The 71,576-nt window shown below is 43.8% G+C and overlaps 3 protein-coding genes across 15 annotated transcripts; 2 read left to right on the top strand and 1 right to left on the bottom strand.

The window, feature by feature from the left end:
• Positions 1-25,500: 25,500 nt before the first annotated feature.
• LOC111561651 (small cysteine and glycine repeat-containing protein 7-like) lies at positions 25,501-25,836 on the bottom strand. Its single transcript, XM_023257870.2, has one exon. The coding sequence runs from the start codon at positions 25,834-25,836 to the stop codon at positions 25,501-25,503; it is 336 nt and encodes a 111-aa protein (XP_023113638.2).
• A 2,216-nt stretch (positions 25,837-28,052) lies between these two features.
• On the top strand, positions 28,053-28,394 carry LOC111561650 (small cysteine and glycine repeat-containing protein 3-like). The gene has a single exon (XM_023257869.2). The coding sequence runs from the start codon at positions 28,053-28,055 to the stop codon at positions 28,392-28,394; it is 342 nt and encodes a 113-aa protein (XP_023113637.2).
• Positions 28,395-39,527: 11,133 nt separating this feature from the next.
• Positions 39,528-66,696, top strand: SLC19A3 (solute carrier family 19 member 3). 13 transcript variants are annotated; one of them, XM_045033208.1, is made up of 8 exons: positions 39,528-39,818; positions 42,984-43,361; positions 54,752-54,879; positions 58,436-58,587; positions 60,338-61,163; positions 62,995-63,187; positions 64,614-64,755; positions 65,602-66,696. In XM_045033208.1, exons 4-8 carry the CDS (start codon positions 58,438-58,440, stop codon positions 65,776-65,778), a joined length of 1,488 nt encoding a protein of 495 aa, XP_044889143.1. In that variant the 5' UTR covers positions 39,528-39,818; positions 42,984-43,361; positions 54,752-54,879; positions 58,436-58,437; the 3' UTR covers positions 65,779-66,696. The 13 variants fall into 13 exon arrangements, with proteins under 13 accessions (XP_044889143.1, XP_044889142.1, XP_023113578.1 ...); XM_045033207.1 differs by having other exon boundaries at positions 39,528-39,851; XM_006935634.5 differs by lacking the exons at positions 39,528-39,818; positions 42,984-43,361 and adding exons at positions 47,830-47,961; positions 48,203-48,296.
• Positions 66,697-71,576: the final 4,880 nt, after the last annotated feature.

The raw sequence follows: 71,576 nt of genomic DNA, 5'->3' as shown, positions 1-71,576 counted from the left end.
TTCGGAGGAAGAACATAAGGCATTTCCTAAATGTATTTGATCACAGAATGCATTTCTCTGTGTAGTTTTTTTTTTTTTTTTTAACAGATCATCTATTGTTATATCGGAACACATCGTTGTTGTTAACCTTGTCATGGGTCACATCGAAACTCTGTTAGGTAAGGTTTCTTATATCCATTCTCCACCTGCAAGATTAAAAATAGGTCCTGAGAGTGGAGTGATTCTGTGCTACTGGGGGGAGTGGGGGGGGGGATGGGGGGGAACCCAGGTGGCCCAGGCTGCAGTGCTGGGAATCAGGCAGCGCCGGACAGACACTTGGTGCGTGAGGCAGAGAAACATCATTTCTGCTTTCGAGAAATTTACATGCTATGGAAAACCAGCCATTTGAAAAAGTCAAACTAAACTTTGCTCTTATTTTACTGAGGTCACACCGTCGTCTGCTCCGCCAGCTTTCTCCTCTCCCTTTCGTGGAGTCAGCTCTTAAAAATAAACATGAGGCTTGGGGCACCCAGGGGGGCTCAATCAGTTAAGCGTCTGACTCTTTTTTTTTTTTTAATCTTTTTTTAACGTTTATTTATTTTGCAACGTTTATTTATTTTTGGGACAGAGAGAGACAGAGCATGAACGGGGGAGGGGCAGAGAGAGAGGGAGACACAGAATCGGAAACAGGCTCCAGGCTCCGAGCCATCAGCCCAGAGCCTGACGCGGGGCTCGAACTCACGGACCGCGAGATCGTGACCTGGCTGAAGTCGGACGCTTAACCGACTGCGCCACCCAGGCACCCCAAACGTTTATTTATTTTTGAGACAGAGCATGAACGGGGGAGGGTCAGAGAGAGGGAGACACAGAATCGGAAGCAGGCTCTAGGCTCTGAGCCATCAGCCCAGAGCCCGATGCGGGGCTCGAACTCACGGACCGCGAGATTGTGACCCCAGCCGAAGTCGGACGTTTAACCGACTGAGCCACCCAGGCGCCCCTAAGCGTCTGACTCTTGATGTCAGCTCAGGTCATGAGTCCAAGCCCTGCGTCTGGCTCTGCACTAACAGTGTGAAACCTGCTTGGGTTTCTCTCTCTCCTCCCTCTCTCTCTGTCCCTCCTGTTTGCTCTCTCTCTCTCAAAATAAATAAGCATTTATAAATGAATAAATAAATAAATAAATAAATAATAAATAAATAAATAATGTGACATGTCCATCTTATGGACCATTCATCAGCAAAAACCTAAAAAGTCAAGCACTAAAACTTGCTACAGGGTGGGTGCACCCCAGAAACGTTATCCCAAGTAAGAGAAGCCAGACACAAAAGACCACATAGTGTATTATCGTATTTATATGAAACGTCCTAGAATAGGCAAGTCCAGAGAGGGGGACTGGGGGTGCAGGAAGAATGGGGAGTGAATGCCAAAGTGCTGGGACTTTCTTTTCTGGGAGATGAGAATGTTCTAAAATAAGATCGTTATGATAGTAACACAATGGTGTGAATATATTGAAAAGTATTGAATGAAATTAAAAACACTTAAAAAACTGAATTGCACACTTCAAACAGCATGTGACTTATATCTTCATAAAGCTATGAATTAAAAAAAAAAAAAAAGGATTTACTGTGAACCTCCCACATACCCTACTCATCCTGAGAACAAAGAAAAGTCTTGCTTGCCTTCCTACCGGCCCAGAGTTTGAAGAAATTGGCACTCTTTTTTTGGTTAAGTCACTAACACTCCAAATTGGGAAAAAAATAGTTCCTTTCCAGCTCTACTCCCGGAGCCCTTACTGTTAATAAAATAAAATAATTTCTTAGGCGTTCTCCGTAGAAGCCAGCTGTCTTCTCCCAAGCACAGCCTTCCATGTTTACATTGGGAAAACATTGACCCAATGGGTAGCTTCAGAGCAGGTAATGGTGACAGACACTGCTATTTCCCAGGTATTCAATGGGCCATCTCTTATTTTTTTTTAAAAAAAGGATTTTTATAAAATGAAATAAAATAATTAAGTTACAGAAGATAACAATGAAAAAGCTTTGACTCCTCAAAACTGTCAAGGTCATGGAAAACAAGGAAAGATTGAGAATCTGTCACAGACCAAGGAAGACTGAGACAGACCGGCTCAATGTAGAATGCTCACCAAGCAAGGATCCTAGAACAGAACAGGGCCATTACCGGGAAACTGGTGAAATCCAGTGATGCCTGGGGTTTAACTCATAAGAAAGTGCCAGTGAGACTCAGTCTTGCTGCATATGCCAGGGTGCCGGAAGCTGGCCGCATTAGGACAGGCAAGTGAAGGATACACAGGAATCCCCTCAGTACTGTCTCCATAACTTTTCTGCAAGTCTGAAATTACTCCCAAATAGAGGAGAACATTTTCAAATAGATAAAATATCAATGCACAAACTCGAGCCCAGTCAAAGCAAAGTTATGACTTTCTTAGCTTCACCTTGCATTTCTCCTGCTTTAACTTGTACAAGGCCTTCCTTCTCTACCACCAGATGCAAGAGTCAGTTCTTCCTCTCTCTGGTTCCTGAGACCCCACGTAGGCCTCTCTGCTGTTTTCTGTCTCATGACAGAAGATTTCCTTTCTTCTCCTCTTCCTTGCAGTCTTCATGGGAAGAATTTAGAGAAAAATCAAGTGATTCTGGGACATGACAGTGAGATATGGCGCCCAGGGTGGCCTCTACCCACTTCTATCTCTCCCATCTGCTCCCCACCATATTCTCCATCTCAACAAAAATCATATAATACTGCAAACATTGTAGAATCCCAACTGCCTCTTACCAGAGTCTCTCTAAAGGTCAACCCCCCCCCCCAGCAACCTAAAACTTGGAACAGAAACCATGAATTTATAGTAGCACATTCTTATGTTTTTTTCATCTTAAACAAATGGCTTGTTTGAAGTGATGCCAAGTAAAAAACAAGTAAAAATTAATCATGTGGATTGGGACTGCACCTGTCAGCACATAGGAAGGAAGAAAAAAGTGAACCAAAACACGTAAATGTCAACATTTTTCTTTTTTCTTTTTTTTTTTACAAGAATGACCTTTACTGTTAGCATCACTTTTCACATCAGTTTTCAAGGTGTGGGGGAGATTTTTTTTTTCCAGTTTCTATCAGAAGGGGCAAATCTCCACAATACCAAGGATAAATTTCAACATCAATATTTCTTGGAAATCAGCACTGACGGCGTTCGCACGCTCTACCAAACCACCAAAAAAGTTAAAGACGTAGAACCCTCTATAATTCCAGGTGGGACAGAAATGAAAGATTATTAATCAATGACAAAGACAGAGAAGTCCAATGGCCTTTCCACGATCAGTGGAAATTCTGATAGACAATACCAGAACTTTGATTTTAAAAATTAAGAAATGGAAAACGATCGACTCATCATTTCCTCTCATAGTCTTTGTCTTTCTTTTTAAACTGACTTACATAGAGTTGAAAAGTCTTTCTAGGGTCACCTTAGATGTGGAAAAATCTACTGTGAAAAGTGACCTACTTAGAGCTCAGTGATATTTTCACAGAAACTTCAGAGGTCGTCTAGGACAACCACTCATGTTTCAGAGAGTGAAATGGAGGCCCGAATCAGCTGAGTGACTTTTCCAGGAGATCCAAGACTTCAATCCAGGTCTTCCAATGCCATATTTGGTGATCTGTCATCTACCCTTCGGCCTCTTTTCTGTTTATCTCACTTCAGTCAAAAAAGGTAAAGTGTTGCGATATGGAGAAAGGGTAAAGTAATTCATTATTATGTTCAGTAAAAGGCACTTATAATCATAAGAAAGCCCAAGAAAAAATTGGAGACCATAATTATCTGTTATTGAAAAGCAACTGTCTATTTATTTTGTGCTATTTGGTTCAGAAATAAAGTGGTGCTCTCAAAGCAAGATTATATTCTTGTTGGAGCCCGAGTCCTCTTACCCTAGACAATGTCCACCTTCCCCTCCATGGATATTATAGAATAACTAAGTATGCTGAGAATAACTATGCCACTACCTTAACACCTGCTGTCAGAAATACTCTCAGAGAGGGACCTGTTTTCATAAGCAAAATGTCCTAAGCAGATAGGCTCATCATATGCAAAGACAAGGATACAAAAGAGAAAGCTGAAGTGTTTGCATTAAAAGTCCACAGAAACCAAAACCCCAAACCATAAAACTCCTAGAAGATAACATAAGAGAAAATCTACATGACCTGGGTAAGACAATGATTTTTTTTTTTTTACATAAAACACCAGTCACAAGCCATAAAAGAAATAATCAATAAACTGGACTTCATTAAAATTAAAATTAAAATTAAAATTGTTTGCTCTGCAAGGACAATGTCAAGAAAATAAAAAGATAGGCCACAGACCAGGAGAAAATATTTGCAAAATTCACATTTGAGAAAAGATTGGTATCTACAATGTACCAAGAACTCTCGGGATGCCTGGGTGATTCAGTCGGTTTAGCAGCCAACTCTTGATTTCAGCTCAGGTCATGATCTCACAGTGGTGAGATGGAGCCCTGCATCAGGTTCCATACTGAGCACACAGCCTGGTTAAAATTCTCTCCCTCCCTCCCTCTGCCCCTCCCCCATTTGCGCTCTCTCTCTCTTTCTCTCTCTCTCTCTCTCTCTCTCTCTCTCTCTCTTTCTCTCTCTCTCAAAAAATAACATAAAAATAGCGGCGCCTGGGTGGCGCAGTCGGTTAAGCGTCCAACTTCAGCCAGGTCACGATCTCGCGGTCCGGGAGTTCGAGCCCCGCATCGGGCTCTGGGCTGATGGCTCAGAGCCTGGAGCCTGTTTCCAATTCTGTGTCTCCCTCTCTCTCTGCCCCTCCCCCGTTCATGCTCTGTCTCTCTCTGTCCCAAAAATAAATAAACGTTGAAAAAAAATAAAAAAAAAAAAATAACATAAAAATAGGGGCGCCTGGGTGGCTCAGTCAGTTGAGCGTCTGACTTCAGCTCAGGTCATGATCCAGCGGTTTGTGAGTTCGGGCACCGCGTCAGGCTCTGTGCTGACAGCTCGGAGCCTGCAGCCTGCTTCGAATTCTGTGTCTCCCTCTCTCTCTGTCCCTCCCCTGCTCATACTCTGCCTCTGTCTCCCAAAAATAAATAAATGTTAAAAAAAAATTCAAATAACATAAAAGTAAACAAGTAAACTAACATAAAATATACCAGAACTCTTACCTATCAATAATGAAAGCACAAACAACCGGATTAAAAAATAAGTCAAAGAGCCCTCACTAAAGATATACAGACGACAAATAAGCATATGAAAAGAAGCCCCGCGTCGTCTGTCGTCAGGGAAATGCAAATTAAAACAACATTGAGATATCACTCCACACTTATTAGAATGGCCAAAATCTAGAACCCCGAAAGCACCAAATGCTGGTGAGGATGGGGAAGCAAGGGGAATTCTCATTCACTGCTGGGGAGCAAAATGGTGCAGCCACTTTGGAAGACAGTTGGGAGGTTTCTTACGAAAACCAGACATGCTCCTAACATATGATCCAGCACCTGTGTTCCTTGGTATTTATCCAAAGGAGTTGAACATTTCTGTCCACACAAAAACCTGCACACGGATATGTACAGCAGCTTTATTCACGATTGCCAAAACTCAGAAGCAACCAAGATGTCCTTCAGTAGGTGAAATGGTAAATATACCATGGAAGATTCGGACAACAGAGTATTATTTGGCTCTAAGTGAGCTACCAAACCATGTGGGAAAACGGGGTGGGGGGGGACCATAAATGTATGTTACGAAGTGAAAGAAGACAATTTGAAATGGTTGTATACTGTCTGATTCCAACTCTATGACATTCTGGAAAAGGCAAAACCACGCACAGAGCGAAAAGATCAGCGGTTGCCAGGGGCTGGGGCAAAGGGAAGGGGTGAAAAAGTAGAAGACAGAGAATTTGCAGGGCAATGAAAATACTCTACAATGCACACGAATGCATACCAATGGCTGAATTTCATTATATATGTGTCCAAACCCATAGAATGTGCAACACCAACAGTGACCCTAGTGTAAGCTATGGACGATGGGTGATAATGATGCGTCAACGCACGTTTGTCCGTTGTAGCAAATGCACCCCTCTGGGGTTTTGGTGGGGCAGGGGCAGGGGTTAGAGGCAAAATTTCTACACCTTCCTCTTAACTGAGCCTAAACCTACACACGAAGAGACAAGAAGTCTTCATTTTAAAAATTAACCGAAATTTGGGTACGATGGGAGAATAGAGGAAGGGCAGTGGGGTGACCACAACAGGCCCTGGAACTGGACAGATCCCTGTTACTGTCAGAAAGCCAGAAGACGCTCGCATGCCCAGCGGGAACCCCCCGGAGCTGACCGAGCTGGAGCCCAGGGAAGAAAGCAACAGAGCGATACCACAGCATGTGGTCCATGAGGGCAGGTTCAGTTTGGTGCCGGCCAGCGGGGGCGTACTCTGGGGTTTGCAGGGCTTGCCTAGGCCACTGAGAAGCGTGAACTTCCCACATACAGTATCACCCGAGCTTTGCACCACACAGGCCAAGAAGCCAATAAATAGGACGTCCTAGAGCTTTCGAACCCTCTCTCGTTTGTTTTCCGGATTTGTTTGTTCGCCTTGCACTTTGCGTGCTTCCCCTCGTTCCTCTGGGGAATCTCAAGAAGAAAGGTACCTGGAGAAGGTCTCATAAGGCCTTTGACAAATTGTGGAGAAGCTCGTTGAGTAGCCTTCACCTGTAAGAATCTTCTCTTATGGGGGAGAAGGAGGGGGAGCCGCAGTTCACGTAGGAAAGTTCTTTCTCTTTCTAGTGAGGAGCCAATGACTACAGAAGGCATTTGGCTGGCCCCCAGCGTGTCAGCTGGTTAGAGCAGAGCCAGATTCCCTGAGATTCAGATCAACGCTGAAGCCGACTGCACTTACTGCCTCTGTCTCCGTCAAGCATTCGACCGTGTTCTCCAGGACGTTCGCCGCTTCCGACACCGAGAAAATCAAATACTCCTCAGACGTCCGGCCGTCTCTTTCCTCAGCTGAAGCGTGTTCCCTGCACCAGCTCGTGGGACAGCACCTTGGCACAGCTCAAAACTCCATGACTCGTGATCAGAGGGGAAAGAGTTCTGGACATTAGGAAACGCTAAGGAAAAGGCCCATCAGACAGAGCTGGGGGGGGGGGGGGGATTGGTGGAATCGTGCCAATCGTAACAACACATAAAATAAAAACGTAAAGGGGCGCCTGGGTGGCGCAGTCGGTTAAGCGTCCGACTTCAGCCAGGTCACGCTCTCGCGGTCCGTGAGTTCGAGCCCCGCGTCGGGCTCTGGGCTGATGGCTCAGAGCCTGGAGCCTGTTTCCGATTCTGTGTCTCCCTCTCTCTCTGCCTCTCCCCCGTTCATGCTCTGTCTCTCTCTGTCCCAAAAATAAATAAACGTTGAAAAAAAATTTTTTTTTTAAATAAAAACGTAAAGTCTAACAAAAAGCGGTAGCTTTCGCAAACACGTGTTTTGGTTTGCCAGCAGGTTGAATTCCTAAAGGTTCTAGAGGAAGCAGTTTCTTTGACCAAATAACACTTCCTAAAGCTAAAACATTTGCTTTTAGTGTAGTTGCGTCTGCCTCCTGTTCTGCAAGTATTTTCAGGCCTCATGAGGCTTTTTCTCCCCCAGACTAAACATGAGTCTCTGAGTCGCCCAGTTTGACTAACGTGGAGGGAAAAGTGCCGTGGACGTGGAAGCAGCAGGGAGGGGCGGAGGGATGAGGGGAAAGGGCCCGAGCCAGGAAATGCGGGAGGCTTCCAGAATCTAGAAAAGGCGAGGCAGCCTTTCTCCCCCCAGAGCCTCCAGAGGGAGCCAGGGAGGCTCCCCCTTGACTTTATCCCACTGGGACTGATTTCAGACTTCCGGCTTCCAGAACTGTAAGGGAACAGATGGGTGTCGCTTGGAGCCACCACGTTCAAGGTGGAAACTAACACAGGGGCTAAAAGGGGACTGACTTCCACGTGGCGATCAAGGCACGTTTCCATCTAAAGAGGGAGAAGCAGAGACAGGCTCATCAGGTAGAGCCCGGGAGAGTAGGTACAGGCCGGGTGTGGGGTGCCTCACTCAGCATCTGTTCCCACACCTACCCCGGGACGTACGTCTCACACTGCTTTTCTAGGTGCCCTAACTGGGAAGGCTCCCAGGTCCTCGAGAATTTCCAAATTAATCAATGAGCCAAGACGACAATGGTTTTGGCACCCAGAGGGCCACAGGGGAACAACTTCCAAGCAATCCCCTTCTGAGAGCGTCATAAATCATGAACAAACTACAAACTCCGACAGTGCTCAGCAAGAGGGATTGTTCCCGTGAATTGGAGCTGTAAAGGAGTGTCACAAAGTTAAACTAGTCTGCCTCTTAGGATTCTAGAGCTTTCTTTTAAAAAGTCTGGCAGGAGACAGACCACCCTTGGGAGCGAGTTGGTCCTGTCCCGTTGTTCAAAGGCCACCTGAGGGGGGGAGAGTTTGTGTTTAACGAGGCGCTCCCCTCCAGGCCTGATCTCTGGTCTCTGGCTGGGGACCCAGGCCTCAACACCTCACAGAAGAAAGATCGGCCTCGTCCTGTAGCACATGGGGGCGGAGACTGCCTGAGCATTGGCCAATGGAGGGATAGCCTATTTCACCCCTTACTCGTTTCTTTCACCTCTGTTACTTAGTAAGTAGAAACAGCTCACAAGCAAAGCAGTGATGACAGTTGACAATGGCTGAAGGCACCTGTCGGAGAATGCTAAACCGTTGTACAGCTTCCCGTGTCTCCATTTCACAGGAAAGCACTTGCCGGGCTGCCCCCACCGCATCCGAAGACAACAGAAATGAATATCTAGTGGCCAGCAAGGGGGGGATGTGAGAAGAGGAAACAGTTGACAGTTCTTGACATACAAGAATGATGGGTATTGTCACTGGCCCAGCCATCCGCATTTTGTTCCTCTCACTTACCCTTTTTATCTTATTATTACAAAACATTTAAACAAGAGTTCCCACGCCACCCCCGGTATAAGCAAATAGTGTCATTTTTCAAAACCAGTGGAGAAACTGAGTCAGCCAGCGAGCTAAAACGACAAAGCTTATTTCTAGCAAACGTGAGCAAGCTGGGCTTTACCACGCTTGTCCTGATTTCTCTTTAACTTCATGAGTATCCTTGGCACCCAAGAAGGGTGTCTGTGGGTACAGAGTCTCCATCTCTTTGTGCATCACCTGTCTAGACTTTAACCTGTGGTTTTTCTAACGAAAACTCATACCCAATGAGTTTTCTTAAACATTTAAGAGAACCCAATGTTTTCTTAAACATTGGCTTTGCCCCAAGGAAATGATGTATTAGACTTCATGTGAAGTTTCACTGTATGAAGAGTCTGTGAATTAGCATAAGGCAGTTTCCTCTCTGTCTTCCAGGTCCTCCTGCGTGTACAAAAAAGGGATGGTTCTTTAGAAAATTGTTCTCAACGGTCAGTCACTCAGGGGTAATAACATGGTGGGATGTATCTCCACCTGGGCAGCTGATGTGGCCAAGGGCTGCTGGGCAGAGTGAGGGCTCCATAGGCATCCCAGAGAGACAGACACCCCCTTCACTCACCCACTCACCATTGTAGGTTTACCACCCTATTCTTAGAACTGAAGCTCCTTTGCTCGCTATCCAGAGCACCAACAGTGAAAAATAATTCATGTTTTGCTGAGAATCAATCCCAAAGTCAAGTGTTGGATGGCCAGCCAGGGTAGCTGGCCATGACTCTGCGCGTAAGGAGATGGCCCTGGAGAAAGGAAAGGAGGAAAGCCTTGAACCTACCCTCACCACAAAGTAATATCCGCCCAAAGGAGAACTTTACTCCCATTAACTGCCAACTTTGACCAGTGGCTTCCTCAAAGATAAGGCTGTGATCTAGCCGTCTGAGCCTTGGAATGCACTTCTTAGCTCGCAGAAACCTACTAACCCATCCTGAAGCGGGGGGAGGGGGGAGGGAGGAAGGGAACCCTGGATGAACTCAGCCCCAGGTAGGATGTCCTGGGAATCTGCCTGGAGCACAGGGCCTTGTTTCTGTAAGACAGTATGCTGATGGCGACGAGTGTCCTTCTGCTATGGCTCCTGGAGCAGCCTTGGGGGGGGTGGGGGGGGGGAATGCACACATCACCCAGCCAGCCAGTGGTCTTCTCTGAGGCCCTGGCCCAGCAGCCACACAGCCGACACCGAGCTCAGTGTATGTTGAGGCGGGCCCCATTGACATTTGGGGTCTCGTGATTCTTTGCTGTAGGAGCTCTCCTGGAAACCGCAGGGTGATCAGCAGAAACCAGTTATGAGAACCAAATATGTCTGGACCTTGCCAAATATCTCCCGGACCCCAAAGCTTCCCTGATTGAGGGCCACTGCTATGGGAGCCTCAGAAGCAAGGAACAGCCGTAACCGTGTCTTTTGCCTGGTGTCCCTGAACCTGCTGCTGTCCCTGCTTCCTCTCCACCTCGGATCATCGTGACCACAGACCCCACCGTCATGCTTCACTCTTCCGTCTTGGACCTCACGTCCACTCCCGAGTCCTGACCGCTTGCCCCCCTCCCCAAGCCCTCCTTGACCACGCTGCCCTCCCTCCCTCTGCCACAGCTCCTTGTCTCCTTCCGGCTGCTCTGCTGGCCTCCTGCCCTGGTCTCGTCTCCCACATCCTTTTCCCCCGTAGCAACGGGGGAATTGGCGTCAAATGGGAATCTCGCCCCGTTGCTCCTGTGGTTTGCTCTTCAGTGGTTTCCCATCCGCTTGAGTTCAAAGTCCCAGTCCCCTGTGAGCCTAAGAGGTCCCCTATAATCTGCTCTCCGTGACATCACCACTTCATTTCCTGGCGTGTCCCACTTTCCTCCCGGCCCACCAAGATCATCATGTTCTGCACGCATGGTGCCAAGACTGGAACCTTCCTGCCATGCTCCCTCTGCCTCAAACGTCTCAAGTGTCCTCCAGCCCTCCGCCTCAAATGTCTTCCTAACTTCCGCGCCAAGTTCACACCTTCCCCCTGCCCTCTCTGACCTCGCACGGGCCCCGGACACACCCGTGTCGTCGCACTTCCCGCACTTGACCACCAGGTGGCAGCGCAGGGCTGTGTTTCAAAGCTGCAGCCCAGGCGTCAAGCGGCCTGGATTCAGGAGCCGCTCTGCGACCTGTTCAGGGAGCGCGGGGTAGATCACCTAACGCTTCCGTGTGCCTCGTTGTCTTTATGCGTAAGAGGGAGGGAAAACAGAATTTATATCATGGAATCCTTGCATGGATTCTATGAGCTAATGTGTACAAGGTGCTCGGAAAATCCCCCCGGGAGACGCTCCGTAAGGGCCAACCGTTGTCATATCATCATTTTCTGTTGAGGTGCCCACCTCTCCCCGCGGCTCACCGTGCTTAATATCTCCTGTTTAACGGCAGAGAGCCCACTTCACAGGAGTCTTGTAATGCTCTCCCGGTGGTTGCACAATTTCCGAATCATTTGCCAAGTTTCCTGGTCATTTGTAATACACCCCCCCTCCCCCCCGCCCCGGAACGTGAACCTCTTGTTCAAACCCTTTGCCTCCTATTTCCTCATCAGAAAGGACTTTGGAGAGCCCAGATCTGATCGCGCCACTCCCCTGCTTCAAAGTCCTGTCTGGTTCACGGCTGCCTGGAGGATAAAGTCTGGTTTTGCATGGCTTACAAAGGTCCACGGGGGGTTCAGGATTAACCGTGGGTCACCTCCACCACCTGTTGTCATGCACCATCGCACGCGCTTTCCCACCCCGCATGCCTTTCTCGCGCTCGTGACTGTTTTACCAGGCGGTTTCTGCCTGAACCCACACTCACTCTGTCTTCACGAAGTGTGACTGCTTCCCCTCGTTATATCTCCCCTAGCACCCCAGAATTTCCTTCTCTCCGTTTCCTTGCAGGTTGTATATATTACTCCAGTAACGATTGTCACACAGTCTCGTGATTATTGGTATCGGTATCTGACTTTTACGAATGACTCTTCACATAGTGCCAGTTCATTCATTTTCCGACAAAGACAGTTTCTGCTTTGACGTAAATGCGTCTTTTTTCTCTATTAGGGTGACAGTGTTGGGAGCCGGGAAGAAAAAGAGATTTGAACTTACAAGCTCAGGAAAGTATGCTGAGCCACAAGGGAAGGCTCTAAGCCTAAGCCAAGGTCATGGATTCCAGCTGGGCGTGAGTTCCCTTGCCCTCTCCTTTTAAGATAAGAAGAAGAGGGCAGCTACATGCAGACGAATGAAACTTGGCCATTTCCCCACACCGCACACAAGCATCGACTCAAAATGGGTGGAAGACCTAAATGTGAGACCCGAAACCATAAAAAACCCTAGAAGAGAACACAGGAACTAAGCTCTGTGACATAAGCTGTAGCAACATTTTTCGAAATATGTCTCTTGAGGCAAGGGAAACAAAAGCAAAAATAAACTACTGGGACTACATCAAAGTAAAGAGCTTCTGCACAGCGAAGGAAACCATCCACGAAACTAAGAGGCGACCTATGGAATGGAAGAAGGTATTTGCCGATGACATATCTGATAAGCGATTAGTATCCAGATATATACAAAGAACTGATACAACTCAACACCCAAAAAATAAATCATCCGATTTAAAAAAATGAGTGATAGTGTTTTTATATCCTTTGGATGAATACCTAGTAGTGCAATTGCTGGGTAGAAGGGTAGTTCTATTTTTAATTTTTTGAGGAACCTCCACACTGTCTTCCCAAGTGGCTGCACCAGTTTGCATTCCCACCAACAGTGCAAGACGGTCTCCTTTTCTCCACATCCTCCCCAACACTTGTAATTCCTTGTCTTCTCAGTAATATCCATTCTGACAGGTGTGAGGTGACATCTCACTGTGGCTTTGATTTTCACTTCCTCAGTGATTAAGGATGTAAAGATGTATGAGCACCTTTTCATGTGCCTGTTGTCTGTCTGTATTTCTTTTTTGGAAAAATACCTATTCAGGTCTTCTGCCCATTTTTCAGTTGGATTCTTAGGTTTTCTTGAGTTGCATGAGTTCTTCATAGATTGAGTCATACGAGTTCTTTATATATTTTGGACATTAACTCCTTTCCAGGTATATAATTTACAAATATTCACTCCCATTCAGTAGATTGCCTTTTCATTTCGCTGATGGTTTCCTTTATAATATACCCCCCTGTGCAGAAGATTTTTAGTTTGATGCAGTCCTACTTGTTTATTTTTGCTTTTGTTTCCTCTGCTTTTGGTGTCTGATTCAAAAAATCACCAACAAGACCTAAGTCAAGGAGCTTACTATCTACGTGTTCTTCTACAGATCTTATGGCTTCAGGTCTTATGTTCAAGTTTTTAATCCATTTTGAGTTTATTTCTGCATATGGTATAACATAGCGGTCTAATTTTATTCTTTTGCATGTAGCTGTTTAGTTTTCCCAATACGATGTAATAAAGAGACTGTCCTTTCCCCATTGAATATTCTTGGCTCCTTTGTCATAAATTAACCATGTATCCACAGATTTATTTCTAGACTCTATTCTGTTCCATAGATCTCTGTGTCTATCTTTTTTGCCAATATCAGACTGTCTTAATTTAATATAGAATTATAATAGAGTTTTAAATCAGAGAGCACGATACCTCCAGCTTTTCCTTCTTTCTCAAGATAGCTTTGACTAGTTGGGGCTTTTTGTGGTTTCATACAACGTTTAGGATTATTTGTTCTTTTCGTGAAAAATGCCATAGAAATTTTAATAGGGATTTTCTACTGAATCCGTAGATTGCTTTGAGTAGTATTGACATTTTAACAACACTGGTTATTCCAATCCATGAGCACAGAATATCATTCCATTCATTTGTGTCTTCTTCAATTTCTTCTACTAATGTCTTGTAGTTTCCAACATACAATTTTACCTCTTTTGTTAAATTTATTCCTAGGTATTTTATTCTTTTCGATGCAATTGTAAGCGGGATTGTTTTCTTTATTTCTCTTTCTGATAGCTCATTATTATTGCACAAAAACACAACATATTTTTGCGTATCGGTTTTGCATGCTGCGCTTTACTGAATTTGTGTATTAGTTACAGTGGTTTTTTGGTGGAGTCTTTAAAGTTTTTTGTTTATAACATTACGTCATCTGTAAATAGTGATAGTTTTGCTTCTTTCTTTCCAATTTATATGCCTTTTACTTCTTTTTCTTTCTATGCTATGTTGAAAAAAAGTAGTGAGAGCAGGCATCCTTCTCTTGCTCCTGATCTTAGAGAAAAAACTTTAAACTTTTCACTGTTGAGTATGATGTTAGCTCTGGGATTATTATATATGGCCTTTATTATGTCTGTTATGCCCACTTTGTTGAAAGTTTTTATCATGAATTGAAGCTACGTTTTGTTAACTTCTTTTCCTGCATCTATTGAGGTGATCACATGATTATTCTTCATGTTGTTAATGTGGTGAATCACAGTGACTGATTTTTGGATGCCAACCCATTCTTGCATCCCTGAAATAAATCCCACTTGAGCATGGTGTATAGTCCATTTTTTATAGCCCATTTTTTTAAACGGAAGTGTAGCTGACATAAGATATTATATCGGTTTTAGGTGTCGTATAATCTTTTTAGTGTATTGTTCAATTTGGTTTAACAGTATTTTGCATCTATGTTCACCAGGGATATTGGCCTAGCATTTCCTTGTGGCATCCTTGTCTGGTTTTGGTATCAGACTGATGTCAGCCTCATAAAATGACTTTGAAAGAGTTCCCTTCTCTTCCATTTCTTGCAAGAGTTTGAGAAGGATTGGCATTAATTCTTCTCTAAATGTTAGGTAGAATTTGCCAGTGTAGCTATCCGGCCCTGGACTTTGGCTTGTTGGAAGGTTTTTGATTACCGATTCAATCTCTTTACTAGTTACCAGTCTGTTCAGAGTTCCTTTTCATCATGATTCAGTATTTTAGGTTGTGTGTCTTTAGCAATTCACCCATTGCTTCTAGGTTGTCCGATTTGCTGGCATATAATTGTTCATAGTAACCTCTTATTATCCTTTGTGTTTCTGTGGTATCAGTTGCAATGTCTCTTTCATTTCAAATGTAAGTTGTTATCAACTTAAAACAGACTGTTTTAGATAAAAACTACTATATGTAAACCTTGTGGTAACCTCAAAACAAGAGTCTATATGGTAAATACCCAAAAATTAAAGAGAAAGGAATATAAGCATTCCACTAAAGAAAAGTATCAAATCACAAAGAAAGGGAGCAAAAAAAAAAAGAAGAAGAAAGGAATAGAGAACTATAAAATAGCCAGAAAACAATTAGCAAAATGGTAGTAAGTACAGAACTATCAATAATTAATTCACACCAATAAAAAGACCTAAAGTGGTTGAATAGATTAAAAAAAAAAAAAGACATCTATATGCTGCCTACAAGAGACTCACTTTAGATATAAGAACACACAGAGACTGAAGGTGAAGGGATGGAAAAAGATATTTCATACAAATGGAAACCAAAAGAAAGCTGGAGTAGCTATACTTATATCAGATAAATAAACATATCAGATAAAATAACGTTATACCTGAAACAAAAAGAGTAATGAGACGACTATGGGCATTGCATAATCATAAAGAGGTCAATCCAGGGGCGCCTGGGTGGCGCAGTCGGTTAAGCTTCCGACTTCAGCCAGGTCACGATCTCGCGGTCCGTGAGTTCGAGCCCCGCGTCGGGCTCTGGGCTGATGGCTCGGAGCCTGGAGCCTGTTTCCGATTCTGTGTCTCCCTCTCTCTCTGCCCCTCCCCCGTTCATGCTCTGTCTCTCTCTGTCCCAAAAATAAATAAACGTTGAAAAAAAAAATTTTAAAAAAAATAAAAAAAAAAAAATAAAGAGGTCAATCCAACAAGAGGCTATAACATTTGTAAATATTTATGCACCCAGCATAGAATCACCTAAATATATAAAGCAAATATTAACAGACCTAAAGGAAGAAATAGTTAACAATAAAATACTAGAGGTTTTTAATACCTCATTTACATCAATGGACAGATCATACAGACAGAAAATCAGTAAGGAAATATTGACCTTAAATGAAACATTGGACCAAGTGGACTTAATAGACATATAAGAAACAGTCCATCCAAAAGCAAGAGAATACACATTCAAGTGTACATGGAACATTCTCCAGGATAGATCATATGTCAGGCCACAAAACAAGTCGCAATACATTGAAGAATACTGAAATCATATCAAGCATCTTTTCTGACCACAATGATATGAAACTAGAAATGAAGAAAACTGGAAAATTCACAAATCTGTGAACATAGCCTGCTGCTGAACAACCAATGAGTCATGGAAGAAATAGGAAGAGAAATCAAAAAATACCATGAGACATGTGGAAATGGAATATACCATGAGATGCAGCAAAAGCAGTTCTAAGAGGGAAGTTCATAGCAATAAACACTTACATCAAGAAATAAGAAAAATCTCAAATGAACAATGTAACTTTATGCTTCAAATAACTAGGAAAAAACAAACAAACAAACAAAGCCCAAAGTTAGTAGAAGGAAGGAAATAACAAAGGTCAGAGCAGAAATAAATGAAATAGAGACTAAAAAGACAACAGAAAAGATCAATAAAACTAAAAGCTGGTTCTTTGGAAATACAAACAAAATAGACAAGCCTTTAGCCAGACTCACCAAGAAAAAAAGAGAGAGGACTCAAATAAATCAGAAATCAGAGATGTTACAACCGATAACACAGAAATACAAAGGATCATAAAGGTCTTTTCCTTTTTTTTAAAGATGGGGGTGCCTGGGTGGCTCAGTCGGTTAAGTGTCCAACTTCAGCTCAGGTCATGATCTCGTGGTTCGTGAGTTTGAGCCCCACATCGGGCTCTGTGCTGGCAGCTCAGAGCCTGGAACCTGCTTCGGATTCTGCATTTCCCTCTCTCTCTTGGCACCTCCCCTCCTCATTCTCTCTCTCTCTCTCTCTCTCTCTCTCTCTATATATATATATATATATATATAAAATAAATAAATAAACATTAAATAATTTTAAAAAGATGGTTTATGGTAGAATCTATATGTCCATATGTTCAGAGATGTTCACTGCAGCATTGTTAGCAATATCAAACAATCTGACAGAACCTAAATGCCCATTAATGGTGACAAAGTTTTAAAAACAATTATAGTAAACCTGTAAGATGGAAAACTTTGCAGAAATTTCTAAAAGATATGCATGGGCCAGAGAGATGTCATGCAGTACTAACAAGTGAAAAAAGGAAGTTGCACAAAAGTATATAGAACTTAGTCTCATTTTGCAAATATTAACTATATGTTAGTATACGCGTAGAAAAAAGGACTGTGAGTCTAGCTACCAAAAGTAAATGTGATTCTACTTAAGTGATGAGATTCACCGTGGACTTTTGCTTTTTACTTTGTCCAATACTGGACCATTTAAATTTCTCCATTAGCATGATTGACTTTTGCAATATAAAATCAACATAGGTTTAGATAGAGTGGTAGACAGACAGATGTGTACATTCTTTGTAAAGCTGCATTGCCTTATGGTCTATCTAAGCAAAGTCACATTACCCGGGAAAAAATAAAATGCGAACGTTCACTGTGATCTCTTGGCAAAGTTCAAAGGGAGAAGCAAATTATAGAAGCCAGGGAAAAACATCCTAAACATTTGCATCTTCCTGTCCCCCAAGCACCCTCCGCACGACAGCACGGCCAACCTCTTTGTCACCTCACCTTCTGAAAATTACCCATAAATTCCCAAAGAACTCAGCCTTGGCTTTCTTCTTTTAGGATCCTACCTATTTTCTTTCCTCGTCTAATCCTCTGTCCTTCAAACATAAATCGATTTTGTCTGTCTGGACTTCTTTGGGTTTTCCACTCTTGAAACTGGCAGACAAACTCAAAAAGAGTGGGATGGAGGGGAGGGCATGGGCGCGTATTAATTCATGACTAGCAGCTATTTGTGCGACACAATCTATCTCTTGTATAAGGTACGATGCACACATACATACCATGATGATCCCACTTCAGTCATTTCCCCTGGAAGTAAATGGGATGCAAGAGGCTAAGAGCAAAAAAAGGAAAATGAGGGATCTTCCATGGTAGTTATTACGGTTTGATTTAGAGTGCACACACATATTTCACAAGATACCTCATGCTCTTTTGAAGACAAAAGAACAGTAGCCATCCAACAGTGTTAATCATTCAAGATACTATTTTCCCCGCTAGGAAAACAGAGCCTAGGAAAACGGTTATAAGGGTGCATTACAGCCAATCATTAAACTTTGCCCTCTTCTAAATCTGGTGCACTCTACTCCCTTGTCTCTGCTCCCTTGTCTCTGCTGCCAGAAATATTGGAGGATCACCTGGTGTCTCATTAACTCTTATTTGCATAATTATTATTTAAGCGGATTACCACTCTTTGCGCTATCTATGCAGGCAGCTCTCCTCTCTGGACCAGAACTTGTGGTGAGCATCACAAAAGTGCTCCAGCTCCAGCTCGTAATCTTAGCTGACATTCCTTCAAAGGCAAACCATTCCCAGTTCAAATATTAAATGAAACCTGGGGCGGGACTAGTCACCTTCAACTTTTAATAAGTGACTCCTGTTACCAAGTATTTCCCGGGCATAGGTTTTGAAAAAGAAAGGGAACACATGAGACACTGAACACAGGTAAGAACATGAGCCCTCCCCACCACCGCCACCAACCGAAGGCACAGAATAGAAACAGGAGTGAGGTCACCGACACCAGCCTTGATCTCCCTCACCAGTTGCTTCAGGCTAACCTTTCAATACCCTCTCCTGGACTCCAGCCAACTGGCCCTCATAAATTAGCATCATCCGGACATGCAGCATCCCTGCTCAAACCTGAGAAAATGGAGGCATCTGTATCTGATGCTGGAAAAAGCTGACTGGCTATGGGATTTACTAAGTGGCCTCCTTTGTAAAGTTTAGACTCTGCAGAATGGAATTGGTATTCAATGAATCCCAAACATGCCAAGGACTGTTCTTGTGATTACAGTCTTAACCAAAAAAACATCCAACAGAAAAGAGAGCTGCCCTGGAATGCAGAATATGCATTGACAATTTGATTGTGAAGATATACATGTAATAAGCTATTTTTTTAAACTAATAAAGCTTTATTTTTCATTATCAAAAAAAAAAAGTCCACCCAAAGAGTTATTACTGTCTGGGATGATGAAAAAGTATTTTTCTAACACTGTGCTCTTTTATTAGCTACGTACCACTTTACTCCACATACATGTAGACACGAGATTTTTTTTTCAAGTGCAGAAATGAGAACACAAGAATAACAAGGAAAGAAAAGTTTGAGTGAAGTCAAGAGTGAGTTTTATTCAGGGAAAGGACACCGTGAGGTCTTAAGAAATCTCAAATTGGGGGTTGATATCTCCAAAACAGTCTTTACAAAACAAGGATTAAAAAAAAACATCATGGAATCATAATTTGGGTTTTTGAAACTGGTCATGATATGGGAACACAAAGAGGTAGATGGCTAAACCTGCGATCTGATCTCAGAACAAGAGGCTGTGAGTCGTCTCGGGGGCGTTTGATCAAACCATTTATTTCCCTTATTTCAATGGACCTAAAGACATGAACAGACACTTTTCCAAAGAAGACATCCAGATGGCTAACAGACACATGAAAAGATGCTCAACGTCACTCATCATCAGGGAAAGACAAATCAAAACCACAATGAGATACCACCTCACACCTGTCAGGATGGTTAGAATTAACAACTCAGGAAACAACAGATGTTGATGAGGATGTGGAGAAAGGGGAACCCTCATGCACTATTGGTGGGAATGCAAACTGGTGCAGCCACTCTGGAAAACGGTGTGGAGGTTCCTCAAAAATTTAAAAATAGAACTACCTTACAACCCAGCAATTTCAGTACTCGGTATATATCTGAGTATACAAAACTGCTGATTCAAGGGGGCACATGCACCCCAATGTTTATAGCAGCACTATCAACAATAGCCAAATTATGGAAAGAGCCTAAATGTCCATCAACTGGTGAATGGATAAAGAAGTTGTGGTTTATATACACAATGGAGTACTACGTGGCAATGAGAAAGAATGAAATATGGCCATTTGTAGCAACGGCTTCCAATGACTTATTTATGATCAATAAAGATGTGGGATAGATAGATATAGATATAGATACAGATATAGATACAGATACAGATATAGATATAGATATAGGTATAGATATAGGTGATATAGATATAGATAATATAGATATAGATATAGATATAGGCATAGGTGATGTAGATATAGATAGATATAGATATGGATATAGATATAGAATGAAATCTTGCCATTTGCAACAATATGGATAGAACTAGAGTGTGTTTTACTAAGCGAAATAAGTCAGTCAGAGAAAGGTAAGTATTATGTTATTTCACTCATGTGGAATTCAAGAAACAAAACAGATGAACATAGGGGAAGGGAAGGAAAAATAAAATATAAAGAGAGAGGAAGGTAAACCATAAGAGACTCTTAAATACAGAGAAAAAAAACGATGGCTGCTGGAGGGGTGTTGGGGAGGGATGGGCTAAATGGGGGATGGGCATTAAGGAGGACATTTGTTGGGATGAGCACTGGGTGTTATATGAGAGTGATGAATCACTAAATTCTGCTCCTAAAATCATTATGACACTATATGTTAGCTAACTTTGATTTAAATCTTTAAAAAATGAATTGACAATACTCAAAAGTCATCGTTAGTAAACATGGCCTTGAGAGATGGCAAAGAGGGATGAGAGAAGAACAATTCTAAAATATACGAAAAAGATGTCTACTTTGAAGAAGAATAATCTACATGGATCCTCAAACCATAACATCTGAATCTCCACAAACAAGACAGGACTCTGAAAACCTACCTCTGTGGACAAGAGGAAAGGTCATGTATCACGGTGAGGTGAAGTTCTTCTCTTCCAACTTACCTGTCTCCCTTTGGCATTATGCACAACTCTGTGTTTGGAGGAATTATTGGGTCCATTTTTCACTATTCATCAAAATAAGGTAGATGGAAGATGTGGAGAAATGTACATAAAGAAAGGTTTTTCAGGGGCACCTGGGTGGCTCAGTCAGTTAAGTGTCTGACTTCAGCTCAGGTCATGATCTCACGGTTCGTGAGTTCAAACCCCACATCGGGCTCTGTGCTGACAGCTCAGAGCCTGGAGCTTGTTTCGGATTCTGTGTCTCCCTCTGTCTCTTGGTCCCTCCCCCACTCACACTCTGTCTCCCTCTGTCTCTCAAAAATAAATAAATGCTAACAAAAAAATTTTTTTTTTAAGAAAAAGAAAGGTTTTTCATAAAGTATGCATTTCTCCTGCAGGAGGAGAACCGCTCAGGGTGAGTCCGTAGGAACCAATCAGAAAAGCTAAAGTCTGGGAAGCTCCAGCAAGGAAAAGTAACTACCAACTTTTTTTTGGCTCAAGAGCCAAAGGCTTTGGTTCGGTTATTTTCTTGCTTGCTTATTTATATTCCACTCATTTCACAAAGGACTTAAGACGGTTTACAAAAAGTGCACAGAAAGATAAAGGTTGAAAACGTGTTGGCAAGAGAACACTAGAGCTGGGTGAGTTACACTAAGAGGAAAGATTAATACAGAAATCCAGACATGACGCAATCCTGCTGGCCACTGGAGTGGACAGAAAAGTTGACTCTAAGCTTCTTTCCAACAAAAGTCAGGCCAAGAAAGCTATAACACCCATTCAACCCTTTATCCATAGTGTGCTAAGTGCACACACAAGATACAATACATATTGTATTTCAAGAGGTAATTAAGGATAAATAAAGTCTTAAAGGTGGGGGTCTAATCCAATATGACTGGTGTTCCCCTTATTAGAAGAGAGACACCAGGGATGCATCCACCCAGAGAAAAGGCCCTGTGAGGACCCAACAAGAAGATCCCCATCTTCAAGTCAAGGAGAAAGGCCTCAGGGGGGAAACCAAACTTCCCCAAACTCCGATCTTGGGATCTTGGATGGATGTCCAGTCTTTACAACTGTGAGAAAAAAAAATTGCAGTTATGTAAGCCATCCAACCTGTGGTAGTTTACTATGGCAGCCTGAGGATCCATAATATAGAATGGCACTCTTAGCAAATGATGTCCTTACAAGAAAGAAGTTAAAATGTGGTTGAGTATGTTTTACAACATTTCTTAGTAATTGACCCTTGAAAGGTATCTAATATAAACACTAAATATATAAAAACTAATATCAAAACAAAAACTCATAGATTTTTCTTTATCACAGGAGGGTTAGTTAAGTATCATCTGATTTTTGTTTCATTAGTCTAGCAAATATAGAAGAGAAATCATTGCTTGAATCAGTTGAAAATATAAGAGAGATTTAGGCACCGGGCTAATTGTTTAGGCACCGTTACTTCGGGGTCTTCCCAAGGGGTAAAGACAGTTGAGAGAAAGTGAATCACAGAATAAAACAAAAAGTCAGTAAGACTGTGTTTTAACTTCAGGCATCTTTATCAAACAGGTCATTTAACATCTAACAGCAAAGAGAGCCAGAAGTCAGGTCCGAAGAAAAAATTAAGGTAGACCCCATCTTACCATCGAAAGATAAGTCAACCATCACTGTCTACCTGTTCGTCCTTCCCAGCACCCTCCTATCCTTCTCACTGATGCTCGCCTTCTTCCTCCCCAGGCAGCCAACACACAATTCCAGAACATTCCATATGCTAGTATATGCTGAAGATCCTTATGTCTTTGCTTCAGCTCTTGAAATGACCAAAAGTCTTTCGGATGCTAACACTTTAACCTGTGCTAACCCGGATCATAGAAGCCACAGTGGGAAAGTAAACACAAGAGCGAAAGAGTCACGGTTGATCCCAAGATCAGGAAGGAACAGACAGAAGAACTTGGAAGCAAGCCTTTACAGAAACAACTATACTTCAGAACAGATCTTCACAAATCACTAGGTTTTACGAATGAATGAAGAAAATAATCATGTGGTAAGTCGTAAAATCATAAAATCATAAATAATCATGTGGTAAGTCATGTGTGCATATATAGGTATGTAAATATTGTGTATAACATATACACCATATCTATAGCCTGATGTGTATATAAGAACATAGGTATAACCCATGTAAATAACATATATAATAAAAACAATGGTAAATATAAATAACATGTAAATGTATAAACACACAGGTTATATACATATATTATGATTAGTGTCTACTGATTCTAATCATATTATAAGCAAACTGCGTGCCAAGCCTCGTGATCCATACAAAGCGTGTTTTCAGTCGACAATCTGAACCCAAATTTTCCTCTTAGAAATGAATGCAAAACATCAAGATTAGATAAGTAGACCAAGAAGACAATTTTTTCAGGTCTAGATCTTTTTAGGTTAGCAAATCAAGCAGACCTGCCGCTTCTCAAAATACCCATGCCAAGGGAGTAGATTAAATACACTGTGAAGAGAATCAGGCCGATTTATAAGAGAATTTAATGTGTCATTTATTGGAAGGCTTTTTTATGCTGTTATCAATTCCCTTTAACTCCACACCTTACAGAGTGAGACAAACAACCTTAACGGAAATGGTCAGTTCCTCACCTATTTGTCGACCATATTTAACATAAATTTAAAAACAGGCTGTCATGGACGGTATCCCAAATCTCTCAGAAAAGAACAGAAGTCACTATGCATTATTGTTACCTCATGGTATTATCCCAGGCAGCCACAGCAAAAGACCATAGACTCACTGGCTTGAACAACAAAGATTTATTTTCTCACGGTTCTGGAGGCTGGAAAGTCTGAGACCGGGGTGTGTGGGTGGGTTCTGGTGAGAGCTCTATTTTGGACTGCAAACGACTACCTTCTTGCTGTGCCCTCACGTGGCAGAGAGAGACAGAGAACGCGCGAGTCTCTTCCTCTTCTTGTAAGGGAACGAATCCCATCCTGAGGTCACACCCTCGGGACCTTGTCTGAACCTAATTACCTCCCAAAGATGCCACCTCCAAATACCATCACATTCGGAGCTCTGGCTTCAACACAGGGATGGGGGGCGCATAATTCAGTCCGTAGCAACCACCACTGGAGTCTTGCCTATTTGGGGACTGTAGACGTGGTCCTCACTTGTCGGGCTTTGTATCATGCTCTCATCCCCCACAAATACACTTGTTGTTCCCATTCTGCCATTGTATTAGGTCCTCGTTGTTTTCCCCAATATCCCCGAGGCAGCTTCAGTTCTCTCTACCAACCAGTTAACTCTATGTTGCAGTCAAACATCCCCTCTCAAAAACCACCAGCCTGGAGCATTTGTGGCACGCCCGAGCTCCACCAGCAGCATCCGTGAGCTTTCAGCAAGTTACTTAACCTCTCTTGGCTGTTTCCCTTCTGTGCAACGGACATAATAACAGGGCGTCCTTCAAAACACATAAGTTCTTAGAAGAATTCCTGGCTTGTAAGGGCAGTGTGAATGCTAGTCTTGTCATTGGTTATTTCCAAATACAGTCATATGCTCTGTACTTGGGACACACTCAACAGCTTACTAGTTCCCATATATGTCTCCGACTTTCTAATCCTTCCTTTTTTTTTGCCTTCTGCTTGAAATATCTGTCCCTAATCACTTCCACCTGTCAAAACCTCACTAATTCTTTAAAACACGCCCCCAAATGGCATCTCGAAGCTTTTCTGGTCCTTTACAGTCATTCCCCATCCAACCCTCTGGACCCTCTCCTGCCACAACACACTACATCATGGCCTCTTGACTTGTTTATTATTCTGCCTTGTGTTGGTGCTTATTTGTGTATGACTAGATTGTCATCGGATAAGGGCATAATTATTTCTGTGCCCTTGATGGCCCCAGTCCATGGAGGAACATAATCAATGTTAGCTCAACGAAAATAACCCCAAGGATAAAACAAGATAAAGCAATAACAACTGGTCAGAGTTTGTTTTCGCCTTTTATTAAGTGATTTTTTTAGGCAAACATCTAGAAAGCTTCTATGGCCACAGAAAGAACACACCATTTATAGTAAATACAAAAAGGCTCCAAGTCTAGATAGAAAAACAGTGCAAAGAAGAAAGCCAAGTAGAAGTCACGATTGCTGAGCTCAATCATCAAGGTGTTCTCCATCCTTTTTCTTGGATGACACTGTAGAAAATGTCCACGTGACTGTCTTTTTAAGTTTTTTTTATTATTTATTCTGAGAGAGAGAGAGAGAGAGAGAGAGACGGAGAGACAGAGAGACAGAGAGAGGATGAATCCCAACCAAACTCCACACCGTCAGTACAGCGCCTGATGCCGGGCTTGAACTCACAAAACTGCGAGATCATGACCTGAGCTGAAGTCAGACTGAGCCACCCAAGTGCCCCCTCCATGTGGCTATTTTTAAAACGGCAAAAGCTACCTCAACTCAGAGCATGAGAGCCGAGGGGGAAAGTACCAGAAAGTCCAGGACGCAGGGAGACAGCAGGAGCAGACAGGTGGGATGGAGGGAAGCCTTAGCCATGGGGACCAGCAGACGCCCCTCCCCCCGCCCCCAGCACCTGCACCCCGCCCACGGCGCGCCTAGCTGCAGCACTGCTTCTTGCAACAGCACTTCTGCTGACAACAGCACTTCTGCTGGCAGCAGCCCTTCCCGCAGCCACACGAGCTGCAGCCACACGAGCGGCGGCAGCAGCAGACCACGGGGACGCTGCAGCAGCCCCCGCAGCAGCCGCAGCAGCAGGGACAGCAGCTGGAGCAGCAGCCCACCCGGTAGCACCGGCAGGTGGTGCAGCTGCCGCAGCCGCCGCCGCAGCCACCGCAGCCACCGCCGCAGCCACCGCAGCCACTACTGCAGCCGCCGCAGCCACCGCCGCAGCCGCCGCAGCCACCGCAACTTCCGCAGCCACAGCACCCCATGGTGTCGGTAGAGAGGTCTCGGGAGACGGGAGGAGGGAGACTCAGGAGGTGAGGGAGATCTGGTGCCGCCTCCTGCTGGGGGAGGGGCTTATATATCAATACCCTCCCTTATTTTTAGCCCAGTTTCCATGGAAGGACCTCACAAGACCTTTTCTTTACTTCCTTCCTGAGGTCCTTTGCCACATAACACTGCTATTTTTAGCACAGCAGCCTCCTTAGTAAACTTTGAGTTTTCTGTTATGAATGAAATAGCTGTGTGTTGCCTCTTGAGTCCGCAACTAGAAAAATGATAGCCACGCTGTAGGAAAGAAGTCGTTCCAGGCCCCCGACCATGATGCCTGCATGACAGACAGGAGCCATCGGAGACCTTTCTGGAGGATCCCTGCACACAGCAGGGCTTCTCCGGGATGCCCAGCCACCAAAGTGGAGGGCAGGAACGGTCCTCACGTCCTCCTGGCTGATGAGAAGCAGATCATGGGAGGGCATTTTAAGTAAGCTTATAAAAGAGGTGTCACTTATAAATCCAGGGACACCAACATTCTGGGGGAAGTGCAGGCCTGCCAAAGGCAAAGCCGGGCTGTGTCTGATCCAGAAGCCACAGCATAAGCCCCAAGACAGACCGTGGCGGTTTCCTCCTCTGTGCCCCCTCTGGAGTGGCTGGACTAGCCAGGCAGGCCTCAGTCTTCAAGTCAGTCCAGCAAGAACACGCCTCTGTGGATGCCTCATCACATCCACAGGCTCTCTGGAATCAGAGAATGAGCCGGACAGAGACCAGTCATTTCAAATCAACATTCCCAGGCCCCGGTGGGTCTGAAACAGGGGACTGGACCCAGGTCCTCAACAGGAGAGAGGTGCAAGAGAAAACCAGCCACCCGATGAAACCTTTCTTATTTTTGTTTGCTCAATTTTTTTAGTTGTTTTATTTTTTTTTTTTTAATGTTTATTTTTTAGAGAGAGAGAGAGACAGGAGGGGCACAGAGAAAGAGAGACAGAATGTGAGCGGGGGAGGGGCAGAGAGAGGGAGACACAGAATCTGAAACAGGCTCCAGGCTCTGAGCTGTCAGCACAGAGCCCGAGCGGGGCTCGAACTCACGGACTGCCAGATCATGACCTGAGCCGAAGTCGGACGCTTAACCGGCTGAGCCACCCAGGTGCCCCTAATTGTTTTATTTATTTTTGAGAAAGAGAGAGAGAGAGAGAGCAGGGGAGGGGCAGAGGGAGAGAGAAGGATCTGAAGGGGACTCTGTGCTGACAGCAGAGAGCCTGAAGTGGGGCTCCAACTCACAAACCATGAGATCATGACCTGAGCAGAAGTCCTAGGCTTAACCGACTGAGCCACCCAGGCGCCCCTGTTTTCTCAATTATTTAACAGACAAACTACAGTAGAAATTTCTCTTGACAGATGATTTAGGAGTAGGCTGTGCACAATTCTGTCTTTAGCATCTGACGTTAGACAAGTTAAAAAGAAATGTGTTAATGGCCAAGCAATTCTTGCAAACAAAAACAAACAAAAAATCTCAGGGAGCCGGGAAAAGCATACCCGTGTTTTCAGGTGAGATAGAATGCATTTACGGACACTTACTTTTTCTCTTTTCACTCTGGTTTTCACTTATTCTTTCAAAAGATTTTGTTTTGTTTCGTTTTGTTTTGTTTTGTTTGCAACGGGGGGGGGGGGGGGTGTCATGAATCCCAGTAGAGAGAAAAATAATGTTTTGTTGTTGTTGTTTTTAACCCGGATAACCAAGAAGTATATACAGAAACACAGGACTTTTATTTGGCTCTTGACTCAGACTCCCATGTTAAAAATATATATATATATATATTGCTTCTAAATATTTCAGGCATTTATTTACCTCAACAGCTATCTATTAAATAGTTACAATGGGCCAGGCACTGGAGTAGGCCCTGGGGCAAAAAAATATATATGCATTTATGTTTTCAAGGGCTCACACGTCTTGGACGTGTGTTCTAATCCAAATATAGGTTTCAGAGACAAGTCAAAGTTAAAATTAGCAAGGTCAACTGGCCAAGACTCCAATAAGGAAGGGTGTGAGAGGCCTCATGAGGTGTTTACGAGGAAGAGGGGTGAACAATAAGGCAGGAGCTCAGTTTGCGGGGTTGGTATATAAACCCCCCTCCAGCAGGAGGCGGCACCAGACCTCCCTCACCTCCTGAGTCTCCCTCCTCCTCTCTCCTGAGTCCTCTCTGCCGACACCATGGGGTGCTGTGGCTGCGGAAGTTGCGGTGGCTGCGGCGGCTGCAGCGGCGGCTGCGGTGGCTGCAGTAGTGGCTGCGGTGGCTGCGGCGGTGGCTGCGGTGGCTGCGGCGGCGGCTGCGGCTGCGGCAGCTGCACCACCTGCCGGTGCTACCGGGTGGGCTGCTGCTCCAGCTGCTGTCCCTGCTGCTGCGGCTGCTGCGGGGGCTGCTGCAGCGTCCCCGTGGTCTGCTGCTGCCGCCGCTCGTGTGGCTGCAGCTCGTGTGGCTGCGGGAAGGGCTGCTGCCAGCAGAAGTGCTGTTGTCAGCAGAAGTGCTGTTGCAAGAAGCAGTGCTGCAGCTAGGCGCGCCGTGGGCGGGGTGCAGGTGCTGGGGGGCGGGGGGAGGGGCGTCTGCTGGTCCCCATGGCTAAGGCTTCCCTCCATCCCACCTGCCTGCTCCCCTGTCTCCTTGTCACCTGAACTCCCTGGGATTTTTCTCTTCGGTTAAGTATCTCATACTCTGAGATGTCCGTGAGGCTTCACCCTTGGAGAGCAAGAGCCAGACCCTCCCGTACAAGGCCGTCCGGTGGGGAAAGACGGAGAACATCTTGACCATTCCTCTGCATAGCTCTGGCGGTTTGGCTGACCCCGGAGGGGCAGTCCTGGCACCGACCCCCAGGCAGGAGCCGCGGGGGGCAGACTCCGCCACGCGGTCCCTGTCTGCTGCTCCCCGGCTACCTGCCCTGCTGCGTGAGCTTGATCGCCTTGGGCTCTGTGTTGGGACCTTGCCTGTGCGTCTTCTCTCTTTGCTTCAGGTGGCTCAAGACTTCACGCCTCAGAAGTGTCTAAACCCGAAGGAATAATTAAACTAAAAGACGTGAGCCCCTGCCAGCCCCGGAAGAGCAGCCTGCAGCCGCCCTGAGCTCAGACCAGTAAGACCCTTTTATCCCGTGTTCATTGCCTTCCCCCGTCAATGTCTGCCTTTGCCGTGTCTAAGTGCGATGGATTCCCCATTTCTCAGTTGCCGCTTTGTATTTCTGCTTATTACACAGCAACCTTCTAAATGTCTAATAAACTATACTAGGTTGTCCTTAAAATACTGACTCACAAAAGCCTCTTATTTGGTGGTTACCTCTCTGGGAGGATGAACAGGCCGTGTTGAGCAGGGAGAAAAGAGCTCCCCCAGCGCCCCCCCCCCCCCGCCGGGTTGCGGGCATTTATTGTGAACACCAATTATGCCTGTAATGGAAGGCCTACATTAATCAACACTAGATTCTTCAATATTCTATCAGTCTCACATCTATATTGTAACTTGTAATATGTTCGTGTTTTTCAAGAAGGTCTTAAGTAGACTGACAATAATGGCTAAGCACACACAAGGCTCGATGGAATCCACCCTGGGCGCTAGAATTTCTGTCATTGCCATCCACGCATATTCCTTCCAAGGTAAAATAACTTCACGAACATATAGATTTCATATGCAGTTTGAATTTGATGTGGGAATGGTGTCTTTTCCACAACTGGATTTCCTCCACTGAATGAAAAATTCTAGTTCAGTTACAAAAGATTAATTCCACAGATTTATAGCAAAGGCAAGGTCTGCCTACAACCTCAGTAATCCCTTACAAGAGAACGTAATACCACTCCTCAATTTAGAACTTTATTTTCACATTAAATGTACGCAAATCAGCCTTTTGAGCTTTGCAGCTTTGAGGTAAAGGCTGTCATCCCATTTGCAGAAAGGATTTTCCGTAGAGGATATCACACACACACACACACACACACACACACACCACCACCACCACCACGTTTCCATTAAATAAGCATGGATAGGGATAACTAGGAAGTTTATCCTGCAAAAATCTCTTGAACAGTTTTTGTCTAGTCCCCACTAGCTATTTTCGCAAACGAGTAGCAGCCTGTCGGCATGGGCATGGAAAAGATGTCCTTTTTCTCCATATTGATGAGAGTTCTAAATGGCACTATTTCTCAGGGCAGCAATCTAACAATCTGCACGTTTTTGTAAAGTGCATGCCTTTGAACTCAGAAATCTCACATCTTGGGCAAAAACGTATTATTGGTAAGTCTATTCGTTGCAGCATAAAGACTAGGAAAAAACTAAATGTCTGCTATCGAGGTCACATTAAATGTTGTCTCTCTACATCAGAATACTGCGCAGCAGTCAAAAAAAGAGCGAGATCCAAATAATAAAAATAAATAAATAAAAAGGGGCACCTGGGTGATTCAGTCGGTTAAGCATCCAACTCTTGATTTTGGCTCAGGTCATGATCTCACGGTTCATGACATCAAGACCTGCATTGGGCCCTGCGCTGACAGCATGGAGCCTGCTTGGGATTCTCTCCCTCTCTCTCTGCCTCTCCCCCATCCACTCCCTCTCCTTCCCTCTCCCTCTCTCTCTCAAAAATAAAATTTTAAAAAAATTAAAAAAAAAGAGTGAGATCCCTGTGAACTTAGAAGGGAATATCTGAAAGCTCAACAAGATCATTTGGGTAAATAGAAACCTACCCCCAAAATTATAACACGCAGTCAAGCGAAAGGTATTATCAGCAAGTGTGCATGAGTGGGGTGCCCATGGGGGTACAAAAGAGTTTAGGAAGAGAGACCTAACTGATGGAAATCCCACAGGCTTGTAGATGGCAAAGGCACCACCAAGCACTATAGTGTTCCTGCGACATCACCCCCGAGAAGTATTAAAGCCCCGGGGAGCGTTCATAGTCAGGGAGAGCAGTGCTCTGAATTCTTGTGCTTCTGCGGACTCACTGTGTCTCTTCAATTACACACAGCAGCTCTGGACCTGAGGCTGAGGGAGTCCAGGCAAAATAGTGGCCATGACTGTGACAGTGACTGCCTTCATTGCTGTGCAAGGTGCAGGTGTCTGACCTCAAATTGGCCAGAGTGTTCAATGTCTCGGGTTGGGCTGAGAGTAAAGCCACTTGGGAAAAAATCAGGGAATTCCTTAGAGTCAAGTTATGGGTTTCATTAAATAATTCATCCAAAGCTTGTTCTCTGCAGGTTTCGAGTTCCTGGAGGTCCTTCTTTAGTCGGAGAATTAGACCTACACTGTCCTTCAGATTTCTAAGGAAACACACCCAAATGAGAGGAACTTGTTCCCAAACACACTCACAACAGAGGTGAAGATCGTTCCATTCTTCACCGGTTAAGAGCACTTTGCCAAATTTGTGAGGAAGTGCCACATAAAGGCATGAATTGCTGCCCTAACTTATGAGTCCCCCTGCTGTGACTTCAGATCGTGGAAACTGATGTGAAACATTCAGAGAGAAAAATGAAGAAAATAGAGTGGCAATTCTCCCCTTCTTTTAAAAATATTGTTTATTTGGGGCGCCTGGGTGGCTCAGTCAGTTAGGCGTCTGAGTTCGGCTCAGGTCATGATCTCGAGGTCTGTGAGTTCGAGCCCCACATCGGGCTCTGTGCTGACAGCTCAAAGCCTGGAGCCTACTTCGGATTCTGTGTCTCCCCCTCTCTCTGACCCTCCCCCCTTCATGCTCTGTCTCTCTCTGTCTCAAAAATAAATAAAGGTTAAAAAAATTTTTTTAATATTTTCTGTGAATTCAAAATAATGTGAATTCATTATAAACAATTTCAAAACACAGAAAATTACAAGGGTGAAAGTTAACATTGCTTATAATAACCACTTTTACCATTTTGTTATATTTCCTTCCATTGTTTTCCTATTCTTTTTGTTTTTCCCAATATTTTTATTTCGGAGAATTACAAACCTACAGGAAATTGTGAAAATATTGCAAGATCCTGTACACCACTCACTGAAGTTCACCCATGGTTAACATTTTGCCAGTCTTAGCTTTATCTGTCCCTCTCATTTGAGAGTAAGTTGCAAATATGAAACTTCACCCTTAAAAATATTGGCATGCATTGGCCAAAAGGGATATTCTCCTACAAAACAATGACACAATTTTCACACTTAAGAAACATAATAGTGATACATGCTACTATGTAATATACAATCTTCAATTTCTCCATCCCAAGGATGCTTTGTAATTTAGGTATTCACTTTATTTATTTACTTATTTGAGGGGGTGAAAGCATGGCAGGGGAGGGGCAGAGAGAAAGGAACAGAATCATGAGCAGGCTTCAAGCCTAGCATGGAGCGTGACTCGAGGCTCGATCTCATGACTGCAAGATCATAACCTGACATGATCTTGTTGGATATTCAACCAGCTGAGCTACCCAGGCACGCCTTTATTGACATTTTTATAATTTTTCAACCTGGGTCCAATCAAAGATGTATCTTATGTAATTTAAGTTGGCCTCCAACATTTTATTTTTCTCCTGGCAAAGTTGTTTTTGCAAAATCACCTTTAAAATGAATTTGTGTGTTTGTTCCCTCATGATCAAATTCAAGTTAAGCATATTTGCAGAAGTACTACACAGGTGATTTTTTTTTTTTCCTCAGACCTTGGCGTTGAGAAGTATGCAATGTCAGTTTACCCCGACTGGTAATGTGATCGACTAATTAGTATTATGCCCACCAGTTTCGTCCACTGTTAATCTACTCTTTCCCTTTTAAGAACCACGGTGCTATCTTCTGTGTATTTATATGACAAAATGAAGATTATTACAAAATATAGACTTTATTCTGATTTTTAATGTAATATTTAATTATATATATTTATCCTTATATTAAGTATTTGCTGGGGCACCTGGACAGCATTTAAACATTTAAATGTCTGCCAACAATTCAAAATAAACAAAGTCTCCATTTTTTTTAAGCTGGGAAACTGTATGTGCTCATCTGACAGACAAAAGATAAATATCTTCATATGTAAACAGTTCTTACAAACCCATATGGAAAAAAATGTACAAAGGGCAAATCAGTATTTAAAAAAAAAAGAAACATAAACCAAGTCTCCTTGAAAACTGGGTTGTTCCTGGTTTGGGTCATAAAATAGACAAGATGAGCCCCAGCCCTCTTGTCATTCTAAAAACTAGGAAGCTACAAAACGTAACGGAGTCGTATTGAGAAGACAATCTGAACATCAGAAACAACAATAGCTGCAAAGTACAGAGACACATTAAAATTTTTAAATACATGAGTTCATAGTAATACCAAAAAGAAATAAAAAACCTCATTAGTCATCTTTGGAAGAGGCCAGAAAATTAGCACATTATTTTGAAACTCGTTTTTAAAAATGGTGGGAGGGAGAATCAGACAATTGTTCTGCCTTTTTTTTTAAATAAAATGTACCTCAGAGTAGCCAAAGAGGAGAGAAGAGGACATTTTTCTCTGCAGACGGAGTCCAGGTAATACAGAGGAAGGAAAATCCAGCCCTAATGAATTCATGGATGTAGGTAGTGACTAATCATGGATCCCAACGTCACACAAGTGAGACAAATAGATGCCTCTTGATGGAAGAACACAACACCGCCTATGAGGCAGGCTTGTCCAAAACTAGACACTGAATCGTGGCAGGTGGATCTGACTACTGGAAATCCAGGGTGTTAAATGATTCCACGGGGGTGCAGTCTTCCAACTCCAAAACTCAGTCGCCCAAAATTAATGCTACATTGAAGACAAGTGGCAAGAAGGGGGACAGGGCTTCAAGGGGAGATGCAGGCTAGAATAGACACTATAGGGGCACCTGGGAGACTCAGTCGGTTAAGTGTCTGACTTTGGCTCAGGTCAGGATCTCACGGTTCGTGAGTCTGAGCCCCCCCCACCCCGCCCCACGTCGGGCTCTGTGCTGACAGCTCAGAGCCTGGAGCCTGTTTCAGATTCTGTGTCTCCCTCTCTCTCTCTCTCTGTCCCTCCCGTACTTGTGCTCTGTCTTGGTCTCTCTCTCTCTCTCAAAAATAAATAAACATTAAAAAAAGAAAAAAAAAAAGAAAGAAAGAATAGATTGTACGGGCCCTTCAGTCAGTTGCAGGGATACGTGAATCTTATCAGAACCCTAATTAGATAACTGTTTTTAGAGTAAGATATGTGTGAAAATTTGAGCATGGCTACTTACTAGAAGTTAACTAAAAATTACTGTTAATTGTTAAGCATAACAATGGTATTGCAGTTATATTTTAATTCTTACAAATTGGCTTCAAAATAATTGGCTCAGAATACATCGTTGAAGCTGGATACGTGGGAGCTCATTATATATATTTGCATCCATAATATAAAACACATTTTTTTCTTACAATGAACTTCACTAATAATCAAGAAAAACATGAATTTTTCTCATCTGTTATATTAACAAAGTACTGTTTTAATCATGTCTAGTGCTGGTTGCACAGTAGAAGGAAAGCATCACTCACAGTGGATGGGAACAACTGATGAACATTTTATAGAGAGCAATTTTGTAACTTTCATCAGCAAAACGGGGATAACGTTTGATCTAGCAAGTTCCACCTTTAAGAAGTTGCTCCAAGGAAATACCAGAAGAGAGAAAGGATGCAATGCACAGCTAACATTTAATAAGCTCTTACTTTTTTGTGTTGGGCACTGATTCCTTTAATCCGCAGAATAACCATTTTGGTTAGGTTTATTATTATTATTATTATCATCCTTGTAGAAATCAGGAGACCGAAAAGGTGAAGTCACTGCAGAACTAGTAACTTTAGAAAGGGGATTTGAACCCTGGGATTTGAACCAATGCCTGGGTGGGTTATGTTGGACATTCATTACAGCATCGCTTATAATAGCAAAATATTAGGAACCATCTACAAGTTGAAAACCGGATTCTTGATCTTCCTACCAGTACCCGCCCCCCCCCACCAAAAAAAAAAAAAAATGCTTTTCTCATAGATACACCCTTCCTGGTTAATCCTCTCCAGCATGACTTCATCCTTCCTGTGACCCAGGCCAGAGAGACATTGGCACCCCTTGACTCCCATCTTGTTCGTATGTCCTGCGTTAGATTGATCAACAAAATGGGTGGCATCGTCGGAATCCAACCCGCTCACCACCTGCTCCCCTCCCCCAAAGGTCTGGGCCCCATCGCCACCCCCAGCAAGAGTTCCTCAGACTCAGGGTAGAGCTGCCCCCATCCAGCCTCTCCCCATAGTCAGCTCTCAAGGTACAGTTTACAGTAATCCTTCTGCAGTGAAAAGGCAGTTGATCTCATCGCTAACTCGCACCCTCCCCAGGTTGCCCAGGACACTCAGCGGCAAGGCTGACGTTTGCAGTGACCGAAACTAACATGGGGAGCTACAATCTCCTCATCCCCTTGCTGAACTCTTGCTCCCAGCACCCTCATCTGTTACAGTCCCACAGTCCACAATGCTCTTGACCTTACCACTGGATGGTTCACTCCTTGTCTGTGCTCAAATGTCACCCATACTCTCCATGAGTCCTATTTGAATCACTCAATTTAAAATTGAAATCCTGGGACACCTGGGTGGCTCAGTCAGCTGAGTGTCTAACTCTTGATGTTGGGTCAGGTGGTGATGGCTATGGGATCGAGCCCCTAGTCAGGCTCCTCACTGGGCATGGAACCTGCTTTAAAGTCTCTCTCTCCTCTCTGTCCCTCCCCCATTCTCCTTCTCCCTCTTTTTCTCTTTCTCAAAATAAATAAATAAACTTTTAAAAATATATATTTTAAAAATAATATGGATGCAAAAAAATAAACTTTTAAAAATAAACTTTTAAAAATATATATAAAAAAATAAAATCGAAATCCTATTCACCCTCCCTGCAATCCAAATCTCTCCTATACTGCTCTTTTTCCCCCCATGATACTATATTTTAATACAGTACTTTATTTTTTTAAGGCCTTTCAAAGCCCAGAAAACAATGAGCCATAATCTCTGATTCATAACACACTCTAAGCATAGTCTTCTTTATTTAATTTGCTAATTGTTTTAGTAATATAACGGGACAAAGCCTTGACATCCTAGTCTAACTAAAAGTCACCATCCCAACCCTTCTAAAACTAAAACTAACCCATCCTAACTAAAAGGTCGCCATCCCAACCCTTCTTTCTGCACCCCTGCACCCAAAGTAGTCATTACTCTAATGTCTGTGCTCACTATTTCTTTGCTTTTCTTTGGACGTGGATTTCTTACATCTATATGCATTCTTTTATGTCAACATACTAAGATTCATTTGTTCATCTACTCTCTGGATGACGAAAATTTCCATTGTTTCCAGGGTTATCTATTTTTTTTTTTTAATTTTATTTTAGAGAGAGAGCATGCATGAGAGGGGCAGAGGGGCAGAAGGAGAGAGAGTAAACCTTGTGGAAATAAATGAAGACCGAAGAGAATAGACAAAGGTTATTTATGTATTCGGAGCTCACTACGGCAAAGGGGTCGGCCACTGTCTCTTGCGTTTGGGCAGAGTCTTGAATGTGGGAGAGATTTATAGTGGAAAAAAAAGGAGAGGTCTCAGGTGTGCCCTGCTGGGACCCTGTGACCTGGGGAAGATGGACACAGACTAGAAGCGGGGCACCCGATGTTACTGGTTGGGGGGGGGGTGCATACGTGGCTCTCCATGGTTTGTCCTAAGCTGGAAGCGGGGATGAAAATTTGGGAAGCTGGCAGTTACTGATCAGGTCCTGACCGTTTGGGGTAGATTACAGGAGTTATCATCTGGCTTCCTGGATTGTTTGCTGTAGATAGTGGTCAGACTATGTAAGTCTGACTCGTGGGTAGTACATTGGCTGCCTCAGCAGCTTCCTTAGATCAAGGTTGGTTTCCTGGCTGGTTGCTGCCCATTATGGGTGAGAGTTTTGTTTTATATCTGGTTTGGCCATTGGCCATTTGTACGTGTAGTCTTTAACCTCTAACATATCGGATAATGTACATATTCATTAAGGATATAGTCCCACTCCCACAACGAGCATAATAGTTCTAAGACAATAAAAATTTTTATCTGCTTTGTTCATTGAAGTACTCTCGGTCCCTAGAAAAGGGTCTAGCTGCTGAGGTCATGGGTTGAAGCCCCACATCAGGCTCTGCATGGTCAGCGCGGAGCCTGCTCAGGATTCTCTTTCTCTCCCATTCTCTCAGCCCCTCCCATGTTCGTGCTCTCTTTCTCTCTCAAAATTAATAAATAAACTTTAAAAGAAAAAAAGAAAAAACTATTAAAAAAAAACAGACTTGGGCCAGGCAAGAAGTGCCCATTTCTTTTTTTTTTTATGTTTATTTTTATTTATTATGAGAGAGAGATAGGGAGCAAGCAGGAGGTGGTGGGCAGAGAGAAAGGGAGAGAGACAGAATCCCAAGTGGGTTCCACACTGTCAGCACAGGGCCCGATGCGGGGCTTGAACTTACTAACGTGCCATCACAACCTGAGCCAAGGTCAAGAGTCAGATGCTTAACTGATTGAGCCATCCAACTGCCCTAAAAAGTGCCGGTTTCTGCTTGAGTCTTTTTTTTTTTTAATTTTTTTAATGTTTATTTTTATTTTTGAGAGACAGACAGAGAGAGAGACAGACAGAGTATGAGCAGGGGAGGGGCAGAGAGAGAGACTGAGACACAGAATCCAAAGCAAGCTCCAGGCTCTGAGCTGTCAGCACAGAGCCCGACGTGGGGCTCAAACCCACAGTGAGATCATGACCTGAGCCAAAGTCAGACGCTTAACCGACTGAACCACCCAGGCGCCCCTCAAGGCATGTTTGAAAGCTACTGACATGACCCATATTGCACGTTCCATATGGTCTGATAGAGAATGTGCAATATGCTGGCTGTACTCCCAGCCTTATTCCTGCTCTAAATCACAGACCAAATAATGGCACAAAATAGTCCACTATAGAACCTCCTAGCAAGGAACATCATACGTGTCAGGAGCTGAATGCGACTTCATTATTGAGAAATAATTTTTTTCACCAAGTCTCAGGCAACTATATCACTTTGAAAAACTATATGAGAAAATACTTTGGAAAGATACAACAGTGTGGTAGGGGTTCTTAACCTCGGCACTGCCGATATTTTCAGCCAGACAGCTCCTAGTTGTGGGGGGATGTCCTATGCCTTGGCCTCTGGGCCTCAACTAGCTGGTTGTGACAACCTCTCTCCCAGCTATGACAACCCAGCTGTCTCCAGACATTGCCAGATGTCCCCCAGGGGGCAGAATCGCCACCCTCTCCTTGAAATCCAGAAGCCCCACATCAGAGCACTCTGGCAAAGGACGCATGTTTAGAAATAGCCCCTTGAAGGCTGCAAAAGTATTTTGCAGTGGAATCCTTCTTTCCTTTTACGTGTTTGGAGAGAACCCCTGGGACATATGATCGTGAAGGAGTGGAGTACGCGGGGTGGCTGGCGAATGAGTCCAGGAGGGCCTGGCCCACTCTTACACAGCCCTGCCACCATGCTGATGAGGACTCAGTGCTCCAGAAATGCTGTCGGAGTGAATTGATTTGTGCTCTCATCAGTTTCTTGTCTGTCAAATACCACAAGGAGGCAGCAGCAGGAACACCACAGCAAAGTCTAGTGATGCCAACAGAACGAAATTCCAGCCCCTTCTTAAAAGTGAAATAGAAAGAGCACCAGACTTCAGCTCAGGTCACGATCTCATGGTTCGTGAATTCAAGCCCTACGTCGGGCTCTGTGCTGACAGCTCGGACCCTGCTTGGGATTCTCTCTCTCTCTCTCAAAATAAGCAAATAAACTTTAAACAATAAATGAAGTAGAAAGAGCAGAGCACACACACACTCACACACATACACGAAAGCCACGGGACCTATCTTGTTTTAGCACAACCCACCATTCCATCTTTCATCCCCATGGCGAGGCCGGGGGAGGGGGGCGGAGAGAGAAAAGGAATATGGAGAAATGCCAGAGATGCCTGGTGAGGGGAAGGGGCGGGTGCCATGGTTGGACCAGCAGGCTTGCCTTCTGACTCCTGGCTGCATGAACACTGCTAAAAAAGGGCCTGGGGACATAAACTTTTTATACCATTGTGCCCCAGGGAACCCAAAATGGCTTCCACGAGGCCTAAATTGCAAGGAATCGAAAGGCAATGCTCCAGGAAAGACGCCGTAAAAACGGAGCTGGAGAATGCTGGGGACAGATCTGTCTTCTTGTTACTTTGGCCCAGGCCGTACCCCGGCCCTCTTTCCCCCTCAGTTCCTGTTGCTTACAGATGGGACAGGAAGACCCCATCTTTTTCAAGGTCTGTCACTTCCTCCTCAGTTTCTTTTTGGAAGCCTCTAGGATGATTCTTCTTCGGCCCACGTTATTTTGTCCGATCACATCTGTCTTCGTTTGGGTTGCTCTAACTAAATACTGTAGACTGGGTGACTCACTAACAGTCACGGTTCCAAAGGCTGGAAATGCGAGATGACGATGCCAGCATCGTGGGTCTGGGTGAGAGCTCTCTTCCTAGCTGCGAACTTCTCAGTGTATCTTCACAAGGTGGAAAGAGGCTGAGGGAAGTCCCTGGGGTCCCTCTATAAGAGACTAATCTTTCTCACGACGGCTGCACCCTCATGACCTAATCACCTCTCAAAGGCCCCGCCTGCTCATACCATCACAATGGGGGTTAGGGGTTTAGCACATGCATTTTGGCGGGATATAAACCTTCAGTCCATTGCACCATTCTCAACTCTCACCAGCCTGCCCCTGTATCAATTCACTTCTGTGTTCCTGGTACCGGGATGCGAATAGAAATAAATATGATCCCAGACTTCAAGGAGCTCAGTCGGGGCAGTAACGCAGAGAAGGCGACACGAAGACATCAGAAACGAGTAGAAAAAGTGGGAAGGAAAGAGTGAGTGATGTTTTGTGGGCAATGGTGGTACACAGAAGATGTTTTCATTGAGCCTTGAATAAGAGCAGAAATCTTCCAAGAGGCCACAGGTGAGGAAAACAGTGGTGTCGAGGTAGCGTTCGGTAAGTACCATTTTTGTTAGTGACCGATTACGGTATACTACAAAGTATGAAAAAACAACCAAGAAATTAAGCTTGGTCATGAAAACAAAGGTCATGCGCCATTCCCCCAGGCTTTGCCACCTACGGTGACATTTGCAGAGGGCACCCAAGCAGTAAGGAGACACGGGAACTCCTTCAGAAGTGACGCGTGACTGAGTAGGTGCGAGCCATTGCAGACATTCCCGCAGAGAAAACTCAAGTAGCCGTTGTTCTACACAGCGTATGTTAAATATGATGGGAGGTAATTGTCACCATTGCTCATGATGTCAAACCTCAAAGCTATAACTGAAAGGAAAAACAGAGCCTGGAGATTTCAGCTGTAGGTTCTGAGCACACAGAGCAGATCTTAGAATTGAAGGGACATGATGGTCCCTTGGCTCTGTTCCGCCAGAGTGAGGCAGAGCTGAGTTGGAATCCTGGCTCAGACCCCAGATGTGACACTCAGCATGTACCTTGACCCCTTTGAACCAGAACTGCTAATGGCATTTACCTCTGAGGACTGTGCCGACACTAAACGTGGCAAAGTACCTGGAGTGGAATTATATATTGTATACTCCTGGTTAGTTTTTCTTCTAGAAAAGCTAGAAGGAGAAGCTACAGTGGAAAAGTAAGTTTCCCATATTTACTAGGAAGCCCAATAAGTAATAGTCAAGATCTTGCTGTGATCATTTTATGTGTGACAACACGAATCTAGGCAGGATTAAATTATACACAGTTGACCCTTGAACAATGCAGGATCGGGGCGCCAGAGCCCCGCACATTTAAAACTCTACATATAACTTTTGACTCCACTAAAACTTCACTACTGATAGCCTGCTGTTGACTAGAAGCCCTCATGTTAACATACAACATCGATTAACACAAGTGTTGTATGTTGTGTATAATATATACCATGTTCTTACTTGAAAATAAGCCAGACAGAAGAAAATACTATTAAGAAAATTGTTAAGTGGGGAGCCTGGGTGGCTAAGTCTGTTAAGCGTCCAACTCCTGGTTTCGGCTCAGGTCATGATCTCACGTTTTCATGAGTTCGAGTCCCACGTTGGGCTCTGTGCTGGCAGCACGGAGCCTGCTTGGGATTCTCTCTCTCTCTCCCTCCCTCTCTCTCTGCTCCTTCCCCCTCGCTCTGTCTCCGTCTCTCTCAAATAAATAACTAAACTTTAAAAAAATAAATTAAAAAATAAAGTAGACATAACTTAACCTAAACTAAGGAAACTGAGTCACTGAGGAACCATGGCTTTCTCTGGGCCTTGGAGCCAACGTGGCTCTGTCCACTACCCCATGAGCACAGAACACAAGGAGTCATGAGCCCATGTGGGAAGCTCATGCTGAAATAAATCAGCACAAACCCTCCAACCCCAGAGCAATCCCTTTCAAGTGACTTTTCCATATTTGGACCCATGAGCCAAAGACAAAGTGAATCTGAAACTCAATGAGAGAAACTCTTGGAGTCTTTAGCCTCAGAACTTCTGACATGTGAAAAGAGACAAATGTGGGTGCTTTGCTTCTGCACATGGGGTCCCACCTTCCCCGGCACCCAGCAAAGACCATGTGCAAGCAGAGAAGGGGCCCCGTGCAACCAAGGAAAAGATAATCATTGGCACCAAGGGATCCTGATGCTCACAAAACAGATGAGCTCTGGCCACGTGAGACTCTGTGTGTGTGTGTGTGTGTGTGTGTGTGTGTGTGTGTGTCTTACTTGCACTTGAAGGCTGCTGGATTCAAACAAGATGAAACATCTGAGAAACGCGTCGTTTTATTAGAAGCACAACTTGAGGAAGAGGTGAATGTGAAAACAAGCAATCCTATGAAGTCAGAGGTGCTGGGTGAGGAAATACATTCAGGGTCTTGTGACATTCTGCCAGGGAAGCTGGTGTAAACCACAAGGAAGTGGCCACGTGCCCTCGGTGGGGTCCCAAAGAGGATATATAAGCCCCTCCCCCTGCAGAAGGCGGCACCAGACCTCCCTCAACTCCCGAGTCTCCCTCCTCCCCTCTCCCGAGTCCTCTCTGCCGACACCATGGGGTGCTGTGGCTGTGGAAGTTGCGGTGGCTGCGGCGGCTGCGGCGGCGGCTGCAGTAGTGGCTGCGGTGGCTGCAGTAGTGGCTGCGGTGGCTGCGGCGGTGGCTGCGGTGGCTGCGGCGGCGGCTGCGGCAGCTGCACCACCTGCCGGTGCTACCGGGTGGGCTGCTGCTCCAGCTGCTGTCCCTGCTGCTGCGGCTGCTGCGGGGGCTGCTGCAGCGTCCCCGTGGTCTGCTGCTGCCGCCGCTCGTGTGGCTGCGGCTCGTGTGGCTGCGGGAAGGGCTGCTGCCAGCAGAAGTGCTGTTGTCAGCAGAAGTGCTGTTGCAAGAAGCAGTGCTGCAGCTAGGCGGGTGGGCGGGCGGCTCTGCCTCCAGGGCAAGAGCTGTCCCGGGCTCTGCTCGCCGCATTGCGTAAGACCTCCCTCCGTCCTCCCGCCCGCCTGCTCCTGTTCTGTGTCCTTGGATGTCTTGGAGCGACTCATGCTGTCCTCGGGCTCTGAGGTTTCAGGGCTGGCTCTTTCCCTCCAGTGTGGTATCATGACGACACCAGTTTCTTCACCCTGGGTTTTCCAGAAGGTACCACGAAGCGCGTAAATACTCTCGGTCACCCGTGTAATCCCGTCTCCATTTGAAAGAAAGATGAATAACCACCTATATTGTGGCGACATTAGCCACCCGTGTCAAAGATCGATTTATATCATAAGCTTGGTAAAGTGAAACCATGATAGCCAAGATTTCTTTTTCTTCAAAAAATCACTTTTGGTCAACTTTTCTATTGTACATTCACTAACTTCCTCCCATTTCTATGTCTCTATAAAAAAAAAAAGGCAACTCTTTCTTAATAAAAAAAAAAATCTGCTTATTCTAATGTGTCTTTCCATTCTATAAAGATGTGTACTTTCCCATGACTGAGGCCAGTACAGCGGCTAATCAACTAATGGATGATCGGTCCTATAATGTCTTATAATGGATTCTATAACAAAGATAGAAATCGGGGGGGGGGGGTGGAGGGGTAGAGCCCCAACTTTTGGTTGTCAGTCTCATTGAGGGAAATTCCTGTGTTTTCCTACAGATGACCTCCCGATGTCTGTGTTTGCAACCGAATTCTGGTTGTAAGTGTTGGACACCCCACATGGTAGGTCATTGTTTCACTCCATCGCTTCATGCCCGTTTTCCTCACTCATTCATCCAGCAGATACGTAAGTGCCGTGTTAGGCCACGTATTTAGGCCAGCACCGGAGATCTAAAGAAAAGCAAGCCTTTGCCTTCCAAAAGTTCATATCTGAGAGAAAGAGAGAGCGCGCACGCAAGAGAGAGTTCATTACCAAACAGCATCCCATGTCAGGTTTCTTCGGTCGCCTTTTCTCCACTCCTGTGTCGACTTTTTGTGAATATCATTGCCGCCATGATGTTGAGTACCAACATGAGAGACTCTCCATTCATTTTCTGGGTAAGATGACCAAGTGAGAAGTTGACACTGTCTATGGGGTTTTTCCCTTGGATCCCAGTGGCATTTGACACAACTGAGCACCTGATCCTCCCTAATAAACTTCCCTCTCCCAGGTTTTCATCCTCCTCCCAGTAACTCCTTTACATCTTCTATATGTGCTTGTCCAACACGCACACCCTAGTGCTCAGACCCTAGCCCTTTCCTGCATCATTCTACATCCTTATAGCTACTCTGTCTTTTTTTTCTTTTCTTTTCCAGCACATCTGAAACTTTCTAAAATACCATAAGATTCAGGAATTTCTCCTGTTTACCTTGTGCTGTCCTCTCTACCTCACCCCATGCACAACTGAAATGTACGTTCTACAAAGCAAAGATTTCTCATTCTCTGGCCGACTATCTCAAGCACCTAGAACAGCATCCGGCATATAATATATACTCAACAAACAGCTTCTTCGTGAAGAAATGATTTTTTTTAACTCTTTTGGTATGGAAAATGCCAAACATAAACAGAAGTGGTGAACAGTACAATAAATTCCTAAGAACCACCACCCAAGTCAACAGTTATCAACATGGCCAGTCTCTTATCGCCTATGACCTCACCCATACCCCTCCCACCACTGGATAATACAGAACCAAATCTGGACCTCAGGTCACCTAATCAGCAAATATGTTTATGTCCCTTCAAATGAATGAATTCTTCATCGTCTCTCTGTGACTTAGACTATGGCCAAGGGCTATCAGAGAAACACAGAGGTAAACTCAAGGTCCAAAATGAGGTCTTCTCTTGGCAAGAGGTAGGGAGGAAATTATGACACCCTCGACCTTTAAGAAAATTCCAGGGTTCTCTGGTAGGGCCTGGCAGTCAATGTACAAGGGCACTCTGTTGCACAACAAGCAGGGTACTCCCATCCCCAAGGTGTATCTTGGTAACTTATACATCGATTTTCCGCAAATCATAGAAGGATGAGAATAGAAAAATCCAAGCCAGCAGGACAGTGACCCAGAACGCCTGGAGGACTCTTAATCAATTTCATTTCCAGTCGTAGTCCTTAAAATCAAACAGTATTAATCTTTGGGGAGGGTTTTCCATTTCTACCAAAAGGTAACAAAAACATTTTCTTTTCCATTTTAATCAACGAGAACTTCATATTGCTTTTTAAAACAACCTCCGCTTAACAAAAACTACTTAATATTTGAACTATTTGTTCAAATTCTCAAAGGGCAAGAACACCACGCCATCTCACAACCTTGAAAAATAAAGCAAAATAAAAGAGCACCGTGATTATAAACATTAGCTCTGGAGCCGGGATGCCCAGACAAAAATCCAGACGTCTCAGTTTACTATTCCCGCTGCCTTCTGCCTCGCTTTCTTCATCTGTAGAATGGGCTTCCTAGCTGTTCCTCTCTCACAAGATTTGGGGAAACGTAAATGGCTTTACAGGCAAGGATCTATCTGTAAATAGATCCACACTGTACTCAGTTCATCCTGCTTTATCACACTGATGTATCAGGATAATACTTTTATTGTTATAAAAGTTGCTCTTTTGGGATACAGAGGGTAGCAGGTATGAGCTGGCCCTCAGACCTCAGACCTCAGATTTACTTCTCAGAGTTTCCTCTTATAATTAGCATATGCAAAACGTGGGGCGGGGCCTCGGGGCTTCGTGTGTGGCAGGCTCTCTCCCCCGCCCCTACCTTCAGCTCCTGGCCCGACCCAAAGGGACGGCCTCCCGGCCGAAGGGGGCCCTTCCCGGGGGCTCGTTCTCCCGGGATGTGAGAGATTTGGCGAGCAACAGCCCCCTCCTATAGGTAAGACTGCCTGTGCGGGAGGCGAGTTCCTGGCCGAAACACCATCACCCCTAGGTTGCAGCGCTCCCCTTCTCCCCGGTTGCGGCCGCGCCGGCGGGACGCGTCCCGCGCTGCAGCGGGCGGGTTGGGACTCGCCCGGATTCCCGGGCGCGCCCCGGGCTGCATCGTGCTGCGCGGCCCCTGCGCTCTCCTGCCAACTCGGTGCTGAAGGCTCGCCCAAGTGGGTCTGGCGAGAATCTCCCTTTCAGCCATCTGCAAAGCAGACTAAGACTACACTCTGGGAAAGGGCCAGCATCCCCCATGGTTACACCCGCGTGCACAGATTTTCACCGAAAAGAAACTTCAGCGCAGAATTCTAAATCCCAATCCAAGAAGGGAGACAGGGCTCCCGGTGAGGGAAGCAGCAGCCGGGAACTTTGAAGGGCAGAGCCCTCTCCGCCCCCCCCCCACCCCCGACCCCGCCCTCTACTGAGACTACCTTAATTGAAATTAAAGGAAAACACAACCGTACCTTACAATGGTATTTCTGGAAAGGAGGCCTAATTCATGAAAGAACATGCACAGCCATTAGTTGGCAAGTCAGTGTTGCTGCTGTAAATGTGCAAAAGGCTTGTGGTTGTGGCGTGGGTGCTTAACGTGTGCAAGGGGTGAAGGAAATGTTTTCTGGAAGTACTCACCAAGCCTGGAACACGTTTGTATTTCCTAAGGCAGAAAGGGGTGTTTTCAGTAAGGTACATCTTTTAAATAGACCCAAACATAACAAACTTCCAAATGTGTCTTCGTAGTAACTGAAAAGGGCAAAAATACCGAGTTTGCTCAGTCATTGTTGGCCAGAGATCGTCAGTGGTTTCTCAAGGTTGGGTAATGGTGAATCCAATTCAAGGAGAAATATTCAAATGAATTGAGGTGAAGTTATTTACTGTGTACCTTTTCTGAAGTCACTCTCCCTGAACTATGAGTGCCAAGCTGTGTTCATTCTGGTTGAATTTGCTCTGTGGCTTGCCGGAGGCAGATGGGAAGGAAGCTTTATTGAGCAACTAATGTGTGCGGAGAACCAGATTGAGCAGTTCCTGAGACAACAGAGGGAGGTGGGTGTGGTTATCCACATTTTAAGAGCAGACTTGAGGGAGGTTATAAGTACATGCCACAAACAGGGGTGGGGTTAGGAGAGGAGGGTGGGGGAGGTGGAACTTGAGCTTCAGACTCCAAAGTCATGCGCTTGTCGCTGAACCACACCGGCCACCAAACCTGGAGAGAGAGAGGAATGAAAAAGAGAAGCCTAAAGCTGGGAAGGTCTGCAGTGAGAGGTCAAAACGTTAAATACTATATTCAGTAATTAACAACTATTAGCAAATCATTTAGATTCAGAGGAATAAATTGGATAGGCTGGAGATAATGATGAATGGTAATAAGAACGAAAAGATAATTTTTGGAAAAGGATAATTTTTGTTAAAAGTTTTATTAATTCATAAATAAGGAAACTGGTAATACTGTTACTGCCAGATCAAAGAAAAACCCGAAGAATGGGTATATTTATAGATCGGCAATATTGAGAGGTAAAACCAGTTTTCCATGGGGGTGGGAGCAGAGGTCTGTCCCTTCGTTGGATAGAATTCATTTGCGTGTCTGTAGTCAAGAATTATTTCATATTAGGGGCGCCTGGGTGGCTCAGTCGGTTAAGCTTAAGCGGCTGACATCAGCTCAGGTCGTGATCTCACAGTTTGTGAGTTCGAGCCCTGCATCAGGCTCTGTGCTGACAGCTCGGAGCCTGGAGCCTGCTTCGGATTCTCTGTCTCCCTCTCTCTCTTTCTCTCTCCTGCTCATGCTCTGTCTCTCTGTCTCTCAAAAATGAATGCAAGTTAAAAAAAGTAAACAAAAAATTTTTTTTCATATTGGTATTGGTTACTACAGTTTATATAGTTGAAAAATAGCTCAAACTATGCATAGTCTTTCCTTGCAGCACAATTTTTTCCCTAGCCGGGTCCACACAGCTAGCTACCCACACGTGTTGGGCTAATTGCCCACGCGGCATTTCAGTGGCCAGACATGGTCAGTTGACTTGCCATGTAAGCCGTCTGCCAGTTTTATCCCACCAGCTACACCTGATTCTAGATTGATCTAACCGCAGACAAACAGAGAAGAAACAGCCTGGAGAGGCCTGAGTAATTCATCAGCAGATGTTTCACGCATTTGCAAAACAGAATGACACCATATAGGACAAAATGGAATCTGAAGCCTGTCTCTTAAAGATCACTTGTATCTACTCTTGCCATGTTTTGACCAAAAGCAGAACTATTCTGGTCTGCATATTGAATCTATGGGCCTAATTCACACCTTTTGAAGCTGTGTGGACTGCTTAATTTCAGCAAAGATGCCCTAGTGTTTGTTTTTGTTATGGTTTTTTTTTTGGGGGGGGGTGGGGATACATAAAGGATTATGAGTGGCTGAGAGTAGAGAGTACTGCTTCTTGGTTTTTCTCAGGGTCTGAGTCACTTAATACAAAACTTTAGAGAAACTAAATTAGACTATTTTTTTCTCCCTTTGTCTTTTTAAATTTTTATTTCGTAACGTTTATTTATTCTTGACAGAAAGAGACAGAGCGTGAGTGGGGCAAGGGCGGGGGGGGGGGGGGGGAGACACAGAATCCGAAGCAGGCTCCAGGCTCCGAGCTGTCGGCACAGACGCGGGGCTCAAACTCACCATCTGTGAGATCATGACCTGAGCCAAAGTTGGACGCTTAACTGACTGAGCCTCTCAGGTGCCCCTAGACTATTTTAGTGCTAACCTTCAGGTGAGTGTTTTTGATATGTTTAGCTCCCTAACTGTCTGTGTCTCGCAAAGATCGGTTTCTCCTTTTTTTTTTTTTTTTTCTGATGAGATTCCAAAAGAGGATGTCTGCGGAAGAGGGTGGGTTCTAGTGTCTCAAGAAGGGGGTGGGCTTTGGTGTATAAATCCATTGCTCTTGACAGCTCAGTTCTGAAGGACTCTAGACTCCCGGAGGGGTGGGCGGGCATTGAGACTAGGACTCCCAGCAGGGAACGTCAGGAAGGAGCTGCAGCCGAATCTGAAGGCAGGAAACTGGATTCAGTTCTGGAAAGAAAGAAACTCAGGACACAAAAGGAACAGGTAACTCTGATTCCCTCTGTTTTATTTTGAAGCGTATCCTATGGAGCCAGACTTACAAAGTTTGTGGTCTGTCCTAGTTTTGATTTGTGGGCACTGTTTTCCATTCCAAATTTTCTAGGACAGACCCAATTTGAAAGATGCTGTTCTGTTTTCCAATTGTCCCTGGTAGAATTTGGAAAAACCTTAGTGCTTACAACAATAAGCAAAGTCCAGGGCTGGGGAGGGTCCCATGCAATGAAATGCTTTAAAAAACATTTTTTAAAAGCTTTATTTATTTTTGAGAGAGAGACAGAGTGGGAGTAGGGGAGGAGCAGAGAGAGGGAGACACAGAATCCCAAGCAGCCTCCAGGCTCCGAGCTGTCAGCCCAGAAACCGGTTGGGCTCGACGTGGGGCTGGACGTGGGGCTGGACGTGGTGCTCGAACCCACGAACCATGAGACCATGACCTGAGCCGAAGTCGGATGCTCAACCAACTGAGCCACCCAGGCGCCCCACAATGAAATGCTTTTAAAGATTGGGGAGTGGGGAGGGGAAGTACGATGTATTTTTTTTTACTTGAAATATAATTTACATACAACATAAAATATGGATTTTAAGTTCGAATGTTTATAATTGTATACACCCATGTGTCTGTATCTCATCAAGACATAGGATATTCCATCACTCCAGAAAGTTCTCTTGTGTTCTTGTGCTCTATTGCAATAAGTCCCTCCACTGTTTCCCCGCCCCCCCCACCCCCCCAGGCAACCACTGATCCAGTATCTATCACTGTAAGTTACTTTTTGCTGGCCTTAGGACTTTACATACCTTAATGGAATCACAGTTTTGTGCCTGGATTCTTTGGCAGAGCATAACTTTTTAAGTATTCACCAAGGTTTTGCAATAGCTCATTTCTTATGTTGCTGATGAAATCAGCATTCGTTGCCTAAATACACAATATTGTTTATTCCACCCCCATTCACCGTTTAGGAGACATTTCGGTTGCTTCCTGTGTTTTCACTATTGTGAGTATATGGAATTATTGTATAGATTTCCAAATGGTTTTCCAAAGAGTTGTTGGTGGCATTTTACTTTCCCACAAGCGACGTGTACGAGTTCTGCTGCTCTAAATCTTTGCCAGCATTTGGTTTGCTAGTCTTTTTGTGCTTAGGCATTCTAGTGGTCGGAAAGTCTTCTCTGTAGTTTTCCTTTCCATTTTCCTCATGGTATCTCTTGATAAGGAGATACGGTTTTTTGATGAAATCCAGTTTATCAATTCATTTCTTGTAAGCTGAGTCCTTTATGTCATTTCAGTGATACATTTTCCAACCTCTGTGTCATAAAGACGTTTTCTTCTAGACTCTAGTCTAGAAGACTTTCTTCTAGACTCTTCTAGACTTCTAGTACTCTGTGGTTTCTAGAGCTGATTATGTCAAATTAGTGTTTGTGTATGGAGTGAGGTAGAGGTCAGGGAAGTGCATTTTAAATAAGATGAAGCCTAAAATACAGTACGGCGAAACTGACCTCCGATCCTGATTTTCAACAGAGGAACAGTAATTAAGCAATTCCCTGGAATCATTTCCCCATACTCTTCCAGCATCAACTTGCCTGGATTCAAGCACGCTGTGGCTCCTTGACTTATTTGGACGTTTCGCTCCAAGTTATATTCTCTTCTTTAGTAAGTAAGTAGTAAGTAGATGGAAAGGCGTAACTTCAGGATGTTGTTCTACTCTGTTGTCCGTGAAAAGGATACATTTCAGTTTTCAGTAATCAGACTTTGGCTTTGCTTCTGACTGGTGAGGGGCTTGGGCCAGCAGTGTTGAACACCTGAAAGATGGGTTTTTGGAAAGTGTAACAAATACCTCCCAAACTGTTTTTAAAAAGGCTTTGGACCCTGGGGAGTGAAACTGTTTGCAAATGTCATCTCTCTGGACCAGCTGCCCAAGTCTTTTGGCATTTAGAGGTTGTAAGATTCATGGTTATTTTAAATGACCAGTCTGGTGCTCTGTTGTTTGAAATTGGTGTTTTGACGGCAGTAAACATTCTGGAGAATAATGTGAAAATGAGGCCAGCCCATTTTCAGATGCTAGTTGACTTGCCAGCTATCCTCTCTGAGATGACTAGAATGTTTAATAGGGGGTACTGGGCAGGAATTCGGTGGAGACTGGGGATTCTGGATAGTTTTCTCCTCAGTTGTTGGCACCTCAGTTAATTCTGGCAATATCTTCAAAACAAGCATGAAGGGGGATTTGATAAAATGATGCCTTTCCACTGACCAAGTCCCTGACACTCCAGGCGCTCTAAGAAACCTTTGGAAAACGGGGTTTGGAAAAGATCTTTACTTGGACTAGGTCATCTTGTCCCCTGCATCAGGGAGCTCACAGCTCTGAAAACTTTGGCTGTGGGAGGAGAATTCCATCTTCACGAAGTGGGTGGTGGAATCTGATCACCTGGAGTCCCCCTCGCTAAGAAGTCCACCCAGTCCACTCCCCAAGGAGCCAGGAAGCCCACCAGCATGGGCCAGTGTCTGCGGTTCTTGCTTTTTAATAGTTGCCTGTTCTACGCAAATGGAAATATACACTCAGAAATATTTGCGGCCACAAAGTTTTTACAGCTATACTTACAGGTGCACACGCATAGCCTATCGTTTAGGAAACAGGACACTGACAGGGATTGCAGTTTGGATAAAGTCCACATTGGCCTGGACCCAATGGGGTCCCCCATGACATAGATAAACAATACGTGACAACTTTTGTGTGCACAAATATGGAAATGGTTTCGTTCACACAGTGAGTCGATAAGTTAACTAACTGAAGGAAATACAGCAAAGTGGATGGCTGTAGACTTCAGCAAGCAGAAAATGTGAGTGCTACGTTTACCTTGCGACCCGATCCAAATGGGATCCTGGCAACCGTAAAATCAAGTTTCCTTTTCGCCCTACCATAGAATGATAATGACGAGTATCATTCTTTTGCAGCCAATATAAGAAAGTTGGGAATTTCAGGGACAATATTATAAATCAAAGAACACTTGAGATTATTGGTAAAGCTATGCACATTCGTATGGAAAAGCCAGTTGGAAAGATTTAAGGCTGTGGTTAAAGAACAGTAGGAGTGGGGAAAGGTCAATAATGTGGTAACGATTGGAATGAAAGAGAAGACAAAAACATGAACTCTGATATCAAGAGACTGGAAACACGTAAGACGATGCATAAAAAGACATTGTTCCGAGGCAGATGAAAACAAAACTAGTGAGAAGTCGCCCCAGCCCAACCTGATCATAGCTGAAACACAAGTAAACCTTAAAGTTTTTAGGAGATGGAGAAAAGTCTCTGAGCACCTTAAAACAAAGTTGGTTTAGATACCCTAACAAAGAGATTCTCATTCTGAAGGCTACAGCATCCCACATACCCTGAAGAAAGGGAGGTGGCCGGAAAACCATGAGATCTTCCAGAACCGGACCCCACGTAGCACCTGAGAGAAGAGACTGCAGACCTGGCTGAAGGGTCCCTGGTGGACATTAATGAAAAATAATCCCTGTTTTCTTGCCACCAAAAAGAGAAAGGAGCATGTCGCTTCCAAAATAAGTTAGATGGGTCTCTTCCCAATGCAGAAGTGTGGCCTCCAGAGCTCAGGCAAGGTCACAGGTGCTGGCTGATAACCCCAACAGTGCACGTGACCGTTTACTCTTGGGGCCCACGTGAATTGCGGAGGTGGTGCAGTTGGTGGGAAGTAAGTGCTCTCTAGTCCACTGGGCAGGGAGAACACTGGCACCCTGCAGTGGGGGGGTGGGGGGGAGCTGTAGCTGGGGGTGAAGCCGAATCGCATGCTCAGGGCTCACCTCTTCCAGCGGCTGCTGCTAGTGAGAGCTCCCCCTCTGAAGCGCTTTCCCACACGGCCCCGCCAACCAAGGTAAGTTCGGCGGGTTGACTCAGCTACGGCTCCAAGTTTCCTCCAGAAGGAGCAGCTGATGCATTGAGCCTCTCTTGTTATTTCTGGCATTTTCACTCTAGATTTCAAGCCACGATCGTCCGATAAGCTGACTTTTGTTTTGGAGAATGTCCTTGTATTGTATTTTCTTTCAACCACCTGCCAAAATAATGTTCTTGTGCCTTTAAAAAAAAAATAGCAGTGGAGCATATGAGTAACATGCGAGAATTATGACTGCAGGAGCAACTTTTAGAAGGATTATCTTAAGCACAGAAAGGGGAAAGGTCGACATCTTGCTTTCAGAGGCATCAAGTCCGAAAATCAATACAATGCACGACCTTGAGTTGGAGTCAGTGAAATGAAGGAAAGTTTAGAGTGTTCTCTAGGGGCAAGATAATATTACAGGGTCAAAATTAATTATCAGTGGAAAAGTAGCAAAAGGACAGTCTTTTCCATGATGGTGTGTTGCTGTGAAGGCCGAGTGCTTTGGAGACAGAACAGGTGTTCTATGATGTTAACAGGTATGCTTCTGAGGGACATGCGTAAATATTTAGTCCTGTATTTTCTTCTGTAACTTCTTTTTTTTAAGTTTTTTTATGTTGATTTATTTTTGAGAGAGAGTGAGTGTGTGTGAGCAGGACAGGGGCAGGGAGAGGGGGAGGCAGAGTATCTGAAGTGGGCCCTGCGCTGACAGCAGAGAGCTTGATGCGGGGCTCGAACTCGTGAACCGTAAGATCGCGACCTGAGCCGAAGTCAGACGCTTAACCGACTGAGCCACCCAGGCGTCCCCTCCTGTGCAACTTCTAGCCCTATGACTGTGTCCCACAGAAAGATGTAATATAAGGTGTGATCATTTTTCTATGTTTATATGTTGATAACCCAAACGAAGCCCAGAAAAAAATAGGCTCACTCCGTGGTGCACTTGGATTTTTAATATATTTTTCTGCAACATAAAAAAAAATAATTCTGTTTACAACTCACTGAATGTTCTTGACACCCACAATCTGAAAAACACTCTCCCAAAACAAACAAGGAATTGGAATCTTGAGGGTATGACCAGGCCTCTCCACGCAAGGGGTAAGATTACTGAACTTGGAATTGGAAAAAACAAGTACAGGCAAGTACAGGAAAAAAAGTCCAGGCTCTAATGTTCATTAAAGGTGAAAACCTGCACAAACATGACTGCCTCTGGCCCTCAATTTTCTCGTCTATACAATGAGGACAATACCGTCTCCTCTATCTACCTCACAAAGTCTTCAAGGAAAAAAATCAGATAATTTTCCAAATATAAAAAAGTATAGACTGTGTAATCTGATTATCACTATCATCGTCTTGGTGACAGAAAAGAGTAGCATCTCTTCAATAAGATAAAAATAAAAGGTAGTGATCAATACCTCCAGACTTTATGAGACCATTAGCCAGAGGTTTCTCCAGGAGGAGAGAATGATTTGGGCAGTACCTGGATTGTTGGGTTGGAAACCCAGGGGCCACATTGACAGTGACTCTGGGGACACCTGGCGAAGAAATGAGAGGAAAATGTCCAGGAGGTGAAAATGGTGCCCCAGAAGTAGGAGATGCCTACCCATCCGAGTAGAGGGAAGATGCAAACGTGACACCAACAGACCCGATCCTGAACTCAATCTTAACCTTTCTTAGTGGAGTGGCCATGAGCCATGAGGAGGCTCCATTCCCATGTCTGAGAAATTGGCAACATTTTAGAGACACATAAAAAATATGGAATTACAATTGATCCTCAGACAACATCGGGATGAGGGATGCCAATGCCCTGTGCGGTTGAAAATGCACGTAGTAAGCTTTTGACGTAATAAACGTCCTGAACTTAACTACTACTAGCCTACTGTTGACTGGAAGCCTCACTGATAACAATACGGTCGGTTAACACCTATTTTGTATGTTATATGTATTATATACTCTATTCTTACAATCAAGTAAGCTAGAGAACAAAATCCCAAGAGAAAATAGATTTACAGTACTGTACTCTACTTTTCAAAAAAAAATCCACCTGTAAGTGGACCCATGCAGTTCAAACGTGTTGTTCAAGGGTCAACTGTATAACACATAATATGAAATATAATAAATTAGGGGTACCTGGGGGGGGTTCAGTCGGATAAGTGTCCGACTTTGACTCAGCTTCAGGATCTCGCAGTTCATGGGTTCCAGCCCCGCATCAGGCTCTGTACTGACAGCTCGGAGCCTGGAGCCTGTTTCCGATTCTGTGTCTCCCTCTCTCTCTGCTCCTCCTTGCTTGCACTCTCTCTCTCTCTCAAAAAATAAACACTTTTAAAAAGTTAAAAAAATATAAAATATAATAAATCTGTATTACATATTATATAATTATATGTATATTTATTTCACATAATCATAGCTAATAATTATGATTTATATAACAAATACCTACATATGATTATTGTGTTATATGAAAATCTAATAACTATAGATAAATACATATAATGTATATAATTAGGATCGTTCTAAGGATTAGAGACAATCATTAAATGTCTAATACAATGCTTGTGTCTCATACAGTAACGGATACGATGCTTGGTGTGAAGCAGGAGGCCAGAGAACAATAGCTGATAGATTGTTGTCATCTTACCCGTGTGAGTTGCGGGCTTTTACATAAGGAAGAAAAAATAAATCAGTGCCTTCAGAAGGTGGGTGAAAGGTCATGCTGGGCTGGAGAATTTCAGATACCCATCTGTGTGCTGTGATAACTGAAGGAGCCAGAACCTTGCTGTTGATTGAGTGCTAGATACAGGCACTCTAGGGTCCCTGCTAGAAACAGATTTGGGCTGAGTGGGACGGAATGGGTCCCAAACAGGGAGTGATGTGTGCACATGAAAGGGTTGGTGGGTCGAGGCAGACAGAGCGTGAGAGGCATATTCAAAACACCACGGTCGCCTCAGGATTTTTCCACCTGTCCTGGACTCTTCAGGCCCTAGAGAGCCAGAAAAGAATTTCGGGGTCTTATGTGTCTACATGTAGTTTTGCAAAAGCTCCCTGGACGGTTTCCATCCACTTCGCCCTCCACCCTGTTAAGATCCAAGGCTGTGGCGTGGAGCCAGTGTCCCTGGGGGGTTGAGTAACGGGCGAGTGGTCCTTGGGCCTCCTGTGTCAGAATCGCTGTGTGTATAAACACAGATTCCTGGGCCTCCATACCTCCTGACCCACGAAGCTCCCAGGCCATCTGATATGGCAGTCAAGTTCACACAGTCCTTGTTAACGGACCAGCATAGGAAAGGATTATGGAAAGAAGCTAGTGCTAGACAAAGAGAACTTGGGGTAGGGGAAGGTGAAAGAACAGCCATTCGCCTGCCTCTGAGAAGTCTCCCAGCGGGCAGTCATGATGGCTGTGGCCCTGAAGAATAGACACTAGGCAAGACATGGCCTTGGTGAGGGTCTGGGAGTTCCTGTTGCCATTAAACCAGGAGACTTGAGCTCCTCTGCCCAGTCCTTCTTGGTTAATGGATACCTGCTATTGTTTGGTTCGATGCCTTCTATTTCCTCTGGCCAGAAACCTAGCTTTGGAGCATGTGTTTGCTGTTCTGTGGGGCAGAGGCTTGAAAAGGAGTGAGGAGAGGAAGCCCAGCTTCCTAGGATGCAGGGATGAGCTCCCCAGATATTTCCCATTATCTTCAGCTAAGGTCAGACACCTTCCCTCCTTTTCTCCTCTTTAAGCCAGAATCACTGTGGATCCTCGAAGCTGAAAAAGAGCAAAGGGAAGAGGAATTCCTTGCGTTTGAGCAGCAACCCTATGCCTAACATGGCACCAAATCCCTTGCAGATACCAAGGCACCTGATGCTCACGGAAAGCCCACACACGTAGTTAGCATCATGACGCCATTTTACAGATGCACAACTAAACTGCAAGGTGCTTGTAGAGTTAAGGACCTCCCTCACCTTTACCTGATGCAGCTGGCAGCACATTCTGGGAATGTGGACAAATCTTTACTAGATCTCAGTGGCGAGGTTTGACCTTCATCCCCTTCCTTCTGCAAGTCATACCATGTGTTGGACACTCTTCTAGGCACTAGGCTTAGAGCACTGAACCAACCAAACAAAACACCCCGCCCTCCTGCTTACACTCTAGTGGGACATACACTGTCTTTTTCTGTGTGACCTTCCTCACCAAGTCCAGCTGGGTAGCATAATAAAACAGTTAAGAGACGAAGGGGCAAGTAATCCAGAGGGCTCTTAACAGCCCAGGGAGCCCTGAGAGCACTGCTAATTCTCTGAGATGCACGGAGAAGATGAAGGTGACGACTTGAAGTCAGTGGACAATCCATGGTCAACATAGATGGAGAGAATATTCTAGACGTGGAGTCCACAGATAATCACCCCATTAAGACCACCCTTTGAAAGACGGGCAAGCCTCAAGAATTACCGACCTCTGATAGACTTTTAGACTTTTCCACGAGAACATTACTTACAAAAAAAGAAGGCCCCAGCAGGTCTCTGGAGCTTCTAGCAACCACTCAGGAAGAGATAAATCCCAAGCATTGAGGGCCGAGGGCAGTCAAACCCAGTATGCTCTTGGCAAAATTTTCATGTTGTCAGCCTTGCTTGCAATTATGATCCCATCCAAATTCTGATTTCCATTGTCTCTGCGCTGCTTCATTGAGGGTTTTGTTGACATAAACAGACAGTGTTCCCCTCATTTAACTCCAGATAGGAACCATGCAGCGGTCTGAGGTCACCTTATGAAAAGATGGGGTGGGTGGCAGACCCACGGTGTGACCCAGTAGGCCCTCCCCACATCCTTCTTCCTCTTCCTGGATCCCTGGAATTTCACTCAATGACTTGCTCTTCTGGAGTGAGCATTACTTTCCCTCTCTTGGGTCCACTTTCAAACTACAATTGACCTGGGAAGCTCTATGTAGTAAGTCATAATCTTTAAGACAAATGTGTTCGTGAAAACACTTTCTCCCCTCACTGCAAGGGGAGGTTGTCAGTAGGCTTACTACCAGCAGCCCAGTGAAATAGGGCCACCAAAATGAGACAGAGTGGAGCAGGGGAAGGGACCCAGAGAGAAGTCAGGGAGATCTGTATTCAAATCTTGACCGTGTGGCTTGAAGCCAGTTGTAGGACACCTTGGATCTCCCATAGGCTCACCTGGGAATTTGGGGAAATAGTGTATATTTTACAGCTATTATTAGGACTTAATTAGATAACGTGCAGAAAAGCCTCATACTCACAACAAGTTAGTTTCCTCCCTATAAATGATCTCAGAGAACTTAACCTCATCCAAGGCCACCAAAAATGTATAGATTTTGTAAGTAAAGCTTGATCCAAAATAGGAAGGAATAAGAAGGAATTTTCCTATTGCAGATAATCCATTGGACTTTTTGTCTGAAATTTGAACTTCAAGCAATCTCATTTGTGGGTTAGGAACAAAGTATAAACCATTAATGAGCTGCCTGCCCCCCTGAGGGGTGTAAAGCTGCAGACTGAGGCAAGAAATGGACCCAGTTGTAATGAAAAGCAGAATAACAGTCTACAAAGCGATGCCTTTCCTTCCCAACATAGAATTAGCATCAATCTGGAAAAGGGGGGAAACATGGAAAAATGCCCAGTTGGATCTGTACCTGGTTTAATTTTTTTTTAACTGAAGAATTATAAATTCTCAGATTGGAGACACCTAACAAAAGTATCTTGGGTGTCCGTTATGTGTCAAGCACAATACTAATCAAGGGATAGTGTAATAGAGAGATAAATGTGTGAATAAAGACGTGCCATTCGACGTGTTAAAGATTTCACGGTCACGGTGCAAAATACAGTGGGCAGATTCGTAGCAACTTGATCGACTAAATGGGTATTAAGTTACATTTGACCTCCGAAAGGTACTTCACCTACCACATGTACACCAGTAATTCACCAATCAATGTTTTACTTACTCTCGAACATTGATTAACCCATTGTTTACCATTTATTAGTAACGACTCGTTATCATGTTTGTGATGGAGAACACTAGGGAAGCGTGACCCTGTCCCAGCAATAGTGAGGACCAAGCCCGTTGACAAAGAAGGGTTTGACTGGCGCACCTAAGGAATATCTGAGAACACTTACTCGTCACTCACCTTTCCATTTCAACTGCAGACAGGTGAAATTTTGTCCTTTCACAAAATGTTTAGCAGTTGGGTTTTCTTTATATCCAAGATACCAAAAATAATTAAACATCAGCTAATTTTGGCTTTGTTTCCATTTGATCAGCAATGGGTTGTTTCAAAGCTTCACCGAGCCATTCCTGGATTTATCCCACCGTGATCCTGTGTTTATTTGGATTTTTCTCCATGATGAGACCCTCAGAACCCTTCTTAGTCCCATATTTATCTGGACCAGATAAAAACCTGACCAGCTCAGAGGTAAATTGATACATATGCATATCTTAATGTGGTTTAATTTTACAGCATTTGGACGGGACTTTGGGTTAGGGTTTCTTTCAACTTGAGACATTAACACACTGACCTCAGTGATCCTATTGTCATGGTATTTGTCATTTAATACAACTATTCAAACTACTCTTTCCTCCTCACACTTGCAATGTGTGTAATATGTGTAATAGCTATATGTGTAATAACTATCTTAACTCTTGTGGAGTCCTACCATTAGTCTCAACGCATGGTGACTTTCAGGTCTCAATGGAATCTGTTAAACAAATCCTAAAGCAAAGTCTCTGCCAGGCACAGGATCCAGTCCTAAGAAACTTTCAGGCTGCCGAGGTAGGAGCAGGATCTGGTAAAGAATTGCATCATTTTTGTAGGACACTTACTCAGTCTTGAAAAACTATTAACCAGCAGGTGAGACATTAACAGCTTTATCTCCCAGTTTTAGCTTCCCCCGAAGACGGAATTTTCTTACGTAAAAGATTCACCTCCCTTTTTATAACAAGTGCAACAAGAAAATGCACTCACCCAATGGGAGCGCTACCGTGGGCTGGTTTTGTAAGCTCCAGCCATAGCCGTGAGAAACACTGCAGGGTGGGCAACTCTGCCCAGAAGGCTAATTGATGCTAGTTATTTGGTGGTGAGGTGCGAAGGACAGGAAAGCAAACTTGTTGTGGGGTGATGTAATATCAGTTAGGGGTGACTCTGTTTCCAGTTTTGTCCAGATGGAAGCCTGTCAGGACTAAGACAAAACAAAGGACAAAGACAGGTCCAAAACCAGCCAATGAACTCGCTGGGGGCTGCTTCTGTGACCACTACAGACCAGTTAATGCACCCATGCTGAGAGGTGCCGCTCAGTCCCACTAGCCTTTCAAATCACTGGACTGTTCCTCATCATTGACCTTGGGACCCATGGAGGTTGCTGTAGACAGCAGAGAGGCACAGGACAAAGGCTGGTGCGAATGAGTCTCTGCCACACCCATCCTGCCCCAAAGATCAACTCCTTTGGTCAGTCTTTCCTTTCTTTGAATGATCACTGAGGTCCCCTGCATTTCGGACGATAGCCGTGTGATGCCCACATCAAATTGAGGCCAGAATTGAGCAAGCAGAGATCAACCAGTAGCATTGGGAGAGAAGAGGGTTAAGGAGCCCAGCAAATTTGGCACCGAATTTTCTGTGCATTACTTGTTCCCGCTTTGTAATTCTGCAAGGTTATTGAGTCTTTGCTGTCTTCGCGTGAGCTCATCAGACTGGATTTTTATGACACGGTGATGGATCAAATAAACATAAAGGTTGTCCGATTCTTCTAACATTGGGGCTGCTTTGTCTAACGTTAAAACCTTTGAACAGGAAGGGGACGGTATATTTTAAGAGCCTGAAAACCCCAGAAGTGTCTGTCGAACGATTGTTAACTAATATAACTCAAATGTACGTACTGTTTAAATTTTAAAAGAGTTCGGATTGCACATGAAGCAAATATATTCTGTTGGGATTCGCATAAACTGATAAACTGGTTTGGTTTTAGAGAAGGGGGAGGAGCTGCCTTTTCCTTGAAAATCAGTTTTCTGTCATGCTCTTCGCTAATACGAAGGCTATCCTATCCAACTGGACGCAGAATTTGATAGTGGGCGAGCCACCTATACTATAGCAATGTAGTACTTAAAAAGGTTTCTATCTCTTTCACCTCCTGGCGCTTCGTGGTCACGTGATCCATCTTTCAACCTCACAGATCACAAATGAGATCCTTCCCATCTGGACATACTCTTACCTGGCACTGCTGCTCCCAGTGTTCATCGCCACCGACTACGTCCGCTACAAGCCAGTCATTATCCTGCAGGGGATCAGCTTCGTCGTCACCTGGCTGCTGCTTTTGTTTGGCCAGGGAGTGAGGGCCATGCAGGTTGTAGAGTTCTTCTATGGGATGGTCACCGCCACCGAGGTGGCCTACTATGCCTACATTTACAGCGTGGTCAGCCCGGAGCACTACCAGAAAGTGAGCGGCTACTGCAGGAGCGTCACCCTGGTGGCCTACACGGCGGCCTCGGTGCTGGCCCAGCTCCTGGTGTCCCTGGCCAGCCTGTCGTACTTTCACCTCAACGTCATATCCTTGGCCTCTGTCTGTGTGGCCCTTCTTTTCTCCCTGTTCCTACCAATGCCTGAGAAGAGCATGTTTTTTCATGTACAGCCCGGCAAAGAAGTACAAAAGCCACCAAACAACACCACAGTGTTAGATGAAACTTACAAGGTTCCCACACCAGGCGGCGAAGAGAAACCCACTTCAGAAATACCCACCATTTCAGGGACCCTGGAGGGTCGGCGGGTGAGCAATCCGGTGCCAAGAAATGTCGCCTTGAGAGTTTTTGTGCAGTGGTTCCAAGATTTGAAGGGATGCTACTCCTCACGTCATCTTTTTTACTGGTCTCTGTGGTGGGCCTTTTCCACAGCAGGTTTTAACCAAATTTTGAACTATGTTCAAATCCTGTGGGATTACAAGGCACCATCCCAAAATTCTTTCATCTATAATGGGGCAGTAGAAGCGGTTGCAACCTTTGGAGGTAAGTAAACATTGATTTATCTTCCTTTGATGGGCTACCCCCATTGAGTTTATGTCTCCAGTTGCTAAACTCAACTCCACAGTGGTTCTGTTCAGAAAGCATATTAATCTTCTCTCTCTCTCTCTTTTTCTTTTCTTTTTTTTTTTTTGGAATGGAAGGTACAGGAGATAAAAAGAAAAAGAGGACCATGACACTTTTATTTAATGTGGTAGAGTTACAATGGATAACTCGAGAGCTCAGGATTAGGCACCAAATGATTAAATTCTAGCCAAATTCCTAAGATTCCATTTCATCCTCAGGAAAGGTGCTAATAACGCCCCTTGTTCTTCCAGGATTGTTTTTAATATCCAAAAGAAAATACTCACCTTGTATATAAATGAGTAGATTTTATTATTTTAGAAAAATGGATGAAACTCTTACGACTTCCGGATTACCATGGAAAGAGTTTTGTTAATAAAGGATTTGATTTAGCTCATGCTCACCTTTAGCAGTTTTAGGTTCTACACCAGATAGCTCCAAAAGTAACTTTCTTAAGAGATCTAAATGAGAAGTGGGATATATGTGAGAGTCAGGATTCTAATGTCAGAAGGAAATCTGCCTTTGAAGTTTACAATAAATATTTATATCCTGGTAAATGAGAACTTAAATTCAACTGAGACTTTAAAGATATTTTCTAGGAAGTAAGAGATTTCCACACCCTGACATTTACAAAAAAATGTCAGAAAACTCATGGAGTGTCTGTTCTCTTATTGTCTCTCCTTTGGGAGGCCTCATCTTAATTCCTGCAAATCAGGACTGCACTAGAATTGGTTTATTGAAATTATTTCCCCTATGTTCCAAATTCAGGGTGAAAAAATAACTTTATTTCTTTGTAGTACTGGTTCTTTCCTGGATCACATGTGGAAAGGGAATTAATCAAACGTTAGTCATTTGAAAATAAATACCTTTCGTTTTGTTAAAGAGAACTATAAAGACTAACCCTGATTACTGTCAATTACTCAATCTCTTTTTTTAAAGTTTATTTTTTATTTCTTTGTTTTGAGAGAGAGAGCATGCTCAAGTATGAGTGGGGGTCAGGGCAGAGAGAGAGAGAGAGAGAGAGAGAGAGAGAGAGAATCCCAAATGGACTCCATGCTCAGCACAGTGCCCGAATCGCAGAACCCCAACACAAGACTCAAGCCCACGAACCGTGAGACCATGACCTGAGCCAAAATCAAAAGTCAGACACTCAACCAACTGAGCCACCCAGGTGCCCTAGTTACTCAATCTCTTAAACCCCATAAGTCAATATCGAGTTCACCCAAATGAGGCCAGATCTCAAAGACACTGAGATGGAGACTAAAGGACTAAGATTACTAATAAAGACCAAAAGGTTCTACTCAGTACAACACATCTGTTACCCATTGAAAAAATTTACGGTAAGAAGACAATAAAGAAAGGCAAGTGTGGATGGGCTAGGTGTACTATCTAAGCAGCTGTCTCATTCTTCTCTATCCCTGCCCTTCACCTGTTGTAGTCACTGACTGGTTTGTGTGCTGTGTACCCCAGTCTGCTGTGGTAAAGAAACTTTCAGGCCCCTCTGCAGGGTGCAGTTCATGGCATGTAGCAGATACGAATTGAAACTGGAAGAATAGGAGGTAAAGGGAGAAGCCAGAAGAAAGCATGGTTGAGAAAAAGATAAATCCACATTTAGGTGGATCACACTATTTTTGTGAAAGCCATATATTCATCTTGTAGATTTACCTATCACCTGGATTTTTGAAGGGAGCATGTTGACATATCCTGTGTGTAAAGTCATTGTGTTGGATCTCCCTTAATGTTTCTTTTCCAGGGGCCGTGGCTGCCTTTGCCGTGGGCTTTGTGAAAGTCAACTGGGATCTCCTGGGAGAGTTGGCTCTAGCGATCTTCTCCATCATTAGTGCAGGCTCTCTGTTTCTCATGCATTACACAACCAACATCTGGGTATGCTATGCTGGCTATTTAATATTCAAGTCCAGCTATATGCTTCTTATAACCATAGCAGCGTAAGTATCACCAGCCATGTCTCTCCACACCTAAACCCACGCCATATTCTCCCTTCTGTTGCATTTCGAGAGTTTCTTTCAGAATTTCAGAAGGATTTTAATCGATTGCAGTATTAAATGTTGATTACATATTAAATTGGACACAATTAAACCGTGTTTTCATTTAACTGTTTGCCCTCTGAATGTTGTTAAGGTCAGTCATCAGAGAAAAAACAAAGTTCTGTGGGTTCATAAACCAAAAGCAATGATGCACTGTCAGGTCATGATTTTTATTGCAAGCCATTTGCCCTCACGGGGTATGGTGCAACCTGATTTTGAATGATCACACGTAGATTTCATGACCGATTTCATTGGTTTATGTAATTGTAGGTATATGCTTTTGTGTGAAACAAAATATACTCAGAAAGTTATAAAAAGTTGTATTTTGAAAGAAGTAGATGCAGCAATTATAAGAATCTGTATATCCCAGAAATCTTTTTTTTTTTTTTTAACAGTGAAAAATGTTTTGTTACGTATATAGAAGTGCAGAGAAAGCCGACTATAGGAAATAAGCTTTGGTATTAACCAAAGAGATAAGAAACATTTGAATTTCAAGTCACAGGAAAGAGGTAGAGCCAAAAGCTGTATTAAGTTTTGGTTTTTAATGGGTGAAAAATATTTGATAAGCAATTGATGAAACACGGAAATATAAGCACCATGGGAAAAGATCATTGAACAAAAGAAAGAAATTTTATTGGCAGGTTTACTTTTTTCATGGAAATATGTCAGTTTAATGAATCAAGTTTCTTTTTTTAATGTGAGGGCATTGTTAAGGTAGGATTACATTACTTCTTTTCATTTTAAGGATATTCAGAACCCAAAGCCTTTCACCTTTGTTCCAAGGGAGAGCGCTCGAGAACATACATCTGCCACTCATTCAAGAGTTGTAAGATACAGAATCTATCAAATTATCAAAAATACCTTACAGATTCACTCAGCTGCATAGCCAGGCATGATCTGATCTTCCAATGAATAAATAATTCACCTACAAAAATTTGAAACTGTGAATACAATTGACAATAAAAAGAATAACGCTCCAAACGATTACGTAGATTGGGCGGTGCTAACATTTTCACAAAAATTCGCTGCGAAAAGGTATCAAAAATCAGATAGCATCGAATATTCTCAGGTTATGAGTGAGACCTGAGAACATTTAGGTTTCATTTCTGGAAGCATTAAATTGGAGAGGAGGAATTTTGTCCTATTTCCTTCAACTGTATTTTTTAATTCCCTTTCTTTGCTCTGCCCCTTTGTCGAAACTGGAGGAGATTTAGACAAAAAGTGCGGGTAACAAGTCACCACATTTATCTTCAGTTTCTGTCTTTTAAAGGTAAGAATCCCACGTGTACTTTGTTTCCAAAAAATGTAATTCAACATTTAATGATAGATTTCAGATTGCAGTTAATCTGAGTGTGGAGCGCTATGCCCTGGTGTTTGGAATGAACACCTTCGTGGCCCTGGTGATCCAGACCATTATGACAGTGATCGTAGTAGATCAGAAAGGACTCAACCTGCCTATCAGCATTCAGGTAAGCTGCAGGATTGCTGTTTCCTCCTCGGGTGTTGCAGGGAGTGTAGAATAACCAGATAATCGCAAAGGGTTTTTGTCAACCTCACCACTGCCAAGCCTTCGTTTCTTGAATTGCTTAGCTAAATGCTTAAGTCAGCAATTTCCTTTTCCCTGCTCCACTGAGGTACTTGAAATCAGCCCAATCTCATTTTACGTATGGATCTGGAAAAGGCAGGGATAAGGCATGTAAGAAGTAACCTCATTATCTAAAATTCATTCTCGGGGACATTACATATGGCGTTGCACTGTCCTGCAAACATACACACATATCAGTGGGATTTAGTGGGGTTTTTTTCCACTATTGGTGATGTCAGCTGGCGTTTGAACCCAAGCAACCTTGGCTCCAGAACCCACATTCTTAGTTACTGCGTTTCTTTTTTTTTTTTTTAATTTTTTAAAAGTTTATTTATTTTTGAAAGAGAGAGACAGAGCATGAGCGGGGGAGGGGCAGAGAGAGAGAGAGGGAGACACAGAATCCGAAGCAGGCTCCAGGCTCTAAGCTGTCAGCACAGAGCCCGATGTGGGGCTCGAACCCACAAACCGTGAGATCATGACCTGAGCTGAAGTCGGACATTTAGCAGACTGAGCTACCCAGGTACCCCTAGTTACTGCATTTCTTACACTTTCATACTTGATTCTTCTAAGGTAGAAGAAAGTTTTGTGCAAATCTAAATGACTCATATTAAGATCCTGGGTCTTAGTTATCTCATAATGCAAGCAAATCAACAGCACCACTGTGTATTATCAATAATAGACACAGTCATATTTTGTGTGTGTCTAATTAATTCTACTTGTTTTTCTCTAGTTTTTAGTTTATGGGAGTTACTTTGCAGTTATTGCTGGCATTTTTCTAATGAGAAGCATATACATCATCTGCTCAACCAAGTTCCAAGAGCAGCCACAGAGCTCTGCTACATGTCAGAATCCAGCTGAGCCCCACCCAGACAGACCCAGGAATGTCAACATGGAAACAAAGCTCTAACCTTATGGCAACCACTGCATCCACTGAGAAAGGACCCGCCTGGTCGCAAAGTCACCGAGTGACACAAAATGACACACTTCCTAAGTCTGGATTTCAAGGAACCTTTTCAAAACCCCAACAAAATATCGGTTTTAGACCAGATGTCTATGTGCCCAGCTGGATGCACGCGACAGGTCCCGTCACCTCAGTCAAACAGTCCGTGCTGGGGACCCCAGGGAGTAGCAAGGACTGGGAAATTCTGGTTTTGATTACTCATTAGGACATGCAAATGGCATGGAAACAAACCACGAGAAACTCCAGCCATTCTGGAGTTGATGCTCCCGACTCCAGAGCAGAAATACTAACTAGGTTCACCTTGTTGCTTGGCTCACATCTTTGTTTTATCTTGCTGAAACTGGCAAGAGAGGGGACATTTTTTGTCACATGGCCATTTTCCTTCTTCTTCTATTCAGTATATTTCTATATAGCGTGCAGTTCTCTGAGAGAATTTCAAGGTTTGGTCCCATTTCTGAGGATCCCTCTTCAGTCCTGATAACATGGCATTATTCACAAGCTAAAATTTGGTAATATCACCATTTAATTTGGTCATGATTATTTGTCGCTTTGTGTTCTGCCGAGCTTTGTTGTTAAAAATCTACCTCAGGAATAGCTCCAGACGTTCCTGGATATCCACAGAATGACATTCAAGTCAATTCCTGGTGACCATAGGGGAGACAACGAGCTTTCTCCCTACCATGACCCCAGACAGGTGTTTTAATGCTGTGTCCGTGTGATCTCTGTGTAAAACAGAGAAACTTAACTAGAAATTTCTAGGACTCTTTAAGTATTTTTAAGTAAGAAAATACTACTAGGGTGGGGGAAACGCCTAATTTTTAAAGGGCAGTGCTTGTGCCAAATAAAATAATGTGGGCAAAAATATTGAAGAGTCTTTCTAATTTTTGGATGAACTGTGCTGAGAATCATCTGTGCTTGTCCTTCGCAACTTCAATAGAAGACAGATTGAGCAGTCTGCCATGGAAATATAGAATGCCGATTCAAGATTTGTGTTTCAGATATACTTTTCTCCAGATTCTAAAATCCAATCACTGGACTGAAAATAAAACTCAGCCCCAAAGCCAACATTTACTTACTAGGGAAAGTAATGATATTGCTACTTCTAGCAAAACCAAAGAAAGGATGACCACTATTATTCTTCCTATTTAATTGATTGGACTAGTGGTATAAGCCAACACAGTTAGACAAGCAAAAAAATGAGAAGTGAAAAACTGTATTAGAGGAGGCAAAATTATCATTATTCCAGAGACTACAAGCCTACACCCAGAAGACGCAACTAAACACTAAGATCACAGTATAGAAAGTAAATATATAGCCATCAACGGCCTTCATGGTACAACAACCATTTAGAAGATGCGTGGGACTTACAGACCTGAGTTATGGTAGGACAAAAAGAATACAACAAAAATTATATTGAATCTATTTAGTAATTTAATAAGTGTGTAAGGCATATATGAATATGCCTGGCAAACACTTCTGAAGATTACAAAATAACACCTAAACATATAGAAAGGCCTATCTTGTCCTTGGTTAGGAAGAAAAATTATATAAAGACATCATGCTTTCTAAATAAGTTTATAAGTTAAATCCTATACCAGAGGAAAAAATACATTTTTTTTTTTTCAGAACTCGTAAGGGTGATGCTACACTTTATTTGGAAACCTAACAAAGAAGAACCAAGAAAATGCTTTGTCAAGGGAAAATGAGATTAAATTATTTGCAGAGAATAATAACATGCTGCACTAAACTCTTAACTACAATAACATAGCAACATGAAGAGACAGTCCACTGGAATAGAGTAGAAAGTTCTGATTTAGTCCTTAGTTTATATGGGATTTTAGACTATGATAAAGATACCATCTTCTACAAAGGAAGAAAAAATGGAATATTTAATAAGATTGGCAGAATTTTTTTCAAAGAAAAACTAAGGTGCAAAAGTGATCAAATAACTTTATCAATATGCAATATATATATATTAGTACACAGATATAAAAAATGAAACCACAAAAATAGTAGAAAAAACACGTAAACACTATTTATAACCTCAAACCTTTCTAAAGTAGCGTAAAACCTCGAAGTCATTTAGAAAAATGAATTGACACCATAAACTTACATGTGGGAGAAAAATCACGGCAAACAAACCCAGAAGACAAACAGTAATCTGCAGTAAATATTGCAACTCATTAAAGCTGCTTTCCTTAATTTCTAAAGAAGCAATACCAACTGATAAGAAAAAGATCAGTCATCTAATAGAAAAATGGGCAAAGCATATGAACAGGGAATTCAGAGAAAGCAAAATAAGGCTCAGACACATAGATGTTTAACTCCTAAGAACAATGTGTATTAAATGACAAAGAGATACCATTTGTCCCCTGGCAGACTAGAAAATAATCCAGAAGAGTAACAATACACTTAGTTCTCTGGCAATGGGTCCACGGGCAGTCTCAAAGATGGTTGGCGCGTGTACAAATCAGCTCCATTGCTGTGAGGGAAAACTCCACACCCCCAATTACAAATGCACGTATCTTTCCACCTATAGATTTCTCTGGTAGAAATAGACACTATTGCTATACTGCACACCTGGGAAATGACTCCCACAACTGTTTTTCATGACAATACTGTTTCTGAGAACACAGGAGTGGAAACTATTTAAAGGTTGTTACATGGAGACAGGGATGATGTATTATGGTCCGTCGATATGTTCACCTGTAATACTATGAACGGGATAAAAATGAGGAAGATCATTACATCGTGGTCAAGGCCAATAAAATAAATTATTAGGTGGAGAGAAGTATGAGGTGGAATAAACCATTAGGTGGAAAACAATGAGTGTAGTAGCTCCTCATTTGTGTAAATGTAAGTGTGGGTAGTGGCTTATATACACACACAACTTTTCTGGAAGGACAAACAAAGCTAATAACAATGACCTGACACGGGGAAGGAGAAATGTGGTGGACGTGTCAGCGTCCCATGGATTTTGATGCTTTTTGCACCGTGTAAATGACTCATAACCAAACTGAAATGCTAATTAAAAAAAAAAAAATATTTAGCCTCTTGAGAAATAACAAGGGAAAATAAGCTGCAGATTTTTTTACACGTGACCATTCTGATGTTTTTTTTTCCATTTTTTTGCAATATGCATGAATATCCTAAATGTACATTTATAATTAAAAGGAACAAACACAGAAGGCGAAAGAGTATTTTGAAATGAAAAATTTTTATTTGGTATCTCATTAAATAGAAAGATTTATATATAATATATATGTATGTATTATATATGTAAGATATATATAAGATTTATATACATTTAATATATATAATATAATGTATTATAATATATATTAAAATATATGTTTGCTTTGTAAGGGGTAGGTTTTCTTGATTGGTAAGAGCACCTTAGGGAGAAATATCTTAAATGCTTTGTTTTGTACGTAGAATGACTCACAGAAACAACAACAAAAACAGAAGTCATGGGGCACCCGGGTAGCTCAGTTGGTTAAGCAGCTGACTCTTGATTTTGGCTCAGGTCATGAGCTCACAGTTCGTGGGATCGAGCCCGGCACTGGGCTCTGCATCGACAGCACGGAGCCTGCTTGGGATTCAGTCTCCCTCTCTCTCTGCCCGCGCCCCCTCCACACGCTTGTGCGTAAGCACACGTGCTCTTTCTCTCAAAACAAATAAAAATAAAAGCTAAAAAAAAAAATCATAAACAATAGAAGTAAGGGGAGAGAAATGACAAGATGGGGGCTCCTGGGTGGCTCAGTTGGTTGAGCTTCTGACTCTTGTTTTCAGCTCAGGTCATGATCCCAGGGTCGTGGGACAGAGCCCTGCATGGGGTACTACATTGAGCGTGGAGTCTGCTTGAGATTCTCTCTCTCTCTCTCTCTCTCTCTCTCTCTCTCTCTCTCTCCCCCTCTGCCCCTCTCCCACTCATGTACTTTCTCCTGCTCAAATAAAAAATAAACTTAAAAAAAAAGTGGGGGGGGGGTGCCTAGGTAGCTCAGTCGGTTAAGCGTCCTACTTGGGCTCAGGTCATGATCTCATGGTCCATGAGTTTGAGCCCCGAGTCTGGCTCTGTGCTGACAGCTTGGAGCCTGGAGCCTGTCTCGGATTCTGTGTCTCCCTCTCTCTGCCCCTCCCCTGCTCATGCTCTCTCTCTCTCTCCCAAAAATAAAATAAAAACATTAAAAAACATGAAACAACAAAAAAAGAAAGGAATGGCGAGAGAATAACCATTTCTGAGAAGAAAGAAAAAGGTTACAGTTCTAGCCCTTTGCCTTGATGTAGGTGAAATATTTAGATCTGGCTTGAGGAAATTGTCACTACAGGGCACATGACCCACATTTGACAAATGAGTAGGGTCACTGGGCCTTTCGGGAAGAGGCACACAAGGCAGTGGGCGCTGAAACGTCTGGGGGAAGTGCCTACCAGTCTCAGGAGATGAAAAAATGACAGGTGGCTGGGAGGGGAGGCCCCAGGCCCGGCGGTGGCCTGCCCCGCAGCCCTGAGCTCCTTCTGCTGCCATATACACATCCGAACAGCTCGGCCAGGATGACAGAAACTTCCTGCAGGCCCCCTGTAGCCACAGCAGAATAAAAGCAGAATCGCTTAGGGCTGTTTTCTGCATCTTTGATTTTTTTTTTACCCCCCTTCCCCTGTTTGTCCCACCCTCACCCCCGGTAACCACCTACCTCTTCCCTGTATCTATGATCTTGTTGTCCTTTTTTTGATTCCACATGCAAGAGACCTCCAACAGCAGTTATTTTTCTCTGGCTTCTGTCACTTACACACACGCACACACGCACACGTACACACGCATATCACATCACAATTTCTGTGCCCGCTTGTCCATCTGTGGCTGTTTTCTGTGTTTCATTTGGAAACTTGGGCAATACCTACGTGGTGACTGCAAATAATAGTGAAAGTAATGGAAAACGGTAATAGTAATAAAAATAGTTTGCGCACAGGTGCAGAGCAGTAGAAGTACTAAGTTGGGAGACCACATGAATACAGCTCAGAGAGAATGCTCAGGATCGTGATCCCTTCGGCTGGGCTCACGGAGTGACTGATCTTCAGGTGTTGGCTGGGTTTCCATCCTTGCAAAGCCCATGACTTCTTCGGGATTTTTTCAAATAAAATGGTTTGGGACCATTGAGTTGATAGAGAAGGGCACAGAGTTCAAAATCCAGCCATATTGTTCCAAAGAGGAAGTCCTGGGGCACCTGGGTGGCTCAGTTGGTTGAGCATCCGACTCTTGTGTTCGGCCCCCGTCATGGTCCCAGGGTCGTGGGACAGAGCCCCGCATGGGGATCCACACTGAGCATGGGGCCTGCTTGAGATTCTCTCTCTCTCTCCCTCTGCCCCTCTCGCACTCATGTACTTTCACCTGCTCAAATAAAAAATAAAACTTAAAAAAAAAAAGAGTGGGGCACCTGGGTGGCTCAGTTGGTTAAATGTCCAACTTCGGCTCAGGTCATGATCTCACATTCGTGAGCTTGAGCCCCACAATGGGCTGTGTGCTGACAGCTCAGAGCCTGGAGCCTCCTTTAGATTCTGTGTCTCCCTCTCTCTCTCTGCCCCTTCCGTGCTCACACTCTCTCTCTCTCTCAAATAAACATTTACAAAATTAAAAAAAAAAAAAAAAAAGAGTAAGTCCAGGGCACCCAGGTGATAGCAAGTGGGGAGGTGTGGGAGCAGAGGCAGACAGGAAAATCTCATTAACTGGAGGGAGCAGATGCCCCACG

Source organism: Felis catus, chromosome C1, assembly GCF_018350175.1.
Source record: "Felis catus isolate Fca126 chromosome C1, F.catus_Fca126_mat1.0, whole genome shotgun sequence".
Taxonomy (NCBI): domain Eukaryota; kingdom Metazoa; phylum Chordata; class Mammalia; order Carnivora; family Felidae; genus Felis; species Felis catus.
Note: the sequence above shows the minus strand (reverse complement) of the source record. Positions and strands in the feature narration are given on the sequence as shown.

Bases quoted from the DNA above. Each gene is read 5' to 3' on its own strand.
- LOC111561651 (XM_023257870.2), bottom strand. From the start codon at position 25,836: ATGGGGTGCTGTGGCTGCGGAAGTTGCGGTGGCTGCGGCGGCTGCGGC.
- LOC111561650 (XM_023257869.2), top strand. From the start codon at position 28,053: ATGGGGTGCTGTGGCTGCGGAAGTTGCGGTGGCTGCGGCGGCTGCAGC.
- SLC19A3 (XM_045033208.1), top strand. From the start codon at position 58,438: ATGGGTTGTTTCAAAGCTTCACCGAGCCATTCCTGGATTTATCCCACC. The intron at 58,588-60,337 runs GTAAATTGATAC...TCAACCTCACAG, and splicing joins AAAACCTGACCAGCTCAGAG to ATCACAAATGAGATCCTTCC. The intron at 63,188-64,613 runs GTAAGTATCACC...ATTTAATGATAG, and splicing joins CTTCTTATAACCATAGCAGC to ATTTCAGATTGCAGTTAATC.